Below are 72,089 nucleotides of genomic sequence, written 5' to 3'. Positions count from 1 at the left end.
TTATACTTCTGTAGATTTGTCACCAGCGCTTCTGTGAAAACTAATCCTCCTGGAGAAGTCCAAATGAATAAGGGCAAATCTATTTTTTTCCATTAATTGAGAAGACAACTAAAATGTAAAACGGTGAAGCTCTCAGATTACACTACAACTCAGTCCACTTTGGATGGAGGCTAAAACTCAAGAATCCTAGTTCACATCCATGCTCTGGCCCGTTCATTATTTTGTTTTTAAAGGATTAATGGAAATTCTTATAGTGTCCTTGATCTTACCTCAAGAGATCTCCTAGTTCATCCTGGCCTCTAGGCAGGATTGCCCTTAAAGACAAACCAAAAATAAAACTAATCCTTGCAATTGTGAACAAAGTTGGTCAGTCATGTTTATACTGGCTCCACAAACCTATCTTCAGGATGTTAGTTTCAAGCTTAATAGCCCCATCTTCCGAACTTTATGAGCTGCCATAGTCCTAGAGACCTCAGAACAGTCCAACAACATTCCCAGCTGACAAATGTAGGACTTTTAAAGGAAATAAAAGGAAGGAGAGAAGCTTCCATAATCGAATACCAAACAAAGCACCAACGAGAAAAGTTTTGGCTACAGATCTATAAAGGTAAGTTTTCAAGGTGAATTTAAACATTAGTCTTTTGCTGCTGTATTCTGTGGCTATCAAGACAGCAGCTCCTTCTGACACTAATCTATTACTACTCTATAAAGACAAAGGGAATAAGATTGTGAATCACTAACATTAGGTGCACTTAAATAAATGCGCATCTTCAGTTTCAAAAAGACCAAAGTCAGAGCCTACCTACCTGCATCCTCCACATATTTTCCAGATTCCAAAACCATATTTTAATCAGATCTATTCTATGGGAGTCGGAAAACATCCTGACAAATCTGAGCCAAATGCCTGCTCAGATGCAGTTTGTAACAGCCATTCAGAGAGCTCCAAGTGCCCTCTTTTGGCCTGCAGAGAGAACTGCAATCCCCTTCCATTGTCAAAAAAGCCCTTTAGAAAAAGAATGTGTTTACAACAAAGCCCTTTACTCATAAGCAAACCACAATAATGACTAGACAAGTGGAAGTTGCCTCTAGTAAAAGCACTTCTGCTTTCAGAAAGCCTCATTAAATGAATTTCATTATACATCCCTCTCAACCCTGGTCGGCAAACACAGCACATTCTTAACCTCTCAGTCGAACACTAGATTTTAATAGCAATTCATCAAGGAACACATGGTTCTCTGTCGTATAAGCTGTCTCTTAGGACAGGTTGTGGCCAATAGTTATCTGTCCTCTTCTCTCTCCATTTAGTATTTATTTCATTCCATCCTATACTGCAGTTGTCTACTTACAAAATGGCTTGTCAATTCCTTGAGGACATGGACTACATACTGTTTATCTCTATACCCCTAGAACCTAGCACAGTGCCTGGCATTCACTGGGGCTCTGTAACGACTGAAAAGATGGAGGAATGTGAAATCATTCATGTGGAGAAAATCTTCAGTTACATCACTGTTGGAATGGATTTTCTTCCTCCAATCTATTTTGTTTTAATTCCCTGATAAACTTTGAGGACTCAAAGAGCTTTGAGCACAGCAACAAAACACAAAACAAGCAAACAAACAACAAACAAAACCAAAGGTACTAAGTGGCATAAGCTTTTCAATGGCAAGAGGAGAAACTCAAAGTTTTACGGTCCCCTTACTAGGTCCGTGCCTTTTAAATACCTGCAGAAAATGTAGTGTGATTTCAGCTGCAACCCACAGACTTCTACCTTGGCAAAGAGTTCTACCCAGTTATACACAGACAACAAATCCACAACCTACTAGGTCAACATCCAACTTTATAATATATTGTCATGGGAAATGCTATCTTTGTTGAGAGATATCCTTGAGCATTCTTAAGATATCTTGAGCAATATCCTAAACTTAGTATTTACTCAGGTGATCTGCACAGCAACTTTACTATTTAGATTAGTGCTAAGTATGGTGGATGTGTTGGAGATGCTAAGTAATGTGTTGAAGATGCTTGCTTGAAGAGTGCAGTGAAATTTTTTAACGTGACATACCTCAGGTATTATACTGTGTCTTTATCGAATGTGACTTTCTGAAATTCCAAAAAACAAAGTTGACTTTATCCGACAGACAGCCTAAATCACACAGCATAAAACAGGTCTATAATGGCCACTTATATGACTGAATAAAGTTTTATCAGCACTTATATCAAAAGAGATTTAAAATGTAGTAGGAACATTTTCGTTAAATGTTTATTTCTTTTGAGAGAACGAGAAAGACAGCATGAGTAGGGAAGGGGCAGAGAGAGAGAGAGAAAAAGAGCATTCCAAGCAGGCTCCACACGATCATCATTGTCAGCACAGAGCCCAACACGGGGCTCGAATCCATGAGCAGTGAGATCGTGTCCTGAGCCGAAATCAAGATTTGGATACTTAACCAACTGAGCCATGCAGGTGCACCGGTAGTTGGAACATTTTGATCAGAAAGCACCATTTATCATGAATTGGTGTTTACTGAGCTTCTGCCAGATCCAGGGGACCTTGGCAACTACTTTACTGGAAAGACAACAAATGGTGCCAAGGACCATGGAACCCAATCAGAAGGACTCAGTCCACTTAACTGACTACTTCAGGGGCTGACATTTAAAGAAAGGACTTGAAACATAAACTCAACTAGAGATACCCAATATACACGAATAGAATAAAACCTATCATAGCAAGATAGTAATACGTCACACTCGAGTCTAGTCAATATCTGCATAGAAAAAAATATGTGAACAAATAGTCTTTTAAATGACTATTTTTGGAAGGGGTATGTAGAAGGTATAAATCACCTCTGCCTCTGCCTAGAACAAAAAGACTTTATAAAGTAACTAAAATAAAAACCTTGCTTTCAATGAGAAGCTGTGGCAAAGGATCAAAAGTAATGTGTCAATGGATAGATAGTGCAGCACATAAATGGAACAAATAATTTTGCCAGAAATTAACAATTTGTTTCAAATATAAATTTTAAAATCCAAAATTTTACTTTTTATACTAATATTTGAGGAACTGATGACTAAATTATAACACAATTTAATTGGACAAAGTAATTAATTAGTTGAAATTTTATAAAGTCACTTTTTAAAACCCCAATAGATAAGAACCAGAGAGATTTATAATAGAGAATATTAGCATTAAAGGCAATAGAAAACTCCCATTTTAAGTCTTAGCTATAAAGTATATCATTAATAAAAATGACTTTTCACTACACAGTAGATAAAACTTTGATATCTATGTATGTCCATGTATGTGTACATAAATACAGACCTATACATATAAATGTATTTGTGTATATATACATAATCTTAAAGGATAGTTGCTTGAGGAAATATTCAAATCAAGAGACAAAGCAGTAAATCTCATTTCTAGAAATTATTTGTTAGCATTTCCCCTTTGTCAAATATATACTCAAACAAAGAAAATATGGTATGAAGGTAGGATATATTAACATTTCCAAGATTGCTCTAGGTTTTTTAAATTTCTCTCTGAGCTGAAGCATTCTGTATTTTATCACTATGCATAACCCTTTAAATAGAAAAGGAGGTTCTATGGAAAATATGCTCAATCCTTTGCTATAGCTATATTATCAACATGTTAAGAGAGTGTCCATTGCTTCTGGGTCATCTACTGATTAATGAAAAGGAGAGTCAAAGGAGGAAGTCTGACCTTATGGCAATGGTTTCTTTCTTTCTTTCTTCCTATCTGTCTATCATTCTAATCAAAACATTAATATCTAATTCAAAACATTATGTAGTTCAGGGTTAACTTTTTGTGTGCCATGGATTCCTTTGACAATCTGGTGAGATCTACGGATCCTTTCTGAGTGTAAGTTTTTAATGTTTATAATAAAATACAGAGAATAACAAAGAAACCAATTATATTTAAATACATTAAAATATTTTAACATAAAAAATGATGAAGAAATAATATGATGCTTCTTCAGCTTATTAAACATCAATATCTAATGGTGGATTTAATAACTACCGTAATTTAAAGTAGTGATGACCACGAATGACATTTTGAAGGACCTGCAACAATAATAATATGCCAAAAGAATCTATGATATCTACTGGTGACAAATTCACAAGAATTGATAGAGCTAATGTGGCATAATAATTAACTAAGAAATGTTAAATGTCTGTGAGAGATTAGTGAAAAGAAAGATGTAAGTTATTCATCATCAGTTCTCATGGACTCCCACATCTTAAAAATCCCCTGATGTAGGCTCATAGTACATAAACACAGATTGTTAATGGTCTGATTTGGGTAAAGTAATAGTAATGTATATTCCTTGTTTAGGAATAAAATGTGTGTCTACATTTCCTCCTGTGTTACTGATACAATTTGCAGAAACCTTTACAAAGCCAAACTTACACAGCAAAAGCAGTGCTTCATGTTATACATTTTAAGATTATTAATGGAATTCTCAAGGGCAATTAGTAAATCACGGAATTGTTTCTAGACTTCATGACACAAGATGGGGGGATATTGGAGAATTAAATAACAAAGTCATAAAAGAAAAGGGGATCAAATATATATGGATATTCTAATAAAATAGTGAAAGCCTAAATTCACTGGTGATTAGAAAATGGCCTACCAGCACCTAGGTGGCTCAACTGTTTGAGCACCTGACTTTGGCTCAGGTCATAATCCTGTAGTTTGGGAGTTCGAGCCCAGGCTTGGGCTCTGTGCTGACAGCTCAGAGCCTGGAGCCTGCTTCAGATTCTGTCTCCTCTCTCCCTGCCCCTTGCCCACTCACATTCTGTGTTTTTCCTCAAAACATTTCAAAAATTGGAAAAAAAAAAAAAAGGAAATGGCCTAGAGATTTCATATACAAAGATGTTCACTAACCATTGTTTCCAAATGTTCTATGACTTTAGATCTAGAATTGAACAGCATACACTACAAAGCTACATGCAGATAGGGCTTAAGAAAGCTGAGTGATGGGGTGCCTGGGTGGCTCAGTCGGTTGAGCATCCGACTTCGGCTCAGGTCATGATCTCACGGTTCGTGAGTTTGAGCCCCACGTCGGGCTCTGTGCTGACAGCTCAAAGCCTGAAGCCTGCTTCGGATTCTGTGCCTCGCTCTCTCACTGCCCCTCCCCTGCTCATGCTCTGTCTCTCTCTGTCTCAAAAATAAATAAAACATTAAAAATTTTTTAAAAAAAAAAGAAAGCCGAGTAAAATAAATGTCATATAGAACAAAGGGAATGCACTGTTCAAGGAGCTTGGCTTAAAAGAAGAGAATGCAGGAAACAAAATAGGGTCAGATGGTGATAGAAAGGAGTGGAATTAAGGATGAGTAGAAATGGATTTGAAGGCCTGAAACAATATTGAGGTTGGCCATTTCCTGGCAATCCAAGTTATTCCCCTCTGGGAGGCATTTGAGACTTTCTAATACATCCTTACCCTCCAAGCTAAACTAGTCACTATTTTCTGTATTTGTTAGTGTACTTTCCCATCAGCATACTATACCTTTCTTCATGCTCCTCTATTTATCTCTACTTATAAAAATAGCACTCTTTCTTCAAGATGAAACTCATATGTGAATTTCTTAAGAGTCTTTTATAATGAATGCTCTCTAGTTAGAATTAATCTTCCTTCCACTATTTTGGCCTTTTGTCACCATAGCACACAATGCCCTTCCAGTGGGTTGGTTGTGCAAATGACTATGATTATGGTGAAGAACATAAGTTTCTCATGTTTGATATTCTCTGTAGCATTTAGTATCATACCTAGAAAAGAACAGGTAGTTAAGAAATTGTTATGTTGCTAGTGATAGCTCATCAATAGGAAGCAACTCCAAGGATACTGTATCATTCAGAGAGCCATGTTGCTTGTGACCAGTACAAATGCTGAAGATGAAGACCTAATTGTCTGCTCACTAGCTGTCATCTCCAGAAGTTCCATCACCAGCCACGAACCCTTTGTTGGGTTTTAATGATGACAAAATTAAAGTCTGGAAAATATGTGCTTATTACCCAAGATCACAGAGCCTAAACAATAATGTTGATTTCCTAATATCCACTCCACCAGTCTTCTGGCTTCATTGTATGTTAAGAAGAGAAGACAAGAGAGGCTCTGGATTGAAAGGTCATAATTCCCACCATATTGTATCTAGCTCTTCAGGAGTTTTTCTGCTTTTTTTTTTCTTTTTAGTAAATATAAATTAAAAATAAATGGAAAAAGTAAACAAGATGGCAAATGATATTTTGATATGTCACAGAAAGAAATGGAACACTCCTGAGCTTGAAGGTACAAGATATCAGTGAATGAGGTGTAAAGAGCTGAAGAAAGTAGAAGAGGCAATGTGGGGGTAGGAGCAGAGGAGAGAGGAGTGAAGAGAAGAAAGGGGGACACATGTCTCCTTGATGTTTCCCACCATGACTTAAGTCTTCCAATTCCTCAGACCAAAAGCCCTGGAGCCATCTTTAACTCTTTTTCTCACCTCCTCATCTAGTAGTCCCACAGCAAATCCCATTGGCTCTACTCTTAACATACACCCAGAAGTTGATCATTTCTTACCACCTGGTCTCCACGTCTGCCTTTGTAGGCTATGCTCATCAAAGCAACAAGTGTGACCCCACTAAACTGTTTGTGAGCGATCACTTCTCTGCTCAAAGCCTTCCACTGGTTCCCCATTGGCCTCAAGATAAGAGTTGATGTCCTCATTGTGGTGTACAAGACCTCTATGAGTGCCACTCATTCCCCATTAACAATGACCTCACCTCCCACTATCACACTCTATTCTGGCCACAGAGGCTGCTCTCCAGTCCCTCCAGTGCAAGCCTACTGCCACCTCGAGGTCTCTGAACTTGCTCTTCCAGAATAAGCCAGGGCCTGCCCAGCCCCATAAGCCAATTCATAAGTCAGGGTCTCAGTGAGACCTTCTCTGGCTACCTTTCCAAACTGAACTCCCCTTCCTCTAGTGATTCATTTGCCTGCCTGTGATTTCCTTATTCTCCTTAGGTCCTAGCACTAAATATTGTACTTAAATATCTTGTTTATAGCCTGATGCCCAAATAAAAATTAGATCAATGAGAGATTTTTGCCTTTTTCATTCTCTTTTGATCATTGATACACCCCTAGTGCCTGGAATGCTGACTGGCATCTAGTAGGTGCTGAATAAATGTTTGTTGAATAAACTAATGAATAAATGCAAAAATCACTCTCTGCTCTTAATAGGCTCTTAACATAGAAAGCTTTGCACCTCCCTAAAGGAAAACTTTACCCACACTCTAACATCATTTAAATCTAAACAAATTATCTAAAAGGTAATTAAGAATTTTTTCTTCCAGAGACAAATGAGACAATTTCCTACTGACTAAAGAACTCCCTACTTGATCACTAGAGTTTATTAAGCATACTAAAGTACACATAAGAGGAGGGGTGTATGTGTGTGTGTGCACGCAAGCAAAAAAAAGGGGGCTAAAGAGTCATGTGTTTTGGAGAGAGATTAATATCTGTCAGACCTAAAGACTGGTACAGGTATGATTGGCAGACACCAAATCATTCAGTTACTGAAAACCAGAATAAAAGTGTTGCCAAAACTGGAATGTGAAATAAAGAAATCTTCAGGGGCGCCTGGGTGGTGCAGTCGGTTAAGCGTCCGACTTCAGCCAGGTCACGATCTCGCGGTCCGTGAGTTCGAGCCCCGCATCAGGCTCGGGGCTGATGGCTCGGAGCCTGGAGCCTGTTTCCGATTCTGTGTCTCCTTCTCTCTCTGCCCCTCCCCGTTCATGCTCTGTCTCTCTCTGTCCCAAAATAAATAAATAAACGTTGAAAAAAAAAATTAAAAAAAAAAAGAAATCTTCAGAAAAAACAGAAGCCATATCTAAGCTTGTTCTTCTGAGCCTTTAGATCTCAGAGTATGATTCTCATTTCAAAACTCAGTTCCAGGGGCACCTGGATGGCTCAGTCAGTTAAGTGTCTGACTCTTAGTTTCAGCTTAGGTAATGATCTCACATTACCTAAGTGAGCTCATGTTGAGCTGTGTGCTGAAGGCATGGAACCTGCTTGCAATTCTCTCTCTCCTTCTCTTTCTGCCCCTCCTCACTCATGTTCATGCTTTCTCTCTCAAAATAAATACATCAATTAATTTTAAAAAATAAAAATAAGTATCAGTTCCACAATATTTTATAATATTAATTTCAGAAATTCAGAAATAAAATCATAAAAGACTCTTAAATACAAACAAAACACTGGGGGGTTGGTGGAGAGGTTTTGGGTAGGGGGGATGGGCTCAACTGGTGATGGGCATTAAGGAGGGTACTTGTTGGCATGAGGACTGGGTGCTACATATCAGTGATGAATCAATAAATTCTATCCCTGAAATCATTATTACACTATATGTTAACTAACTTGAACTTAAATAAAATTTTTAAAAAATAAGTTAGAGGAAAACAAACAGAAGTTCTGCAGAAACCTCAGGCATCTTTATGATCCAAATTTAGTGAGAGCGTGTTCATTAGAGCTAGTACCTAGAAAAAAATATAAACATTATTTTTAACTAATATTGAATCAAAGTTTACAAGGCATTTTAATAGGTATTATTTCTGTAATATAATATATGAACTATAATTCTATATTTCACCCTCTCCCCCAATCTTTACTACCCACTTTATCTGTATTTCCCCCCAACCATGAGTTTTATCTGTATTTATTTAAATCATATATGGCACAAGGTAAAAAGATCTAGCTAGCTAAGCATAGTGGGTGTGTATGCATAAAGTTTCATTACCCGTGTTTGGCAGGTAAGGAAACTGAAACTCGGAGAGTTTAAATGAATTATGTCCAAGGCTACACACCTCACTAAATTAAAGAGTTGAGATGCATACAGGGATGATCTGACCCAAGCTCTGTTTACCAAACCACACATCTTTTCTATGATGTGCCATCCAAGTTAATGCAATGCTTTGCCCAAGATAATAAACTAGTATAAAATATCACCTCATATTGCACTAGACTCTCCCTTCAGCTGCAGTATGAACCTTTCAAGTTTTCAGATGTAAACATGGGACGACCAGTCAGATTGGCCTCTCTGCACTCATGCCTGTGATGAGTCCAATGCCTGGCCAGTGGTGTTCATCTTGGCTGACAGCAAAGCCACGCGAGTGCACACAAACCCACAGAATTCCTCAATCTGTCTTCCTAGTGCTCTGCTCATTCTCTAGTCCTCACCCAAGGTCCATTAACATACACATTAGGCTACTGTCCAAAGGAATTTGTTGGACATCAATTTAGGAACTGGGACTTTCTCTTATCCTAGTGGAGTGCCTGGCATATAGAGGATGCTTATTAAGAGCAGCTGAATTGCTCAAAATGAGGGATCCATGGATTGGAACATGTATGTTTATATTATACTCAGTATTTTTGGTATTGTAGTCATAACATTCCTAGCAAGATTTGATCTATAATGACATCATGAAACGGACTTTAAAATCTAGGGGTGCCTGGGTGGCTCAGTCAGTTGAACAGACAACTTTTAATTTCAACTTAGTTCATGATCTCATGGTTGGTGGGCTGGAGCCCACACCCGGCTCTGCACCAGCATCATGGGAGTCTGCTTGGGATTCTCTCTCTCATGCCTTCTCTGCCTCTCCCCCACTCATGCTTGCTCTCTCTTTGTCTCTATCTCCGTCCCCCCCCCAAAATAAATAAATAAACATTTTATTTAATTCCAGATGTATCAGGATATTTTCCACCCCAGCCACTCAAGCCAAGTAAGGGAAGCTTCAGGGAAACCTCTCAGAAGGCTTAATGTGCAACCCCTGAGGTTTGGAGGACACAGAACCTGGAGGCTGACTAGTCTGGAAACAATCCAAATCTGTGAAGCTTGCAGGAACTGCTGCCTTTTATGGCCAAGGACAAGAGAGGGCCAGGGTGGAAGCAGTCTGTACTGTCAGAGTTTATGGGACAGACAAGCCAAGTGTGTCCTTTGAGCCACAACGGATGCCAAGGAAAGTAGGAGGACTAGAGTTGGCATCAAAGGGCCATGCCCAAGTGGTCACCATTCAGGGTCAGGGGACTCCAACAGAAAAGAACCAGGGCCAGAGCCAGCCAGAGGCTACATCTTTGCCAGAGAACAATGCTAGAATAGGAGTCTCTAAAGAACCAAAAAAAATTATCCCAACTGCCACTCAGAGGGCTACAAAGTCATATGACCACTGTACTAATTAAGAAAGACTCTGAGTCATCCTTCTCCTCCTCTTCCTCACCTCACCCTAACCTTGAGAAATATGTAGGACAAGGTAGAATACAGAAAGCAAAGACAGACTCCATCCCCCTCTTTCCCCACTGCAGATTTCTGAGCCTGAGTCAGGCTAGGAGTTACAGAGGGAAGACAGGGGAGGATCTTTAAACTGAATAAGAGATTGAATGCTTGGGGCACCTGGGTGGTTCAGTCGGTTAAGGATCCAACTCTTGATTTTGGTTCAGGTCATGATCTCACCATTCGTGAAATCAACCCCTCATCAGGTTCTCTGCTGTCAGCTCTGTGCTTGGGATTCTCTCTCTCCCTCTCTCTCTGCCCCTCCCGCCCTCGCTCATGTGTGAGTGCACACGCACTATCTCTCTCTCTCTCTAATATAAAATAAACATTTAAAAAAAATCAATCTTATAAAAAGAGAGAGAGAGAGAGAGAAAGATTCAATGCTTGACATTCCAGATACTAGGCTTCCAAATTGAGTACTTTTTCTGAGCATTGTGCTACTTACTCATGGTGACCTGCTGTTTTTATATATACTATTATATAATATATATGCTAGACCACACAGTGTAGAGCTTAGGATCTCTGACTAAGGAGGCAAAGAGATGTAACCTTGGGCAAGTTACTTAACCTCTTTAAGCCTCGTTTTTTTCACAAGCAGAAAGAGAATACAATAGCACTACTTGGTCAGATAGTTGTGGAAATGTGGTAGTACACATGAAGCAGTAACTGATTCATGCATTTAACCAATCTTTTTGAATACCTACTATATTCATTCCCTCAAGCTGCCAAAACAAACTACCAAAAACTGGGTGGCACAGAACAGAAACTTAATGTCTCGTGGTTCTGGAAGCCAGAAGTCTGAAATCAAGGTGTCAGCAGGGCCCTGCTCCCTGTGAAGGTGTTAGAGAAGGATCTTTTCCAGTCCTCTCTCCTAGCTTCTCTCAGTAACTTGGCTTGGGGCAACAGAACTTCAGTCCCTGTGTGTATGTCTATGCCCAACTTCTCCCTTTTGTAAGGGCACTGATCATACTGAATTAGGGGCCTTCTCCAGTATGACCTCATCTTATAATTACATCTGCAACAATCCTATTTCCAAATAAGCTCACAATCTGAGACAATGGGGATTAAAACGTAAACATATGAATGTTTAAAGTACATAATTCAACACATATTTCGCACCAGACACTTGCACCAGACACTTCTAGGCACTGGAAGTCCAACAGTGAATAAACTGTACTTAGAGTATTTGTATTCTAATTGGGAAAGTCACACATTACATATACAAATAAACAAGGCAATTCCAGATAGACATAAAGCTCTGGAGAAAGTAAAATAATAGATTAGAGCAGTGGTCCTTAAACATTTTGGTCTTATGACCCTTTTCCTCTTGGGCTCAAAAACCTTTCATGCATATGGATTATACATTTGTCAATATTTACCATTAGGAAATTTATTTTATCCGTTGTTCCAAGTTGGAAACTTGGTGACATATGTTTAGTATTTCGTGTGGAAACACCAAGTTTAATATTAAAAAACTAAATAAATTAATGAGCAGGAAAATGTAAACTTTCAGGGTCAATATTTATAACTCAAAAACATGACTTTTATATCATCATGGCATCTGGGTTCAAGTGATCACTCAAAAATCATGCCTCACCTCACCTAGCCAAATACCTAAGCAGTGTGTACCTATCGGTAGTTAATTAATTGCTACTCACCTCTAAATTTGTCGTTCTCAGCCTAACTGTACCTTAGAAACACTTGGGGAGCTTAAAAACTTTGATAATGAAAAGCCACCCCAAACCATTTAAGTCAGAATGTTTGGACATGGGTTCTGCTGGCTATCAGTGTGAATTCCTTACTTCACCACAGATAATTAAGTAAGCTACAGTATCTGTGAAGAACTGAAATCAAACAGGCACAAATGCTATACAGGTGATTATAGGCCAGAATTCAGAACCACTGCTCTATTCTGGATGAATATGAACTCTAACAGGCATGGATTAGTAAAATCACCCTCTCTCAATATTCTGAGAGTCCTCAACCTGACCTTGCTCTGTTCCATGCAATCATTTTGATCTAACATGAAGAGGAACTAGAATATAAACATTGTATTAATTCCACCTGTATATAGACATTCAAATGATTTCAATGCTGGAAGAAAAAAGTTCAAGTTCAGCTCTCGCTGACTTGGAAGATGCCCAACAATCTGTCCTGTAAAAAGGATGAAATGTCAAATGACGCTGTTTCCTACAAAACCGATTTAGAGCATGGCCTCAAAAGTTAATATATTCAGAACTTTCCTCTGTCCTTAGAAGGTCAAATATTCACAACAGTCATAAAATCTACACGGCCCTGTACCCCAGGATATCTGAGGTTGCAAGAACAAATTATAAAATTAAAGAAAAAGAAATCACTTATTGAAGGAAAGTTAGAGTTTAAGAACAAGTAAGACATTATGAAGATACAACTAAACAGAGAAACATGTCATTGATACCACCTAAATAGTTGCACCATGCTTTACAACTTATAAAATTCTTTTGCATCTGTCAATTGATGTGAACCTTGCAACATATGTATTTGGTAACAATTACTCATATTTCCTTCCATTTTCCAGAAAAGGACACAGCGATTACAAGAGGTTAAGTAACAGAGCCAATGTTAATGGCCCCGATAATACATAAACTCAGGTCTTATTCAGGAAATCTTGAGGCCTTTCAACAGCCTTTCCCTGTATGTGGGAATGTGTCAACATTTCTTGAACAGGTTTTCGATACTACCAATGATAAAAACTTCCTTCCCAGACCAAATAAATGCAAAATCTGTTTTTAAATTTTATCAATACATTACTCCACTTGTAAGTCAGAAAGAGTGAATTCAGTAAAATAGTATTTTTCACCAAAGATTATTGGGCATTTTCTATTCTTTATTTTCACTAACAATATTTTAAAATCAACAGTTGCACAGTTGAACCAGTTTGGGGGAGATTCCTAGAATGCAAGATAGAATTTTTTAAAACTATTTTTCTCAGTATTGTCTCTAAAGTAAGTCAAATAAACTGTAACTATGAAAAAATCTAGCCCAACAGACATGAATGCAATTATCCCTAGGGGTCAATTCTAAGTCAAATGAAGAGACACGTGGTCAAACTAAGAAAGAACTCTTTAGTACTCCACCTAAAAATCTGATCTGACGAAGAATGTAATAATGGTAAGCCATATAAAAGGCAGTACTTTGAGTAATAGTGATGAATATGAAACCCAGTCAATGCCCCATTTTAAACATTTTAGGGAGGGAGCCAAAACATAAGAGACTCCTAAAAACTGAGAACAAACTGAGGGTTTATGGGGGGTGGGAGGGAGGGGTGGGGGGGTGATGGGTATTAAGGAGGGCACCAGTTGGGATGAGCACTGGGTGTTGTATGGAAACCAACTTGACAATAAAGTTCATAATAAAAACAAACAAACAAACAACATTTTAAACAACATCTGTGGCTCTTTGTAATCTATAATAATAAAATGATTCTCTTTGGTTTGTGCTCCTGTGTTGAGGCTAAGGGAGAAATAGCCCTCAGAATACCAAAATGGCAGAGGAACCCTCTCCTTTCATATAATTCCCCAAAATAGCAGTCAATTTTTACAGAATCAAACAGCCAAATGAAGAATGGACCAAATAAAAGACCAAGGGCAAAAGAAAAGCAGATGCTTTGGCAAGAAGGCAGCCTATAAATGTTGGTTTCCCAGGATTTTGATAGCAAGAGTGTTTATCGTATTGAAAGCAGAGTCTAATTGAATAAAAGAGTTTTTAAAATAGTGGGCCATTAATTAGGCGGCATGGGGTAAAGCACAGATTCCATAATGTACGAGGCTTCTGGGAGCCAGAGGCAGCACTCATTGATTCTGTCAGGATGCCAGAGGAACGAGAAAGCTGAATGTTTTGCCTCTTCTGGAAACCTACCTGATACATTTGGAAGTGGCTTCCCCATGCATTGCCTCTGTTCAAATCATCCCATAATTACTCTGGCACTGTAAGCTGCGAACTTGGCGGGCTCTGAGAGATATCAGATGTTTTTCTCATGCTTGCTGAACCTCTCTTAGACAAATTTTGCATTGTTTTTTGTGTCAGTTTTATCGTGGAACATCGTGTTGCCATCTGGGAAGGAAAACAACATGGTAGAGGAGCAGCTGGTGAATGGCAATGGACAAATAAACATTGGCAGGCAACCGCCATTAGGTGAGATAAGAGGGAGGGGCAGCCGCCAACACCGATGATCTCTCACCACTGGAACATCTTTCACTGTCCCCTTCTCTCTTATCTTCATTCAAATTCATGGCAATTTTTCACTCAGAGGCTTAAGCTCTCCAAGCGTCAGGTGTTGGGCTTTCTCTTCAGTGTCCAGGAGGAACAAGAGAGATCTATAAAATATCCAACCAATTTAATTTCTCTGCCTGGACAGGACAATGGGCTTCCTGAAGCAAGGGAAAAGCCTCTGATACCTTAACAGAAAGGCTCCCCTGAAGAATGAGAGGGTACCAAAACTCTTACCAAGATTTTCATGCAATATAGTGGCCTTTATTTGGGCCACACCCAACATCATCAATATTTGTGGCTTTCAAACCCTTAAATATTTTAAGGGCCATATTTATGGCAAAACAATATAAATAATACTAACCTGCCCTTGGGAGCAGGGTAGCAAGGGAAAATAAGTTACACTTGATTGACAGTTATACACCATGCTTTCTTGTTTCCAAGATATAATTTTTCCATTGTAACATTTCTAAAATTGAGATCCACAGAATAGATGTCTAAAAAAATATCTGACAACCTCTAGGCAGCAGAATAAGTTATGAAGTGCCAATAGTCATTATTGCCTGCACATCTGCAAAATGGTAAATATTTGAAGGTGAACATTCATCCAACCACTTCAGTCATGTTATTTTTATTGTTGGAAGCAATTTTATTGAATTTTTAACTCAAATTTGGATTCCAACCTTTGGTTTAAAATATCTTCAAAAGATTACACACACACACACACACACACACACACACGTAATATAGCATTAATTTTTCCAATTGTGTTCAATTTACAGAAATTTGTTTCACACAGGCAACGTGATCAGAGGCAACAGAAGCTTCTGGAACCACTCAGAATTGTTTAAATTAGTAGAAATTGGAAGAATGAATCCATGTATCATGGAGACTAACCTTCAGCTAGAACATCTATCTGACAAAATCTTCCAGCTGACCTTCAATACACAATTCAATTAAGGATAAAATTATATATATTCAATACATATTATATTTTATATATAATTCAATTAAGGAAAAGTTATATATATAAAGTATAATTTATATATATTACATCATTGTTCTCTTTAGTGGATTATATATTGCATATATGTGATATATTATGTATTGATTATATATCATGTGTTTATATGTAATTTTCATATGTATGAATTGAACCAAAAAGGAAATGAAAATGCAAAGTTCTGGAAATCTCGACAAGATTACACTCTAAGTCCTAAAAATGATGCAGTTAAAAGCAAGAAGAACAGTGTACCAGTATGTCATTTATAAAAGCCAGTGACTAAGAACATTTGAATGCTGAAGTGTAAAAGGCTTAAACACAAATTTTGATTGTGGTAGTTATGAAAATGGCATAAAATTATACTGACCATTTATTATAAAAAATCATATATAAAAACTGTATACAGTTAATATAGTGTTTCCTCCACCACATACATACAATTGATGGTGATGTTAAAGGAAATATGCTAATGTTCAGAATTACTGAGAATCATCAAATTTATCTCTTTGTTTAGAAAATAAGGTCCTAAGATCCCACAGGTTACTTGTCACAGAACTCAAACTAGAAATTATGAGCTAACCAGAGAGGCTTCAAAAGAGGGACAATATAATGGCACAAAATGAAAAGCCTTGACCTACAGGATACACCAAATTAGGGCCAGCCAGTAACTCTCTGAAAATAACATTAAAACAAGCTGGGGGGGGGGGGGGGGGGAACTCTGCTACTAAATCAATCCTCACTTAAATGACAATGGTTAAACATGACCAAGAAGACTGCTGGGAAAATCTAAGAGAAACCAATTCACAAAGAAAACTTCCTAAAAATCTATTTAAATTCCTTTCAATATCATTCATGAGAAAGGCCAGAAACTCTCAATGTTTCAGTAATTTACATATGGCCACACTCTTTTGTTAATGTGTTATTCATTCTTCTGACACCTGTCAGGGAAGTATATGACAATTGTTATCACCCTGTTTTGAGCTCCAATGAGATTGAGTTAATTTCATCACATTGTTAATTCAGAAAATTTGAGACCATAATGCATTAGTCCATAATCCTTAATCTAAGAATTCAAAAAGATTTTTGCCTATAGACCACTTTTATTCAACATACATGAGAAATTTTGCAGAAGGAAACTACTTTTTTTTAAGAAACGTTTTTTTTAACGTCTATTTATTTTTGAGAGAAAGAGACAGAGACAGAGCACAAGTGGGGGAGGGGCAGAGAGACAGAATCCGAAACAGGCTCCAGGCTCTGAGCTGTCAGCACTCGAACTCACAGAATGTGAGAGCATGACCTGAGCCAAAGTAGGATGCTTAACCCACTGAGCCACCCAGGTGTCCCAGGAAACTATTTTCTAAAGCAAACCCATCATTGTCAAAAAGAAGCTTCAAGCATTTCCTCCTTACTTCTTGAGCATCTACTACATACAGAACACTAGATGGACTCTGCTGTGATACCAGGAAAGGTCATTCTTAGCCCTGTTTTACCAAGCCAATGGAGAAAATGAAACCTAGAAGTGGTAAATAACTTGCCCAAATTTAAGCAGCTCAAAAACCCAGAGAACTATCTCTAAGGCCTATGACCTTAACCGCTACACTGTGATACAAGGTGTTTAATAATTAAGTACCAAATTAGTAACATATAAGTGACTGTGACTTTGAAGTCAGCTTGAGTATTCAGGTAAGCCTCTTGGAAGAGCTAGAAAATAAATAGGGCCCTTGAAGGATAAAGAAGATTGACAAAAGGTAGATTTTTGTCAAAAAATCAGCAAATAAATATAACTGAGGGGCAACTATTGGACTACAAGAAAGGGAAACTCAGACAGGAATAGTTGGAATTTTGTAGAAGGCCTACAGGAGATGAAACTGGAATTAGAATTACATTCTGGCCAAGGTAGTACAAATCAATTTGTAAATGCTGATGTCCTGTTGGAAGGCTTCCAGGGAGACAGAGCAGAATGGAGAGGAAGTAGTCCCCCTTGATGAGTAAGTCAGTGCCTTCCTGAGAGGGTAATAGCCTCACAACTCAGGGGGGGCTCAGATGACGGAATGCAAGAAGGCGACATAACTAATATGATCACTGAATGATAAATTAGAGCATATAATTACATGGATATTTTTTACCCCAAAAGACAGGATCTGGTCACTTAATAGGATCAATGAAGAAAGAAGCATATCCCTGGCTACTGAGAAGCACCCAGAGCCACTGTATCTTTGCTTTGTTGAGAGTTAAATGGTTTTGACGAAGCTACAAGTTCATCTTCTGACCCACCAGAATGTCCCTGTTAACAACAGAATTTCATAGGAATTGAATAAAATATAATCATAACTACCTTGAATTCCAAAAATGCAACAATGGAGCTTTATAAGGTAAAGCTCAGGCTTGGAAGAGTCCAGATTTAAGATGTCCAGGGTAAGAAAATCCTGTCATGTCAACATTAGCAAAAGGGGCACATTGAGTTTGAAAAATAAAGCAATATATTCTATCATGAGTAGCAATTTTTTAAAAAGAGCCTCATACTGCATGCTTACCAACAGAGTCAGGCCTGGGATAACAGAAGGAGATATGGTGGAGGGTGGGGTGGGCTATTTCCTTCCACAAAGTGGGCATAAGTGGGAACCCTAAAAGTTATAGAATCTGTTTAAACATGGAAGGCAATTTATTCTGACCTCTAAATGGACCACAAGGGGCAATGTCAAGTGCCTTAAGTCCTCAGAGTGGGAGCCTAAATTTTGAGAATGCAAATGCAAGGAACTAAGAACTACTGGACCTGACAGTGGACCCTTTAAAAAGGGAATAATATTTTATTTATATTAAAATTCCCAAGCACAATGCCCAGCAAATATTAAGAGTTTAATAAACATTTGGGGTGCCTGGGTGGCTCAGGCGGATGGGCATCCAACCTCAGCTCAAGTCATGATCTCAGTTTGGTTCCTGGGTTCAAGCTCCATGTCGAGCTATGCGCTTACATCGTGGAGCCTGCTTCGGATCCTCTGTCTCCTTTTCTCTCTGCCCTTCCCCTACGCATGCATGCTCTCTCTCTCTCAAAAACAAACATATTTTTTTAAGTTTAATAAACATTTGATGGCTAAAGAGAAGCATAATACCCCTTCTAAGATTCCCTTCTGAACTGCAGTAGAGAGAGAATAAGCCTTACAACAGGATAAAAAGGACATCACTTAAGTGATGTTATCAGGAGGGCAGGGGGCCCCTTTGTTCCCTGAATGTTTCCAGTAGCCCTCATGACAGGCCTATGTAACCGTTGGCTGTCATTTCTCAGTGTTAGGTACCACCCTCTCTCCCTGGTAAATAGTCCTGGAAGCAACAAGCTCACTAAGTGCTAACGTGGAACTGGTTTCACTCTCTCAAGCATGAGTGGCATCAATAGCCTAACTTGGAGATGTCAAAAACAAGTCAGAAAAAAAAAAAAAAGAATGTTCTAAAAAGCAACTGCCTACATAATAAATTGCCTTGAGCTCCAAATAGAGAAGACCACATCTTCTCTAGTTCCTGGTAATACACAGGCACTACCATATTTTAAAGCAGTAGCAACGTTTGGGTTCCATGGCCCTATGACCCTGCTTTCTTACTCTCTCTTCCCTTTCAATACTCCTTAACCTCAGCTCCAGGAGAGCCCACATGCACAGGCAGCCTCTTCTGGGTAAAAACAAGCTCTACTGTGGTAGGTAAAACTCTTGACTCCAGGTCTTCCTATCCCCTGTCATTCAAGCTACCTGCCATTTATTTGCCCCACCAAATATCAAAGCCTATTACATAGCTACAGTAACTAAAATACTATAGCGCTGGCATAAGAATACACAGAAAAGGGGCACCTGGCTGGCTTTGTCATGGAACCTGCAACTCTTGATCTCTTGGGGTTTTAAGTTCAAGCCCCAAATTAGGTTTAGAGATTACTTAAAATCTTTAAAAAACAGACATTAAAAAGTCAATAAGAGGCTTAGAAATAGAAAGTAGTGTTCACTAAAATTTATGTTGTGAAGGTGATAAATCAGTTTCAGTGATAAATATTACTAAAATTTTTAGTAATTTATTTGACTTTTAACTCTATATAGTTCTAGTTTACTTAAAAGATACATACAAAAATATAAACCATAAAAAATTGAAGAAAATAAAAAGTAATTTTGTTGATCCTGTGGCTTTTTAAGTCTTAAAGTTAGTCAAGAAATTACAGAAAAACTTAAATGTGACAACATAATATTTTGTCTTTTTATCAGAAAACATCTTTAGCAAAATTAAAACTATAATAGACATCTAAATTTTTTTGTAGCAGAACTTTAATTTTCCTTTGGGCTAATAATATGCTCCCTCTTGGCTTATGTAAGTCTGTCCCTATCCCTCCAAAAGTGGGTGATCAAGGTAAATATGGCCATCCCCACATTCTATGTTCCTGGGCAGAATGACTGTTTCAGGAAGGGACACACAGCCATGTCCACCAGTGAGACTCATTTGAGTACCGCAGTGACTGGAAAAGGGAACCTTCCTTCACTGAGTGACTAAGAAAGCTGGATCTCTGCATGGCCATTTTGTCACCAAGAAGAAAGCTATGCCTGAATTATGTCAATCCAGAGGAAATGGAAGCTGAGAGATGGACAGATTCCGAGTCTGGAGGATGCTATTAAGCCCCTGAACTCAGCACTACCTAAAGGCAGTTCTCTGGAGCCATCAATGAGCCAGTAAATTCCCTTTTGTTAAGCTGGTTTGAAGCTTTCTGTCTCATATAACCAAAAAACATTAAAGAGAAGTAGCTGTAGAGGCACCTGGATGGCTCAGTCAGCAGAGCATGCAGCTCTTGATCTGGGGGTTGTGGGTTTGAGTCACGTGTTGGGTGTAGAAACTACTTAAAAATAAAATCTTTATTTTTTTAATGTTTTTTTTTTGGGGGGGGGGATGGAGAGAGACAGACAGAGAGAGAGAGAGAGACAGAGAGAGATACAGAGTATGAGCAGGGGAGGAGCAGAGACAGGGAGACACAGAATCCAAAGCAGGCTCCAGGCCCTGAGCTGCCAGCACAGACCCCGACACGGGGCTCGAACCCACAAACCGTGAGATTATGACCTGAGCCAACGTCAGACGTTCAACCGACTGAGCCACCCAGGTACCCCAAAAATAAAATCTAAGAAACAGAGATAGAGATGTGGCTGCAGTGCCGAGTACAGGAGGCAGGAAGCCGAGCGCTGGCAGCAGCTGGGTGGGCACCATGGCCAGGACCACTACTATCGAGGCAGTGAAGATGCTGGTTCTGCAGCAGCAGGCCAGTGGTGCAGAGGAAAGGGCCAAGCCCCTGGAGTGGGAAATGAAGGGGAAAGGTGAGTCTGGGAGCAAGCTGAGGCCGAGGTGGTCTCCTAAAACCGCAGGATCCAGCTGGTTGAGGAAGAGATGGACCCTGCCCAGGAGCACCTGGCCACTGCCCTGCAAAAGCTGGAGGAAGCCCAGAAACCTACTACTGAGAACAAGACAGGTATGAAGGCTATTGAAAATGGAGCCTTAAAAGATGAAGCAAAGATGGAACTCCAGAAAACCCAATTCGGACAAGCAGAGCACATTGCGGAAGAGGCAGATCGGATGTATGAAGGAGTGGCCTGGAAGCTGGTGATCACTGAGGGAGGACCTGGAATGCACAGAGGAGTGAAGTGAACTGGCAGAGTTCAGAGCTGCTGGAAGATGGAGGAAGACATCAGACCTGATGGAGCAGAACCTGGTGTCTGAGAGCTGCTGCAGAAAAGTACTCTCAGAATGGAGACAAATATGAAGAAGAGATAAAGAATCTTACTGATAAACTTAAGCAGGCAAAGACCTGTGCTGAGTGTGCCAAACTAGTAAAGACAAGTGATGATTTTCAAGATACACCAATATGCACCACAGAGGAACACCTCTGTACACAAAGGATGCTGGACCAGCTTCTGCCTGACCTAAATGATAGCTGCCCTGCAGCTGCCTCTCCTTCTGACCCCAGCTCCAGCCTGAGGCCAGCATGCCCGAAGCTGGCCTTGAAACTGAGGGCTTGGGGCGCCTGGGTGGCGCAGTTGGTTAAGCGTCCGACTTCAGCCAGGTCACGATCTCGCAGTCTGGGAGTTCGAGCCCCGCGTCAGGCTCTGGGCTGATGGCTCAGAGCCTGGAGCCTGTTTCCAATTCTGTGTCTCCCTCTCTCTCTGCCCCTCCCCCGTTCATGCTCTGTCTCTCTCTGTCCCAAAAATAAATAAACGTTGAAAAAAAAAATTTTTAAAAAAGAAACTGAGGGCTGATCTCTAACTGGATGACTGCTTTCTCCTTTTGCCACATCTCCCATCCCAACTCCTGTGTCTTTTTCACCAGTATCTGCCTCTCCCTAGAGATGCCAGTTGGGCTTGAGTCTGAGCATCTCTGGGAACACCATTTAAGGGAATGTGAGCACAATGCAAAGAGTCATTAAAAGCGTGTTACTCATACGCACTCCCTCTTTCTTAAAAAAAAATTTTTTTTTAATCACTTTTGGGGCATCTGGGTGGCTCGGTCAGTTAAGCATCCAACTCTTGGTTTCAGCTCAGGTCATGATCTCATGGTTTGTGGGTTCAAGTCCCACATCAGACTCTGCCCTTGCAATGCAGAGTGTGCTAGGGATTCTCTCTCTCCCTCTCTCTCTCTCTTTCTCCCTCCCTCCCCCTCTCCCTCTCCCTCTCTCTCTCTCTCCCTTCTGATGCTCTCTCTCTCTCAAAATAAATAAACTTTTAAAAAAGCATGTTGTGATGTACACATTTTGTAATTACCTTTTTTGTTGATGATGTGGCAACCATTTGTAAAACATTCCAAATACAGTAAACCCTGGTTTGCGAGCATAATTCATTCCACAAACGTGCTTGTAATCCAAAACACTTGTATATCAAAGTGAACTTCCCCATAAGAAATAATGGCAGCTCAGATGATTCATTTCACAACCCAAAAATATTCATATAAAAATGATTACAATACTGTAATAGAAAATAATAAAGAAAATATAAAGAAAAATAATCAAACTAACCTGAACTTACGTTTGAAAACCTTGGTGGCTGATGTGAGGGAGATGAGAAAGGAGGCTTATTGTAGAAGATGACTTTCCCTATCACTAATGGAATCACTGCTATCTATTGGCTCAATGGAATCTTTTTCTGCATGGGGGCCACTGTATATGCTCGTACATATGTTGACTACAGTAAACTAGTAATAAACTCTTGTCATATGCTGTATTTAAAGTAACTGGCAATAAGGGGCACCTGGGTGGCTCAGTCGGTTGAGCGGCCGACTTCGGCTCAGGTCATGATCTCACGGTCTGTGAGTTCGAGCCCCGGTGTCGGGCTCTGTGCTGACAGCTCGGAGCCTGGAGCCTGTTTCAGATTCTGTGTTCCCTCTCTCTGACCCTCCCCTGTTCATGCTCTGTCTCTCTCTGTCTCAAAAAATAAATAAACGTTAAAAAAAAATTTTTTTTTAAATAAAGTAACTGGCAATAAGGCAACAGAGGAAAGGGTCTATATCTGCAGGCAGCCTGACCTAGAACGAAGCACAGCACTCCTAAGCTTACTCTTGTACGGAAAGACAAAGGACTGTCCATAGGTGTTTTGAAGTGACAAAAAATACACTAGTGCCAGTTGTGAACACCTTCCAACATTCTGAAAAAACACTGATTTATGCCAAACACCACAGCCTGAGTCAGAGCATCCGAGCATAGATGATCACCCACAATCCCACAATGAGAGAAAAGAGAAAGGGACAGAGAACCAATGGCTCAGTGGTGATCATGTGACATTCAGCATCACATACTACTCATATTCCAAGACATCACTCATTTAACAAGTAAAATTTAGGGGCGCCTGGGTGGCGCAGTCGGTTAAGCGTCCGACTTCAGCCAGGTCACGATCTCGCGGTCCGTGAGTTCGAGCCCCGCGTCAGGCTCCGGGCTGATGGCTCGGAGCCTGGAGCCTGTTTCTGATTCTGTGTCTCCCTCTCTCTCTGCCCCTCCCCCATTCATGCTCTGTCTCTCTCTGTCCCAAAAATAAATAAAAAACGTTGAAAAAAAAAATTTAAAAAAAAACAAGTAAAATTTATTACAAATGTTTGCTTATCTTGTGGAACACTCACAGAACAAGTTACTCGCAACCCAAGGTTTTACTATAACTTTTCCACAGTTCTGAAGCAGCAGTCTAACCTCTTTCTCACCTTTGGTAAGTAATTTTTCAGCTTAATGCATATTGCCATCTCCACAAAGAAGGAAAAGCCAATAATACAACTGTTTTGTTTCTGAAAATTGACAAGGGTCTTTTTGAAATAAAGAATCAGTCCCTCTTCATCCCCCCCAAAAAAGAGAATTAAAACTCAAAATAGAGGGGGGTAAAGTGTACTTATACACTGCATAAGAGTGGTAATTTTCTGAATATATAAATTACTTATATAAACTGGTATTTTACCTCATAGAAAAATTAACATTAAAAGGATAAAATGGCTAATAAATATGAAAATTTTTAAATATGCCACATGAATAATCAAAGAAAACTGAAGCATATTTTAGATAACTATTTTTCACCTAAATATTTACCCAAAATTGTGATAATCATTCAACACAGAAGAAAAGATAAGTACTCTCAAGCCCTGCTTGTGGGAATATAATTCTGCACAGATACTTTTGTTGGTTGAAAACCTCAGGTGTTTCCCGGATAAAATGTGAAACTGGCCCTCGTACAGAGAGAGCAAGGAGAGACTGAAGAAAGAAGTAAACCATTCCAGATTGGCAGGTGACAGGTTTAAAAGCAACAGAACTTACATACAAGGCTTGTCTTGGGCATCCCCAACATGAGTACAGAACCTTAAAGTTTATACAGAGGCCTTTAACTGAGTTCAGTCATGTATACCATATCCAGATGGTCTGAAGAATACACTGTTCTCTCAAGGCTGTGAAAATGGCTCCCACTGTGGGAATGATGGGTAGAACAGACATTGCAAGGACAGGGGAGTGAATGAGAAGTCTCCAGTTGCCTGGGTTCAGCTCTCAGATCAACTGGCAGTCACATTCTCCGATGACCTCCTTCAACAACTTATTAAAGAACTATTGGATTATACACACACACACACACACACACACACACACGTTTAAAGCCTCCAACACTTTGTTACAATAATTCCACATTTAAGCATCTTTCCTAAGGAATAATCTGAAGTAAAGATAAAATATTATATATAAAAAACTTCAAAAATGATGTCTTTAAAAATGACATTTATAAAGAGTTTTAAAAGCATAGTTAAAATAGGGGTGTCTGGGTGGCTCAGTCAATTAAGCATCCAACTTCAGCTCGGGTCCTGATCTCATAGTTTGAGCCCTACATGGGGCCCTATGCTGTCAGCACAAAGCCTGCTTTGCATCCTCCGTTCCCCCTCTCTCTTTGTCTCTCCCCCGTTTGTGCACATTCTGTTTCTCTCTCTCAAATTAAACATTTAAAAAAATAAATGAAAGCATAGTATAATATTTTCCCTATATCATTAAGTCAAAAGGCAGTAAACAAACACATTTTCTCAGAAGTAGAGTGACTCTTGTAGGCATAGAATGTCACAGACTCAAAGGCTACTCTAATTGGAAAGGATTTCAGAGGTGATGTAACTCAACATTTCCCCTAACAGAGGTATCACATCCTGTGATCTCTAACAAAGAGTCCTTCCTTCTTTCCTTGAAAACCTGCAGTGAGAGTGGGTGGGGCAGGCACAGAGCTCACTCATACTTGAGGGGCCTCAGAGCTCCAGGTGATGGAGAGTTCCTCATTATAGTGACTCAGCATGTGATGCTGAATTTACTATGCTGACTCCTCTCTTGGTAATTAGCTTTACTCTCTGGAGCAATGAAAATCACATCATGGGCAGATCATGGCTTTACCATGAAGTAGACCAAAATTTGAATCTTGGCCACACATCATACTAATGTTATGATCTTGGACAACAACTCTGAACCTCGGTTTCCAGACTTGTAAAAATAGAGATGATGATATCCATCTCTCGGACAAATGAAAGAGATCCCATGTACAAGGCACCAAGCATAAGTGCACACAGCCAACACTTAATGAATGCTAATTCTCTAGTCTTTTCTCCTGATGACTGGGCACATTGCCTAGAATACAACAAAAATTCAAAATTATTTAATGAATGAGTTTTTTTTCAAAGAGCTGCGAATCCACCTATGCAAACAATAATTCACTCCTATTTCCCAACCATATCTTTGAGAATGCAATGAGAGAACGTGAGATGCTCCATGGAATTTAGAATACATAATATTTTGGCTTTACTTAGAATTACTAGTCTAATAAAAGGGAAACGAGATCTGATTGGTCCAGTTATTGTTATGGAATCCATGTTGCTTTCAATGATCACTCTCCCTTGATAACTGTTCATATGTACTTAACTAGTCTAGTCAAAAATGATGCTTACAATGACATCAAAATTAGTAGGCTATAGTTTTCAAAATCCTTTACCTTTCTTTTTTTTCCTCCATTAGATTTTTTTTTTTTGGCATTTTCACTGTAAACTCTTGAACTGTCAAGAAAAAAAGTGAAACAACAACAAAACAATAAAAGCAGGAAAAAACCAGGTGCTCTTAGTGATGACCAAAAGGTAATCAGAAATCATATTCGTTGGTTGTGACATCCTGGAGTATAATGTATCAGGGCCTGAAGACCTGAACTCAAAGCACATCAGTGTTCTCTGTTCCCCCAACTCCCTTGAAATTTGATTCTATTTTCATATACTAAGTTCTCCTCTTTCCAGGAGGGAGATCAGGTATTCAGAATCAACAGGAACAGAATGTGACTTTTGTTTTCTCTCTTAACTGTTACTATTGCATCAGGTGCCTTTGAAAGGAGTCTCATCCTTCTGGACTCCGTGTAGGAGATCTGGCAAGCCTCTCTGGTCTAGCAAATTTCCCCAAATGGTTCATACTGGTTTCTGCCCATTCAGCTTTGGTTATCAGAGTCTGATTTTATTCTTTTAAGATAGGAAGAGCAATAATGATTTTATCTAATATTCTCCCCCTTTTCCTTTTCCTTTGGATTGAAGCAGGATATCAAGTGGGAATTTTCCAGGTTTCCCAGAACTACATCTGATATCGAGGTCAAGACTAAAATATGCCAAGACTCCCATATTCTAATACACAGACTATCCCTACAGGGTTTACTAACAGACCTCAGTTTAGAACAAGCCTTACTACCAAGTATTGCCACCTCTCCCTGTGTAATGTAAAAAGAGAACTTAGAAAGTAGTGAGAAAAGTAGCCTCCTAAGGAGACACTATTCCATGAGGGAGAAGGAGAGTAAATTATCTTGTTACCTAAATTCAAGCGAAGTGGGTTCAAAAGTGATCCATGTTAATAATAGCAAGTGTCGGGGCGCCTGGGTGGCGCAGTCGGTTAAGCATCCGACTTCAGCCAGGTCACGATCTCGCGGTCCGTGAGTTCAAGCCCCGAGTCGGGCTCTGGGCTGATGGCTCAGAGCCTGGAGCCTGTTTCCGATTCTGTGTCTCCCTCTCTCTCTGCCCCTCCCCCGTTCATGCTCTGTCTCTCTCTGTCCCAAAAAATAAATAAACGTTGAAAAAAAAATTAAAAAAAAATAATAATAATAGGAAGTGTCTACTTTTCCAAACAAGACATCCAGATGGCTAACAGACACATGAAAAGGTGCTCAAAATCACTGATCATCAGGGAAATACAAATCAAAACCACAATGTGAGACACCACCTCACACCTGTCACAATTAACAACTCAGACAACGATACATGTTGGAGAGGATGCAGAGAAAGAGGAACTCTTTTGCTTTCCTGGTGGGAATGCAAACTGGTGTAGCCACTCTGGAAAACAGTAAAGGTTCCTCAAAAAACTAAAAATAGAACTACTCTACAACCCAGCAATTACACTAGTAGGTATTTATCCAAAGGATACAAAATGTTAATTCAAAGGGGTACATGCTCCTCAATGTTCAGCGCTATCAACCACAGCCAAAGTATGGAAAAGCCCAAATGTCCACCGACTGATGGATAAAGAAGAGGTGGTACACATATACAATAGAATATTACTCAGTGATCAAAAAGAATGAAATCTCGCCATTTGCAACAACGTGGATGGAACTAGAGTGTATTATGCTAAGTGAAATAAGTCAGCCAGAGAAAGACAAATATCATATGACTTCACTCATACGTGTAATTTAAGAAACAAAACAGATGAACATAGGGAAAGAGAAGCAAAAATATACAAAAAACAGAGAGGGAGACAAACCATAATAGACTCTTAAATACAGAGAACAAACTGAGGGTTGCTGGAGGGGTGTTGGGTGGGGGATGGGCTAAATGGGTGATGGATATTAAGGAAAGCACTTGTGATGAGCACTGGATGTTATATGTAAATGATCAATCACTGGGTTCTACTACTGAAACCATTACTAAACTATACGGTAACTAACTTGGATTTAAATAATAAACAAACAAACAGGAGGTGTCTACATGAAGGGAAGTTGGGCAGTTTATTTTCCAGACAGCAATCTGTTTGGCCAGCACACCTGGGCTACCTGAATCATGGAAAGAGAGCTGGAAAGTATGCTGGGAGAAAAGGCAGCCATGAAGCTACCTGCCCCATTATTTGACAGGTCATAGATGGATGACTTTCCAAAGGGTCAATAGACAGGAAAAAAGTTGCTAAATACTAGCTGTCTTTCTAGACTTCATCAAGAAAGCTGACCACCAGGAAAGGGAGACCTTGATTTTGGGTGGACAACTTTAAGAAGCACTAAGGGAGTGGAAAATTAAAGCCAGATTTTTCACATCCAAAACTATGCATTAGGTAGGGAAGGACTTTGGAAACTCTTCAAAGAACCTACATATGAGAGGACCAGTACCTACATGCCTGCCCACAAAAGGTAATAAACGATTACCTTGAGCGAAACACATGAAGACAACTAACCAGTCAGAGAACTCAACTTCACCACAGGCAGTTTAACAGGGAAGTGTTTACCCTTGTCCTTTTCCTTCCACCTTGCCTTCCACCTGGCCAGAAGATAGAGTAGGGAGAAGTCATTCTGTGTAGAATGAAGAGGGAAACACAGCTTTGAATCGAATTCAAAATTAAATTTTTGAGGGGTTCCTGGGTGGTTCAGTGGGTTAAGCATCCAACTCTTGCATTCAGCTCAGGACATGATCTTGTGGTTTGTGGGACTGAGCTCCGGGTCAGGCTCTGTGCTAATGACACAGAGCCTGCTTAGGATTCTCTCTCCCTCTCTCTCTACCCCTCTCCTGCTCACACATGCTCTCTTTTTCTCAAAATAAATAAATATTTTTTTAAATAAAATTAAAATTTTGAAACAATGTAAGACTATTATAATAATTAAAAGTAGCCAAAACCTTCTGCAACCTAGCCAACATATTATTAAGGTACCTGTTGTTGACTACCTACAATGAAGTACTATAATATATAATTATATCATAATACAGAGAAGAAGAGTAGTAATTAGAAGCTTATACCCAAATAAAAAAAAGTATACAACAAATATAATTACATTTTCTCATGCTTTCATCTTCTTTTAGAGTAAGGACAGCCACATTTTCATTATTTGATGTCTCATTTCCCTCTCTTGTCTGGATTATATTGTGGTTGTACACTCAGGATATTTATGCCTTTTGGTATGCCTTACAGAAGCATAATAAAAATTACTTGAAAAACTAATCTGAAGTCAGAGTCCTCAAATGGTCTCTAGTCTATCCTTGCAATTCAAAAATTCAGATATGGCAGTGTGCTTCTGTATAGACTATCCAGGATGATTGCAGGGCCTTCACCAACAAGCAGTGATTGATGGACTAGAGATGTGGTTACAGAACCACTCAGAGAGAGGGCCCAGGAACTTTTCAACAGTGTGAAATATAGAGGGAATTTGGCCCAAAGGGAGATTCAAGATGCCTAGTTCAGTAGAGGGTCAGGGGGTGATTTTACAGGTCACCATGGACAACATCATTTGTAATATCTCCCAAACCATTCCCATAATAACATGCACCAAATTCCACTAGAAGGGGCAATATAGGAACTCACAGGTTTGAGGAGAAGAATTATTGAATTAAAATAAATTAGGAAATCAACAGGCACACTACAAAAATAAAAACTCAAAATCAGATTATCATTTAAAAAAAAAAGCCATAGCTGGTGCAAATAGAGTTCTACATTTCACCAGAGTAACACTACCAACCTATCAGGTGATATTCATTTCATGAGCTGTGCCATCATAAGGCAACAACAAATCCTACAGCCTGTATGAAAGTCAGCCCACCTCACCAAAAATGTCAGCCTAAAAAAGAGATTCTAGATAGCAACAGAGCAGTGCGCGCACGCGTACATGCGCACACACACACACGAAATGCTTAATAAAAAAGTATCAACATGAAAATGAATGGTGTATGTGCTCGCTTCGGCAGCACATATACTGAAAATGAATGGTGGAAGAGGAGGACTTTTAGAGACATCAAAGAGAATGTGAATTACTCTGAACACCCTGTCAAGAAAAGGAATTTCATAGATTACATTGACAGGGATTTGAAAAAAGAATATTTTCATGATACTTCCCTTTATTATTTATGAATCTTACCATTTTTATTATATTGAATCCCCAGGACAACTGTGGTCTGGAAGATTTAATAACTTAAAATTAAGGTAAATATCAATGGTTGAAAACTTACCATTTGTATTTTTTCAATGTTTATTTACTTTTGAGAGAGACAGAGTGCATGCGGGGGAGGGGCAGAGAGAGAGGGAGACACAGAAGCTGAAGCAGGCTCCAGGGAGAGCTGAACCGTCAGCACACACCCCAACGCGGGACTCAAACTCAGGAGCTGTGATATCATGGACCTGAGCCAAAGTCTGATGTTTAACCAACTGAGCCACCCAGACACCCCTACCATTTGTATTTATTGAACTGGAAATTTCAATACCTTAGACCAAAGTCATAAGTAACAGGAATTTCAGGTACCATTATAGGCATTACAGGAAGAGGAGGAGCCTTTTGAGGATGGGCCATGTATTTATAAAATTCCTAACAATATTGGCAGCCTAGCACTATACACTGAAATGCTCTTCTTCTATAAAACTGATGTTTCTGACCAATGTTATCAAGGGAAATATTTTGAGTTTTCCTTTCGTTCTTTTTTTTTTTTCAGTCAACAATGATGAATTTGATCCAAAACATGGCTCAAACCTTGTGAGTAAATGAAACGGTAGCTTGATGATCTTCAGGTCATACTGCTCTGATACATTTTTTGGTAAACTTTATAAGAAATTGCCTATAGCCAATGAATAAAATAAAACTGGCAAGTTGTTGCAGAATATTAAAGCTGAATATTTCACATCCAGCTTTGCTATGAAACCTAAGTAGAAATCCTAAAGTGACAACTTCTCCATTTTGAATATTTTGCTTGAAAAAAAATAGAGGAAGGTGAATCTGCTACCATAGGATTGGTAAAAAAGCTGAAATTTAATACATTCCCAACTAAACATCACTTATTAATTGGGAATTCAAAATATCACTGAATTATAGAACTTTTTGGAAAGTGAACAAGGAATTGAACAGGGATGCCATATGTAGCTTGACTCTAGACAGCACAACTGCAAAGCCAATAACATGCACTTTCACTCCCAAGGACCTGAGAAATAAGCAGAGACAAAATATTCAAGGGCTTAAAATTTAGCTGTGGGAAATTTACTGCAGCTAAATAGAGAAGAAAACAGCTGATCCCATGGGAAAGACATAGATGGCAATGTAGGGTGCAATTAAGAGCAGTGGCAAAGCTATTCACCATTACTATTTGTTTAATACAGTCACTCTGAGCAAAGGTAGCTGCAACAAGGGAACGGTTCTCTCTACCCAGGTATCTGGGGAATTCAGGGATTTCCAGCACAAAGACCCATCACTTGAAGGACGATGTGACAGAGGATTCAGAGAGATTGGTTGTCTAATGGACAGGGGAATAAATTCTCCCAGAACGCTCCCTGTTCAAACCATTGGAAATGGAGGCGCCCTTCAGATCATCTGTATGCCTGTTTCTTTTTTCCATTTTCAATTTATAATAACAATAACGACCTAGACATAGGACATTTCCTGGGCTTTAATGACTGTCTGAGGTTAATGGCCCTCAACTACACCTCAGGCCATCAACCCCTCCCAGCCAGTCATCAATCTCCAGGAAATATCCTGTTCCAGGGTCATTATTGTTTCAATATCAACTATACCTTAAAAGCTTTATGGATTCTGCAAATACAGATCTCTTGCCAATAGAGGTTATAAAACCTGTTTAGAATTCTGAAATTATCTTGAATTTGACCTCTCAGAGATGTTGTGTTCAAAACTAAAATCGACTTAAGAAAACATTCACCTTTATCTTTATTTACATTTTCACAGGAAAAAGGTCTATTAAATATTACAAGGGCCTAAACAAAAATCAATGAGGATTAGAAGAAAAAAATAAAATTTAAAGATGAGCACCCTCTCTCCAGAACTGTAGCATAACTCAGCCTCTGAGAACACTATGTTATTTGTGAAATAGCTCCCTAAAATGCTTTATGTGTTTAAGTGTCACCAGACAATACCTCATGCATAGAATTTTCAAAATATATCCCAATTCTAAAATCTCATTTTTCACTTTCATAAAAAACACCCCAGTTTATACATTAATATTATTACAAGAAGCAGTCCATCCCCAGCAGAATATTCCACATGAGGATGAGCTGTTAGAACAGGGATAAAATACAATTTCTGGAAAGGGCAGCTATTAAGGTTCTGATTCGGCAGAAAAGGGGAGGATGGTAGTCCAGAAAGCATTTGAGATCTAGAGAGCTGGTATAGACATAGGAGGGGGACAAGGCAAGTGATTAGAACCAAGGAAATCCAACAAATGGCAATAGGTGCACTCTCTGGTAAGCAGGCAGACGATATACCCATGAGGACTTGGGCAGGCAGGACTCTGGAGAGAGCTAGAAGCACTGGATGGGCCCACCTTTGGGGAAGAATTTAGGGTCAGAGATCTGTGCATCAGGTTCTGACAAAAATAGAGCCTATTTGCAGGAGAAGTCAGAACTGTGTTCCCAGGTAGGTTTGTGACACAATTCTAGACCCTGAATCTGAGAAAGAAAATAGGATACTGGTCACAGGAATGATATACAAGCTTAGGTGATAGGCTGGGAGCAGAGAGTCAAGAAAACAGAAAGGGAGGCTAGCTGTATTCTACATAAGTTCGATCCCCATGATCAGCAAGAGGAGTGGTCATGGAGCCTGGCACAGAGCTAAATCTTTAGAGGAGAAAGTCAAACAGGTCACATACAGCTATCCATTCTAATATCCCATTTTGAAAAGGAAAAAAAAAAACTTTTCTTTGAAATAACACTTGAAGATTTTACTCTAAATCATGTAACTGTGAAAACTGTAAGGTATCAGGACTCAAAGCAGAGAATAGAGGAAAACAACCACTTCCCAGAATTTCCAAAATTAACTTCTCATCACAGGGAAATGAATCTTTTAACTCAAAAAATGGAATGATGTATTATTGTTTTCCTACTAATCTATTATAACATTTTCTATAAGGACCAAAGTTGATATACTAATTGGTACTGGAATATTTTAACAGTAAAATCAGGAACGCAGAAGACAAAAGTGAATTTGAAATAGATCCTAAGATAAGGACTTGAGTATCAACAGTTTATTTGGAGAACTTCTTAGATGACTCTTAAAATCCTCACGTACTTTTAGAATTACTGTAGAGCCAAGATTGGCAGCAAGATTTCTTCAGAGGGCTGTGCTGTGTCTATACCCACAATGGGATATACACCCCTCCCTAGCCTAGTGAGATGTGAATTCAAAGGGAAGGATGGGAGGACTGCTTCTCTTTGCCTCAAGATAAATGAGGTAGGGGTGCCTGGGTGGCTCAGTCAGTTGAGCATCTGACTTTAGGTTAGGTCTCACAGTTCATGGGTTCAAGCCCCACATAGGGTTGGCTGCTGTCAGCACAGACCTTGCTTTGGATCCTCGGTCTACCCCCCCAACCCTTCCCTGCTCATATTCTCTCTCAAAAATAAATAAAAATCATTTTAAAAAAAGATAAGCAAGGTAAGTTGAAAGATGACTGCCCTCAACATGTCCTTGTCTCCATTCCCTGTGGATATGTTACTTCACATGACAAAGGGTCTTGAAATGGGGAGATTAGCCTGAGTTATTTAGATGAACTAGAGGTAATCATCAGGGTCCTTATAAGAGGGACACAGGAAAGTCAGAGTGAAAGAAGACAATATGATCACAGAAGCAAAGCTCAGAGAATCAGAGAGATTTGAAGATTATACACTTCTGGCTTTTAGGTAGAAGGAAGGGGCCATGAACCCAGGAATGCAGTTGGCCTTTAGAAGCTGGAAAAGGCAAGGAAAAAGATTCTTTCCTAGAGCCTCCAGAGGAAGGTAACCTTGCCAACACCTTGATGCTACCCACTGGGAAGCATGACAGCTTTCTGACTTCCAGAACTGTACAATAATAAATCTGTGTTGTGTTAAGCCACAAAATTTGTGATTTATTTTAGCGACAATAGGAAAATAATATAAGAGAAGGGTTTTTGTGAGCCCATTAGGAGATCTTACTAAGCGTCCTTGAAACATTAGGGAATAGTGGAGACCACTGTCTGACTGTCATCTAGAAAATCTAAGGGCATGATACAGGTTAGCTAACTGCTTTGACAACAGAGTAAACAAGTGGGAGCTGGCCTATGTTCCAGAGCCTGTTTAGACAAAGAATTATGTGACTGTGTCTGCCTGCCTCATTGTCTTAGGATTGTCTTAGGTCTCATTCCTGAGAACCACCTACAAGGCCAGCTTCATGGACATGGAACTTGTCCAGTCACACAAGGAGCTGCATTCAAAAGGAATCTATACTTGGTTTGATGTTCTGCTGTCACTGGCTTGAAATTCTTAATAATTTCTGAGAGAAGAGTCCTGCATTCTCAGAGTTCTACACAGACTGAACTCAGCTCACAGAGTACTACAAATTATGTTGCCAGTCCTGGCACCTAGAAGGGCAAGTGATCAGCGAAGTGAAGCTGGCAGGATGACAAAAGTCTTAGTGACCAAGGGAGAAGCAAAGGAACGACTGGTTTAGACATGCCATGGTCCAGATCAAAGCTACAGATTCCAGTTATGTTGTGACAATGTTTAGGCAACCTCCAACAACTTCTTTAAAGCATCTACCAGAGAAAGCATCATGTCTAAGTTTCAAGCAGGCCTTGAGGGACAGGGTGCTGGCACACAACAGAATCAGTGAAGGAAGGACTTTCAAGTCCCCTTTCCTCTTTTACCTGGTAGGTGTCTGAATGAGTAGCTGGCCCAGTAGAAAGGTGAAGTAGACGTGCTCCCTGTGGAGAGAGATGAAAATCAATAAGCCCCTTCCCCATTGCAATCTTTCCACCCACCGCAGGCAGAAACCCCCACTCCATACCAAGTACAGAAGTTTGATTATGACATGGTAATGGATCCTTTGATTACTGAAGGGGAACATTGTTTTGTGATTGAAAGCAACCAGAAATTGTCATGGGATTTGCACATGTCTATTTAGGGGAAGAATTAGCCCCAATGAAAACATTTTAAAAGAACAATGAGAGGGACACCTGGGTGGCTCGGGTGGTTAAGCGTCAGACTCTTGATTTCAGCTCAGGTCATGATCTCAAGGTCATGGGATCGAGCCCCTTGTCCAGCTCTGCACTGACAGCGCAAAACCTGCTTGGGATTCTGGCTCTCCCTCTCTCTCTGCCTCTTCCCTGCCTGCTCGCACATGCTCGCTCTCAGTCTCTCTCTCACTCTCTCTCAAAATAAATAAATAAACTTAACAAAGAACAATGAGAAACCAAACCATCTACAGATTGCAGTTATTCAAAGCAAGGGTTACATAAGTTACAGTGGAGGAGTTAGGGACAAAGACTCTCTCATTGCAAGTGTGGTAGACATCATTCACCAAGAAGATTTAATATTGCCCTTATAAACCAAACATAAAATAACATAATATTAAAAACTCTAATATGCAATTTCCAGTGGGGTAAAAAATGCATGATAAAAACTTGAGCCTCCGTTCCAAACAGAAACATAAAGTAAAATATCTCCCCTGAGATGGCTGATCATAATGCACAGTATGGACAAGCACTGGGGGCTTCTTCCTCCCATCCATCCTTCACTGCCCCAGAATTATCTTTCTCAAATACGATGACCACGTCACCCTTCTACCTAAAAGTCTCTAATGCCTCTTGGGGTGCTTCAAGATGAAACCCGACATCCTGAGCACAAGTACGTGGTGCTCCTCTGCCGACCTAGCTGTCCTTTGCCACATGTGCTTTTAGAGCACTAATCCCCAAGCTTTAGTTACTCACATTCTACCTTCACAATGTTTGCGACATTCATCTTCCCTCAGAATAACTGTCTACTTACTATTTTTCTTTAAACCAAGTACTATTTTTACTCAAATAAATTTATTCTCATTCAAAGCAATGTCTCCAAATCAAGGTTTTTTTTAAGTTTATTTGTCTATATTTTGCGAAAGAGAGAGAAAGCACGAGCAGGGGAGGGGCAGGGAGAGCAGGAGAGACAGAATCCCAAGCAGGCTCCGCACTGTCAGCACAGAGCCTGATGTAGGGCTCAATCCCATGAACTGTAAGACCATGACCTGGGCTAAAATCAAGAGTTGAACACTTAACCAACTGAGCCACCCAGGTGCCTCTGTAAATCAAGTTTTAATGTACTACTTATAGCTTTACTAAATATTATCACTATTTAAAATTAATTTTAAATTCAAAAATGTTACCTCTGTGTCTCACCTAAATCTATCAGTCACACAACCCACTGTTCATGTAACACACATTGGGATGTGCTACTTCAGGCAGAAACTACAGTCAATTTTTACCCTTCAATACTGAGCATACTGTGCCTTTGAACCTGTTGTTCCCTCCTCTTAGAGTAACCTTTCTATTATCTATAATGTTTCTCTCTTCCTTTAGGACTCAACTCAATCCAAAAGGCACCTCTCCTTTAAAGCTTCCCTAAATCATAAAGTTAGATGCTTCCCCTCTGAATTCCAAAGCAATTTTTATCTGCCTGCATTATAACATTTATCACACTGCAGAGCCTTATGAAACTGAGAGTACTCTACTCATCTTTGGGTCATCCTGTTACCCACTTATATGCTCAGAAAAATGTCTGCTAAGTAAAGGAAGAATAATGAATTATAGAGCCAAAGATAAGCTACACACAGGCCATTTATTGTATAAACATTCCAGCATAGTATTACTTCTGCTAAGTAAAACACATCCTAAAATCTCAATGTATGAAAGACCTCTCTGTAATTATCAGAAGGGACCAACAAGCAAATTTAAAGGTATTCCCAGTACACGGCAGAAAGAACACAGAAGAACTGAGAAGGGAGTATAGAATTATATTAAATTTCAATGTAAAATTTTTACAAAAGTCTGCTTGCAGAGGTTCTAGTTATCCCCTTTTAGTAATCTGCCATTTAACAATCACTTCCTAACTGCAAAATTTTTAAATTAAAGCTAGAGAAGCAAATTTAAAATAAAGCAAAGGGTTATGAAAGCAGAGATCAAGCATGGTTACTTTAGAAGAAATGACCTCACTGAAAATGAAAATTATATCACTAATATGTGAAGTACTCAGAATAACTGCTCCTCAATACCAGCACTGTGTTATAACTGAGGAAATGCCCTTGTCCTATTACACTTTCCTAGGCTTACAGAAGAATGAACCAGAAAATGTTGACAGATGCGGTATCAGCTTTGGCAGATTTTTTAAAAACCTGTTTCGGGGCGCCTGGGTGGCGCAGTCGGTTAAGCGTCCGACTTCAGCTCAGGTCACGATCTCGCGGTCCGTGAGTTCGAGCCCCGCGTTGGGCTCTGGGCTGATGGCTCAGAGCCTGGAGCCTGCTTCCGATTCTGTGTCTGCCTCTCTCTCTGCCCCTCCCCCGTTCATGTTCTGTCTCTCTCTGTCTCAAAAATAAATAAACGTTAAAAAAATATTAAAAAAAAAAATCTGTTTTAATCCCAAAAGACATTTAATCTCTCTTGTCCTTACTTTCCTCATCTGTAAAAAGCAGTTGACAGATATATTAATGAATAGGCATTCAAAACCGATAAAAATGTAAGTGTATATACTTTAATACTCTCGTTATACCTGAAAAAATATAATGACTCTACAAATATATTCTCTGAAGTGTTATTTAGGCAAAGAGAGAACAACCTGAATGTTCATAAATTTGGTCACAGTTAAGCACTTGGTGAATACCTGATGTAGAGTGACTTGCGTCCCCCAAAAATCATACATTGAAGTCTAAATACCTCGTATCTCAGAATGTGACTTTATCTGGAGATAGGGCCTTCAAAACAGTAACTAATTTTAAATGAGGTCATTAAGGTGGGTCCTAATCTTACATGACTGACATCCTCATAAGATGACATTACAACACAGACACACACACACAGAGATGCCCGTGTTGAGGACACAGAACAGACACAGCCATCTACAAGCCCAGGAAAGAGGCCTTAGGATAAACAGCCCTTCCGGCACCTTGATCAGGACTCGCAGCCTCCAGACCTGTGAGAAAATACACTTCTGTTGTTAAAGCCTCCCTGCCTATGGTACTTAGTCATGGCAGCTCTAGAAAATTCATATAGGTACTCTCCAGGCCCTCAAGAGGAGATAGGTATGCAAAAGGGTAAACAGTGTGGTAAGAAGGTTAGGATGAAGCAGATTATGAATGTTATCAACTCAGCACAATTTTATGTAGTGTTTGAAATTATAATTACAGAGAGCATATAGCAACCTGGGAAATGTTCATAAATATTATTAAGTGAAAAAGGAAAGTACCACAGTATATCTATTCTATGAAAACTATAAAAAGGGGTTTAACAGGCAAAAATAAATAGATGTAGTTTTAAAAGAAAATACGTAACCTTTTGCCAATTTCAACTACCGCGGTTTACTGGATATTAAATAATGACAATATTAAGTACTGGTACACTCTCTTTCTCTCTTTTGCTTCACATTTCAGTTTAGTTCAAGTTTCTGCTTTTGAGAAAGCTATTCTGAGAAGGATTCTGAAAGAAAACTGAAAGAGATTTCATGAGCCTAAAGACTGTACAGAAATAGTCACTAAAAATAAGTAAGGACATAAGGAAAATAGTGTACTTGATTCTGTATTTGAAAACTGATCTAAAATGAGGTTCTAGAGCCTTGCCTGGCTATGAGCCTCAAAACCAGGCTCATTTATAAAAATATCCAAGAAGATTTTGCCAAAGTAAAGTGAGGACAAGTGAGATGAGCAAAAGAAATAGGTCTCTCTCCCCGGGAAGGGGCAGAAAGAACAAGGGCCCAGGCAGTTTCTCAGGCTTATGCACCTGACCAGACCCCTCAGAGTAGAAGGGTGAAGCCCCAGCAAAAACAGCCCAAGTGCCCAGCCTGTCAAAAGAGGATGTTTTCACAACAGATTTCCACATAAACGCCACTGCATCCCTGGCAGCAATGCAGCAAAATCTGCGACTCTCTGGCAGGGACTCTGTGCAGGTCAGGGTGTGGCCTGGAAAAGTTAAGGCGGTGTTAACAGCTGCCCTAAAGCTGCATTGGGTGTTAATCAAAAGCCACCTCCCAAATAGCAGGAAGGCTTCCTCAAGGACCTTAACCTGCCCCCAAGGCCCTGTTTTTACCTTGATTTAGCAATTCTTACTAGTGGTTATCTGTTGTCTTCCTCCCACACAAGGCCCCAAGCTTGGGGTTCTGCTGCCCCTATGGGCTTGCCTTTGGTAGCCCCTCAAGGAGAAAAGCTCCCCAGGAAGGAGATAGAGCTTTATTTTTATCCTAGTTAAAGTCTCTATCCAATACATTAATCGCCAAGATAACCTTGGTCCAGGGCATTTCCTGAAGAAGCTATAACCAGCTGGGGTTAATGAACTCTCCCTACCATTAATTCCTCCGAGAGGCCATTGGCCTGAATTGTTACTTAATTACTCTTCTGTGTACAGCTTCATAAAGCAATGAAATGCCTTCTTTCAGGAAGAAGGGAGATGGTAATGGGGGTCATCAGAGGCCATTAATTTTACAAATAGTTTGTTAGAAACTACAGTATGTTAAGAAGTCACTCTGGCCCACAAATCAACTCAATGCAGTCCTTATTAAGTCAAGATCTGAAACTTGAGGTTTCCGTGACTTGCACACATAAAAAGTTACAAATTGTGCCTAATCTGGCCAAAATATACATACCAGATAAAATCAATTTACTCCTGTTTTCTGTTGATTGTGTTACCCCTTTCCACCCCCCAACACACACCCTAGAGTGTAAACTCCATAAAGGCAAGTGCTTTGGGCTATTTCGTTCCCATTCTGTCTCCCTCGTACTTAGAAAAGTGCCTGGCAAAAATAGGTGCTCCTTCCAAGTTTCAGTGTTTGTTGAATGAATGAGTAGTTAGTTGACTACATTATGGGATTAGGCTGCTGGTGCTAACCCAGAGTTCCCATATGAGTCAAGCTTGGGCAAGGAAAGTGCTCAATCTGCTAGAGAAATGAGACAGAAGCTATCCCTTCAATCTGCCTAGAAATCGGATCCATTGAAACTACTGCCACCAAAGGGAAGACTCAGCTCTGAACTTGGCACAAATGAGGAGAAACCATTGCCATCCATCCTATTGTAACATACTGCCCCACCCATCCTATGTCAAGAGCAGAATTATGACCCTATAGAAGGTTCTGAGATTCTATTGGATGGTTCCAGTGGGGAAAGATTAGACTCTTCAGAAGCTAATAGACTAGAGCAGAATCCAGAAGACCATACATCAGAAGGGAGGTAGACTTTATTGGAGAAAAGGAGGAAACTAAGTAGCAGAACAAGCCAAATTATTTATTCCTGCTTGTTTTTTCTGAGTCCTATTTAATACTAAAGATCTTAATATCTGGAGATTCTTGCAGAAGCCAGGCTAGAAAGATTATTTTCCAGGGCAGTTATGCACATTTATCTATGCACATGGGGCTTAAGAGAAGCACCTGGGCATAGAGAAAAAAAGATATTAAGAACAACTGATAACATCTATTGATGCTTACTGCCACGTATACATTTCCAAAGGGTTTTGTGTTGGTGAACCATCTATCTTCTGCAGGATGTATATTGAATTTTCCAGCATTATCCCTCTATCCTCACTGTATCCTTACTGAGGCATAAGCATATTCATGGGCAGAAGAATCAGAAAGCTAAGTTTCGTTATGGCCAAATTATAGGAGTGGGAAGGAAAAAAACCAGTTAACTTAATTTTGTTCCTGTCTTTTGGGACTCTCAGCTAGTTACTGTATTTTATAAATGGACCCATTTCCCCAATTCATTACATACATCTCTGCTGGTATTTTAGGGAATCTACAATGGAAGAACACAAGGACAATCAGCTAGACTATGAGTAAGTAGTCCTGATTATGCAAAGTCACATCCAAGGACCAAGGTATGAAGCAGGTCTGCTACTGATTCCTCCTTTCATCTTCTAGTCTTGCTCTCTCCTTCAGCTCCTATCCATCTGTCCTCCACTGTACTCTGCCCCAAACACCCCTTGGCCTCCTGAAGTGACAGCCATTGCAAAGCCCCCATCCAAGCCAGCCCTTCAAGGTAGGAATTTCTTTTCCAAAACCGTCCCTTGTGCCTACTCAATACATATGCCCCTCTACCTCACTATCTTATTTCCAGTTAGTCATTTTAGAGACAAACCAATTAATTCAATGAATTAATTCATTTTCAAGAAAATGAAAAGTTTATTGAGAGCTTCCCATGTGCCAGATACATTTCTAGACTACACTAGCATTAAGTTACCATTATTTCATTCAAATTTACTTCAAAAATGATACCTGCATTCTTGAAAGTGAAAACCTGGATTACTTCTGTGTGTGCTCAACGGAGTGACTCCCACAGGATATTCTCAAACTTTCTAGTAGGCAATAGCAGAGAAATTTTCAGTTGAGGGGAGGTAGGAAAAGACTGAAGCCCTAACTGCTGGTGGAAACTTCTTGTGGTTCTGCATAAACCTGTGTCCAATCATAAATTATGTACCAGCTTCCTGACTAAATGTACTTGATAAAAGTGTACTGCATGAGCAGCTTTTGTGAACAACTTGAAAATCATTCTCTCCAATGTAAAAGGCTATTTAAGGAAGCAAAACTTCTCCTGGAACCAGAGTGGAGGTGCACTATTATACTGAGCACTCTGGCCAAGAAAGACCTCCTTTGCTGAGTTAAGAATCATTGAAACAAATTGTACAGCATTATTAAGAAATGTGATTTCCGGGGCGCCTGGATGGCGCAGTCGGTTAAGTGTCCAACTTCAGCCAGGTCACTATCTCGCAGTCCGTGAGTTCGAGCCCCGCGTCAGGCTCTGGGCTGATGGCTCAGAGCCTGGAGCCTGCTTCTGATTCTGTGTCTCCCTCTCTCTCTGCCCCTCCCCCGTTCATGCTCTGTCTCTCTCTGTCCCCAAAATAAATAAACGTTGGAAGAAATGTAATTTCCTAAAAATGAAAAAGGAAAGGTGTGCTCCCAAAAATAGCCAGGCTAATGAGTTATATGTCTTCTAGATATCCTTTTTGGCCCAAAAAATTAGTGATATTAAGATAAGTGGCCCTTATTCATTTTGGGGGCTGAGCCTACAGGTCAGAGAAAGTGGAAATCTTAAGACTGGTCCAGTCAAAGAGGAACATTAACAGTTTGAACATGGACCTTGAAAGGGATATGCAGAGAATAGATGAAGCAAATCAGGAACTTCTTCTCAAAATCCAAGAGAAAGAAAATGAGATTCAGAGGTGAGTATTGGGGTTTCATGTGGGAAGTTCCTAATCCAAAGAACTGGGAGGAGAAGAAACAATTGAATTTTCCAGCTTGCTCTAGAGCCTTTATCTTTTTATAACAAAGAAGTTTCTTTTTCATTCTTCAGTATTTGTCTGTGGTTCAAACCCCTGAATAATACAGCAAGTTTCAAAGAGAATCCTAAGGACACCTGGGTGGCTCAGTCAATTAAGCATCCAACTATTGATTTCAGCTCAGGTCATGACCATGGGATCAAGCTCCTCATCAGGGTCTGTTCCAACAGCATGGAGTCTGCTTGGGATTCTCTCTCTCCCTCTGTCTCTGTCCCTCAACCCACTTAATTTCCTTCTCTCTCTCTCTCTCTCTCTCTCTCTCTCTCTCTCTCTCAAAATAAATAGACATTAAAACAACAACAACAGGGGCGCCTGGGTGGCGCAGTCGGTTAAGCGTCCGACTTTAGCCAGGTCGCGATCTCGCGGTCCGTGAGTTCGAGCCCCGCGTCGGGCTCTGGGCTGATGGCTCGGAGCCCGGAGCCTGTTTCCGATTCTGTGTCTCCCTCTCTCTCTGTCCCTCCCCCGTTCATGCTGTCTCTCTCTGTCCCAAAAATAAATAAAAACGTTGAAAAAAAAATTTTAAAAAAAAAAAAAAAAAAACAACAACAACAACAAAGAAAATCCTAAAAGAATGAAAGATACTCACCTGAGCTGGAAGTACATTGGGGTGTTTGATGTGGTAATCGGGGGACTCTTACTTTTCTTGTCTTTAAAGAGATTCTGATCCTAAGGATCCAGGAAAGAAAGGGTTTCCAACTTTAGATTTATATTTATTGTCATCAAAGTACCCTTAAAACTGACATGTGTTTTATTATTTCTAAGGCTGTCAGTTCCTCATAGTGTGTGCTTGCATCGTCCAGGATGGAAGGTGAGATTGCTCACACCAGAGACTTGGCTGAAGATGAAGAATGGGAAAAGGAGAACCACACCATGATAGAGAGGGAAAAAGCCTTGCAGGAGCTGGAAGAAGAGACAGCCAGACTTGTAAGCAAGAATTAGGGAAGAGCTTGGTGTTCCTGGGTGGCTCATTTGGTTAACTGTCTGAATCTTGACTTCAGTTCAGGTCACGATCTCACAGTTCATGAGTTCAAGCCCTGAGTCAGGGTCTGCGCTGACAGTATGGAGCCTGCTTTGGAGTCTCTCTCTCTCTCTCTCTCTCTCTCTCTCTCTCTCTCTCTCTCTCCCGCCCTCCCCCCCTCTCTCTCTGCCCTCTCCTGCTGGCTCGCTCTCTCACTCAAAATAAATCAATAAACTTTAAAAAAATGTTTAAAAAGGCAGGGAAAAGCCAATTGATAGGGTTGATTCCTCCTCACTGGCAAAAACAACAGTTTCCCCTTTTTACATACAAAATATAGTCAACTCAAAAGTCATAGCAGAGTATGTCCTTGCATGGAAGGGGATGTGTGGAGGGTAGGGTGTCTCTGGTAATATTTAATATTGGGAAGCCGGGGATGTGGTCATCTCAATCCCTAGGAAGTTGGTGTGTACGTATGGAGATCAAACCACAGGTCCTTTACCTGACATTATGCGGGAAGGTACAGTTACTGTAGTAAAATATCACTGGGGTAAAATAAAGAACAGTCAACCAAATCAAGATGGTGGTACACAGATGCACATTTAAACTCTGCTTCATCCTCTCAACAGGATAGGAAGAATGAGACTCTGGTCCACAGTATAGAAGAACTTCAAAGAAAGGTGACATGGGGCTTTTGTGTTCCCTGGTGTCCCCACAGCAGCACCACTCATCAAAGAGGCCAGGGAGGGCAAATAATCACAGAAGATCCCACACATCAGAGAGGCCTGTGCTGGGCGTGGGCACTACTACTAATCCACTCTCCTGAGGCTGAGTCTCATGACCAAAGTGCCATGGATTATCCCTGCAAGTGTCAAATTGAAAGGAGTGGATAGGGCATCCCAGGTATTCAGTGATCCCATAGGTTCTTCATTCTATCACAAGGAAATTGCTTCCAAAGGGATTGACTGGGACCTCTGTGGTCCCTTCTTCTTTGTCCAGGTATTCCCTCTACCTCAACTGGTCAAAATACAGTGGATTTCTTTATGATTCCCCTACTTTCTGACCCATGCCCACAGGCCTGAATAATTTGGCATGGATTAGGGGTTCAGGGAAGTACTCCTGCTTTGAGCAGCTTTGGTGGCCAAAACTAGTGAGAATAAATGGAGGTAGATTAAAGATGTTCCCAAAGACACCAAGTATCCATCAAGGGACCATTTCCTGGCAGCTTTGATCTGGGCCAAGTTACTGTCTCCCACACATCAGAGAATGTCTTTGTCTGCTATATTTTTTTTATTTGATATATTTTTTATTTGAAATGTATTTTTTCTGTTTGAAACCACAGCTTACAAGGAAATCACATAAGGCAACCAAGTGTGAACAAGAAGATCTAAAAGGAACCCCAGAAGAGTCAAAGGTAAACAAAAAAGCAATCTCGAATGGGTTTGGTCTGCCTGACCAGGAAAACAAATCTTTAAGTGGAAACAATTGTCAAAGTTGGGATAAATTCTTTGTAGTTTCAGCCATGCCAGATTAAACCTGGGCTACTAAATGCTGAATTCTCCTCTGCCCTTAGTAAGGGCTTTCACTCTGAAGCCATATATTTTGTTCTCTTTCCATCAAAAAGAGGGCACAAATGCACAAATACATACATAACATTGGAGGTAGTTGAAGTCCCTCATTTAAATCCCAGACCCAGAGGTACTTAGTGTGATATATGAAGTTGGGCAATTTAATCAGTTCCTCCCAGCCTCAGTTTGAAAACTGAATGAAATTGTGTATATAAAATATTCTTTTTTTGGAGTTCTAAAACATTAAAAAGTCACAATTTTAAGGTGATTATTTAAAAGTATGGCAGAAGCATATGCATGAATTCATATAGAGGCAGAGTTTGGACTTGTAAATCTATTGTGTGCTAGGTAATTTACACACCCTGTCATTGACTCCAATCCAGCAAAGGATTCATTCAACTGGTCATTCAAGTATATAGTGACCTCTAACTACTAAGTGCATCATACAGGGCTTACCATTTCCCTAATTGTGTTTCACAGTTAAGCACCTGAGCACAACCATAACCCATCTGATCAAAGATGCAAGATTTAGAGATCTTTTTTTTTTCAGAAGGCAGATTCAATTCTTATTGATAATTTCTGTAGGAATATGTCTTTGTCCTTGCCTTATCTAATTTTTCTTTGCTTCTTTTTATGATGTTTAAGTTTTTTTTTTATTTTTTGTATTTTTTTTAGAAATCTCTGCACCCAGTGTGGGGCTCCAACTCATGACCCTGAGATCAAGAGCCACGTGCTCTTTTGACTGAACCACCCAGGCCCCATCTTGCTTTGTTTAATTGATACTTATTTTTATATATGTCATTTAAGAACAAGCAAATGAAAGAGCAGAAAAACACACTGTCCCTATCTTTCAATCTCTTTTGCTTCTTAAGCCCCACATTTAAGCCCATACTTAAGCCCATACTGTGTGTATGAAGACTCTGAAGATATAGACACATTTAAAATAGAAATTGAAAATGAAAGAATAGAGAATTACTGCTCTATGTTCTGGTGGCCAAATTAGCATTGATAGACATAAAAAAAGAGGAAGTCAAAGCCTTCAAGTAAGTTGTTTGGGCATGCCTATCCAGGACACTTATCTGGAAAGAGAGAAATCAGTAGCCTGTGTGTACATGGGGAATAAACTTGAGCTAAGACTAGAAAGGAGCTTAAAGCTCCTTGATTATCCTAGCCATAAAACTGCAGAGATTAGAAGACTGATTTTCTTCCTTCTTCTGCCCAAAACAAGTTTTGCTAACAGCAAGTCTGCCCGAATCTAGCGGTGACACTTTAAGTCTGGCTATGCTGGCCACGTCAGGTGAGCTGATTGTGACAGACTCCAGACAGAGAGTTCCTGGCACAACAATGGCCATTATTTTCCTGGCAGCATCAGCCCAGCCCTAAAGAGTATTATTAACGCTTTGAATCATTCCCTTTTGTCCACCTATTTTGAAGCATTCTCATGTTGTATCTCTAACTCTATGAAATATACATTATCTCTTTTGCTTCTGTTCCTCTTGCATGCTGGTGATCAGTTGAGCAGTTTAATAGGACACCCGCCTCAACTCCTTGTGACTCAGGCCACTGTCTTTAAAATACAGCCCATAGCACCTTTGGCTGTCTGGCCCTAGATGTAATTGACTGGTGGGGAAAGGAACTGTTAGAAGAGTCCAAATGTGGGGGAAAAAAAAATGGTAGCTCAATGAAAGTGGGAACAATAGAGCTGAAAAGGGAAGAGAGGAAAGCCTGCAGTATGTCCCCTCTGCCTACAGAATATACCCCAAATGCATCTTTTCCTCTCTACTACTATTACACTACCCTTGTGCAAGCCACCATAACCCCTCACCTGGATGCTAAAGTAGCCTGCTAACTAGTTAGTCCTCTTGCCTTTATACTTAGACCTAAACAGTCTACTTTCCACACACAGAAAAGATTATTCTTTAGAAAGAAAACAAGCCAGGGGCACTTGGGTGGCTCAGTCAGTTAAGCGTCCGACTTCAGCTCAGGTCATGATCTTGGTCATGAATTTGGGCCCCGCATTTGGCTCTGTGCTGACAGCTCGGAGCCTAGAGCCTGCTTCAGGTTCTGTGTCTCCGTCTCTTTCTACCCCCTCCCCTGCTCTCTTTCACTCACTCTCACGCGCTCGCTCTCTCTCTCTCTCTCTCTCAAAAATAAACAAACATTAAAAATTTTTTAAGTAGGGGCGCCTGGGTGGCGCAGTCGGTTAAGCGTCCGACTTCAGCCAGGTCATGATCTCACGGTCTGTGAGTTCGAGCCCCGCGTCGGGCTCTGGGCTGATGTCTCAGAGCCTGGAGCCTGTTTCCGATTCTGTGTCTCCCTCTCTCTCTCTGCCCCTCCCCCGTTCATGCTCTGTCTCTCTCTGTCCCAAAAATAAATAAACGTTGAAAAGAAAAAAAAATTTTTTTTAATTTTTTTAAATAAATTTAAACAAGAAAGAAGACAAACCAGTTTGTATCTTTACAACTTTAAGCTCTCACCTGGCTTCTCACTGCAATTAGAATAAAGAACCAAACTCTCCAGAAGCTATAAGGGCCTATTGTAATCTCTTACATGTCTACCTTTCCCCACCTCATTTCATTCTTACCAATCGCCCCTAAGCTCCAGCCACGTAACATCTTCATACACACCAAATTAGTGCTACTTCACACTAGATTCAATTCAAGTGTCCTCTCATCTCAAGGTTGACTCCCCTCCATTAAAAAGACATCTAAAATTGGTCCCGATGCACTTTAACCACCTGTGAGATAATGTTTGCGATCCCATTTCAGAATGGAATCCTGCTTTTACCTGGCTGAGTTACCAGTCTCTTTCCCTTTCTATAGGCTAAGTTAAAACAGCTGGAAGCTTCCTGTGCAGACCAAGAGCAAAAGTTGACCAAGGTAACGACAATAACTTCGATGTTCCTTCTCCCACAGTAAGGAAAACTTGATCTTTGGTCACAAGATTTGAAGGAATGTATTACATCATGTCAATACAGTCCCCCAGATTACCTTCTCTTTTCACATTTTTTTACAGAATATTCTCCATAATCTATACCTTCTATGAATTAATATCTATTTTTCTCCCAACTGTCCCCAAGTAATTTCCATCAGGACTGTAAAGTACAGCCTGTTCATCCACAAAAAAAAAAAAAAAAAAAAAAAAGGCATGGTTTCATACATACAGCAAATACATATTTAGAACAATTAGAAAAGCACATTTAAGGCCTGGGGCCTAAGAGGAAACAAGTATCCTACTGTTCTTATAGCAACTTACTGAGTAAAATTTAAGACTGAATTTTGACTTCCTAGGTAATGGAAGACTATACATTTGTGGCACAGCTCTGTGAAGATCAGGTCCTCTGCATAAAGGTACAGTTTCTCTCTAAAGGGATAGTAATGCATTTGTTAAGGTACAGGATGAAGTGAAACCAGGCTTTTCAAAGAACACTGCAACAATTTTAATGCTTCAAGGTGGCATTACAAAGGCCTTTAGGGAGGATGACACTCTACCACTAGAATCATTCTATTACTGCCCTCATCTCCAAAGCTCTGAACTCTTAAATTAATAATGAGCACTTTTCCTGTTTATAATCCCAATAACCACAGGGACCTGCCCAGTGGTGAAGTGCAGTAAGAGATCTGGAGTAGTAGGGGGCTGGTAGACTGGGAAAGGAGACAAAATGGCAGTGGGAATACCAAACATTCACATGACAATGCTGTAATACATGGTTATTAACAGCAAAAAGCACATAAGGCTTCTAGCAAGTAACTGTGGTTTCTTTTATTTCTCTTTGAAGAAGTACCAGGAAACTCTGAGGAAAATAGAAGAAGAACTAGAGACTCGGTTCCTTGAGAGAGAAGTGTGAGCTTTGGCAAACAAAGGAACATCCTGGTTTTAGTGGTAACCCCATCTCAGCCGGAGTCAGAGCAAACATTTCTCTGACCAATTCCTATTTGGAATTCAGTGAGCCCCAACACAACATAACTTTCCTCTCTGTTAGCGATCTTGTTGACCCCCACTCAACCACATCTATTTAAAAATGCAGGTCCTTCTCCTATCTTTCTTAACAGACTGCAGAAACATACCTTCCTTCATGATTGTAATCACATTGTCAATTATTCAGGTTTATATTAGGGGCAAGAACATGTGCTTTAAAAACGGTCAGGTGCCCGGGGGGCTCAGTCTGTTGAGCATCTAACTTGGGCTCAGGTCATGATCTCTGGTCTGTGAGTTCAAGCCCTGCATGGTACTCTGTGTTGACAACTCAGAGCCTGGAGCCTGATTCTGATTCTGTGTCTCTCTCCCTGCCCCTCCCCCAGTTGTGCACTTGCTCGTTCGCTCTCTCAAAAATAAACATTAAAAATTTTTTTAATTAAATAAAGTACAGTAAAAAAGAAGGGTTAGTGGTCTGGCACCCTGATAAAATGGGAATTCCTTAAATTTTATAATAAAGGTCTTAAAATTAATACCATCCTCACTTCCCCAAAATGTATGGAAATTCAACCATATGGGACAGGCATGAAACTAATCTCCAGACACAAACTAGGTCAATCATATTATGAAATGCAAACTGTATACTATATTAAACTATGAACATTAATATTAGAAATTAGAATAAGAGAAAAGCCTCGCCCCCACAGCAAAAAAAAAAAAAAATACTCCTTGAGTATGTCAAGAGTCTAAATAGTGAGAAACTAAAACCAAAAACCTCACTTCCACTCCCTGACCCTCTTTAAAATTTAAATCTTAATTCACGTAGGAAGTATTTCCATGTATTAAATATTTTGGAGTCTTGGGATTAAGAGAAAAAGACCTAGGCTTCATACAGCCTCTAAATAGGCTAGTCCACATTGTGGCCTAGGGGCCAGGGCACCAGGACTTAGAGGTCCTTACCCCTAATGGACACCTTCAAGTCTCCTGAGATCCTTTCTGAACATTAAGTATGGCTTCATTACTAAGCCAAGATTTTAGAACAGGACTACCCAATGGAATTTTTTGTGCTATCTAGTATGTAGCCACTATGCACCTATTGAGTACTTGAAAGATGGCTGTTGTGACGGAGGAAGTGATTTTTTTATTTTCATTAAATGTAAACAGCTACATGTAGCCATTGGCTACAATAGTGGACAGTATAGCTTTAGAATATAAAACTTTTTTAAATAACCATGATGTAATATGAACATCTAAATGTACTTTATTCAATTCCCACCTTGGTTCTTTCTCTCCTAGATCAAAAGTCTTGAGCATGAATTCTGCAAGAAAAAAGTGTAACAGCCAAAATAATAAGGTAACCATTTCAGTCCACTTTCAGCTTTTCTCAGGGTCATTACCTTCAAGGGAGTTTCCAAAACACTATAAGCCACCAGACACATACCAATCTTCTCATGTGCATTTTCCAAGAATAGTAGCACACATAATTCTAAAGCATTCCAACCCTAAACATACAAAGATGTTATGGGACAATGGTCTCTCTTCTCTCAGAGCCATGCAAATGACTTGTTCTCAAAGAAACTAGCCTCAAACCTCACAGAGTTTAGAATGGAAGCAGGAAGAAATATTAACTGAAGGAACACTCTTGTGGAGAAGAGGCCAAGACAGGACACTCCTCCCATCTCCCATAATCACAATGGTCTTTCCTGGTGATCCCAACAGGAACCCAAACTTCTCACTACACAGAGCACCAGGGCATATATCAGAATTAGCCTATGAGTTAAAACATGAGAAGTCATTACTTCTTTATGTAACAGCTTCAGTGTCTGTTCATATTTAACATCATGATGTCATTAGCATATATGCAACGGTCTAAAGGACACAATTGGATTTAGAGCATCCTCTTGGCCTGCTTCTTGTCTTGTGGTGGCAAAAAGATAAACTTCCATTAGACTTTAATTTTGTAACTTATATTGGCTTTAGAGCCAAAATTGACATTCACCAGAAACTTTATCATTTAGATACATAGTCTTCATAATTTCAAAAAAAATAAGTATTTTATTCCTAAAAAGCAAATATCAACAATCATCTATTGTCACTGGGGTCATCCAGATGTTTGGATATATATTAGACCATGTTCACAGTGACCATGGTTCCCATTATTCTGAACAAGTTATTTTGGCCCCAAGCTTGCATATTATACAACAACCAACAGCAAAAACAAAACTCCTGAAATTAACTGGACTCCACCTCTCTAGAACCAAGCTTGGCACGCTCCCTGATATACCCATCATCTATTCTCACTGACTAATCAAAGTATTCCTTCTCACCACCTATCAGAGAAAAAATCTTCCTCAAGATTACCAGAGTCCCATGATGGTTCAATGACCTATGACGTCTGAACAACCTTTACAGCCTGCCTGAGCAAATGACCAGCTGGCATGCTGCTTAATCTCACTCAAGCTAGGGAACAAAATTCGTAACCCAGAAAGTTTCTTTCTAATTCCAATTCTGTGAGCATCATTTTCACAATTTTAAAATGTGATTGTACTTCTTCATTTTTATCTCACAAGCAAGCTAAAAGGAAAATGAAATAGCTGAGAAAATATTTTGGAAGAGAGATGCCACAGAAATCCAGGAAATATCCTCATCTTTATATTTTTAGAACTCTTAAAACTTCTCTTAGAATACATTTGTGTGGTTTTCATAGCCTGTAAACTTCTTTAAGGGTTACTGGTTAAGCAGGAGGTAAGGGTGTAATGTGGATTCAAAGGACCCAGGTTCCAAGTCTGGCCCTGCCACTTATTAGCTGTATGACCTTACATACAAAAAAGGGCAACCTACCTTGCCTTTTCAGGCTTTCATTCATTTCTATCAATATATTAAAAAGTAATACAAAATTACACATACATACAAGCAAGCAAATATATACGCTTGTCTCTGAAAATTCCATCTGTTTATGCATATAAAAAACTGCAAGACATTATCTAAATATAACATTATCTAATGGCTCATTGAATGTTATTTGACAGTGAAGGGTAGATTCCAGAAATTGCTTATTTATTAATGTCTTTCCTTCTCCCAGGATGATTCTCTCCAAAACAAGGGAACTTGGTTCTGTAAAAGGTAAGGATACACCTTTGAGTAAACTTCCTGGAAAATGGGGAGTTCCACTTAGCCATCCTGGCAGACAACAAAGTCTAGACAAGGAAACCCTTGTAGACATACCCACACACATACCCCCAGAGTGAAGTCAACAAACTAGTGTCATCGATGACCGAGTTTCTCACTTCTAACGTATGACTTCCTCATCCCAAGGCAATCCCTAATCTCAATTTTCCAGTTTCAGAAGCTAATAGGCTAGTAGTAATCAAAAATAAGAACTTTATTACCTAAGATAGATGTGGCAAATCTTATGCTTATTCCTTTTTCCCTTTAATGATTTGAATTAACTTGATGGATCTGGCTCCCCAATAACATCAAGATTGGAAATGGGGATCCTTTTTATGATTCATAAGATGATTGGATTTTCACACTATTGTGTGAGATGTGTCCCCCGTAAACTTAATACAATGTCAACATGTTACATTAGAAATACTAGAGAATTGTAAATCCATGTATACCCCTACTCAACAGCAAATGAGAGAAAATGATTATGAAAGAGAGATCACACTCTACAGTACCCAGAACATAATTCCTCAAAAATACTTGTTAAACTGAGTAAGAGCTCAAGATTCAAACAACCGAGCGGATATTAGTCCTGAGGGAATCACTGTGATAGCAAAGTAAAATTGGCACTCATGAAGCCCCTGCATTTGTAAGAAAAGGTCAGATTATGTTCAATATAATTTATTTAAGAGGCAAAGAGAAACATATATTCAAAGTGGCATGAAATATGATTTAGACAGAGTTCCATCAAAATGGTTAACGTAAAACTATTGATGCTTAAAGGTCAGCTTCAATTGTCTGGAAAATTTGCTCAAGGGGGATACCCCTTCATTATTACATATTCAGATATCCCTAAATACAATACTCCCTGAAAGCTAGCAGAATTGCCCTAGAACTCCAAGGCTGCCTTCGCCTATAATTTGACACCAGTGTTTAGCGTGAAATTACCCGCATGGGCTCCCAGGGTAAGAAGTATCTGCTTTAAAAGAGGGTTGGTATCCTGAAGAGAATCTGACAATATCCTAAAAATCTAGCTCATCATATCAAACTAGAAGGGTCTTTCTCTTGCTCTGCTCCAATATCCTATGGGGCACTGGTATATTGGGCACTGACTCAAGAGATAATAAAGGTAGATTATGCCTAGGATTTTCTCTGGGAATAACATCCCAGAACTTTCTTATGAATACTGTATTCAGCTTCAAGGAGAATACTAGGAAGAGATTTGTAAACATTTTCTGATTCTAATTCTGACCAAGATGTTATACTATAATGGATCCTAACTCCTATCACCAAGACCAATTATTGATGAGGAACAGGCTGTTTTTGACTGGTGGATGGAGGTAGGTAGTGATTTGGTGCTGCCTCAAGCAGCAACCTAGCACAACTGGGTAACGGTTATACAGATAAGGAAAAAGTAGAAATTTGCTTGTGCAAATCATAGTAAAACCACAAGGTCAAAATAATTCATCAGTTTAAGAAAAAATCAAGACCACTATAAGGGGAATTTAAAGAAATTCATTAGGAAACATTAAAAGTAACATGAATGAAAGAAGAGAAATATAGTGAGATAATCATAAATACATCAATTCTCTTCAAATGATAAGCTCATTTCAATTCCAACCAAACTGCCCAAAAGATTTTTCATTAAATTTAATAAAATTATTCTAAAAATACACTGGATATAGAAGAGTAAATAACTCAAAAATAACCTGGACAATTTTAAAGGAGAGCAAAGAGTGGGGAACGTGCCCTTCCAGTTATGAGGACTTACTTTGAAGCTACATTAATTACAATAGTGTAATATTGTCACAGGAATAAAATCAACCAATGAAATAGAAACAGGGCATATATGGAACTCTGATATGTGACAGTGATTGTATGTCACAGAGGAAAAGAAGAATTGTTCAATAAAGGTAGGGGAGGGGTGCCTGGGTGGCTCAGTCAGTTAAGCATCTGACTCTTGATCTTGGCTCAGGTCATGATATGAGTTTGAGCCCCATAGCGGGTTCTGTGCTGACAGCATGGAGCCTGCCTGGGATTCTCTCTCTTGTCTCTCTCTGCCCCTCCCCCACTCACGTTGTCTCTCTCTCTCTCTCTCTCTCTCTCTCTCTCTCTCCCCCTCTCAAACATTAAAATAAAATAAAATAAAATAAAATAAAATAAAATAAAGTAGGGTAAAAAATGATTATTCAGATGAGAAATAATGAGATTGGATCACATTTAATTACACACACACACACTATATTTAAAAAGCAAGGCCAGATATGTTAAGGACTAAATGTCCAAAAAGAAAAAAAATCTTTAAAAATTGACATTAATTATCTACTGCCACATAACAAATCATCCCAAAACTTAGTGTCTTCAAACAACAAACATTTATCATCTCACAATGTCTGTGGATTAGGAATCTGTGAGCCACTTAGCTGGGTTGTTCTAGCTCACCATCTGTTATTAGGTTGCAGTTAAGATGTTGGCCAGGGGCACCTGGGTGGCTCAGTGGCTGAGCATCTGAATCAGAGCCTGGAGCCTGTTTCATATTCTTTGTCTGTCTGTCTGTCTGTCTGTCTGTCTGTCTCTCTCTCTCTCTCTCTCTCTCTGCCCCTCCCTAGCTTGTGCTCTCTTTCTCTGCAAAATAAACAAACATTTACCAAAAAAAAACTTTTTTAAGATGTTGGCCAAGTTAGAGTCATTAGAAGGCTAGACTGGAGGATCTATTTTCAAGGTAGCTTACTCACACATTGGACAAATGTTGCTGCTTGTTGGCAGGAGGTTTCAGTTCCTCCTTACACAGACCTCTCCACAGGACTGCTTATGTATCCTTCCCAGCATGACAGCTGGCTTCCTCCTGAGAGGAAAGAGGAAGCTGCAATGGTTTTAGTGTGTAATCTAGGAAGTCACACACTGTCACCTCCGTGATACGCTGTTCTTGAGAACCAAGTCATTAAGTCCAGCGCACAGTACAAGGGAGGAGAGTCTCTTAAAGGGCAGAATATCGAATAATGTGTGGACATATTTTAAACTAGAATACACTGCTAGTAGAAAATAGGAACATCTGTTAGGCCTGGATGCAGGGAATGGTTTTTTGAATAAGACACAAAAACATTGGTTCTAAATAAAGATTAATACACTAGACTTTATTAAAATTAATAACTTCTGGGGCGCCTGGGTGGCGCAGTCGGTTAAGCGTCCGACTTCAGCCAGGTCACGATCTCGCGGTCCGTGAGTTCGAGCCCCGCGTCAGGTTCTGGGCTGATGGCTCAGAGCCTGGAGCCTGTTTCTGATTCTGTGTCTCCCTCTCTCTCTGCCCCTCCCCCATTCATGCTCTGTCTCTCTCTGTCCCAAAAATAAATAAAAACGTTAAAAAAATTTTAAAAATTAGTAACTTTTGTTCTAACACCTTAGAGAAAATAAAAGTTATAAAGTAGAGGGAAGATATTCACAATACACACAATGGAAAAGGACTGATATCAAGATCATATAAAGAACTCCTACGAATCAATAAGACAAGCCCAAACAACCTACTAGATAAATGGGCAAGAGCAGACATGTAAGACCTATGAGCAGATGTTCAGCATCATTGTTCATCAGGGAAATGCAAATTAAGCCCATTACTTTACACACATTTGGCACAATTTTTTAAATCTGATGATATCAAGTGTTAGAGAAAATATGGACCCACAGAAACACATACCCTGCTGATGGGTTACAAATTGGTGCAAAATACTTTGGAAAACAACTCTGCAAAACAAAAAAATAAAACAAAATATAAAACAAGATCATTTCAGCCAGTGATAAACACTAAAAGAAAATCAAACATGGTGATGAAAGAGAGAGTACCTGGCTTGCCAGAGTATGGGAAGGAGCTGCCTTTATAAGGGGTTGTTGGTAATGAAGACAACACTTAGTGGGAGACATCTGAAGATCAAAAAGGAGCCAGACATGCATTTAGGCATAAGTTTGATTTTGTTCCTGGTTTCCTAACCTCTGGTTAACAGTTTCTTGACTTTCTCTTTTCAGGTTTTTTCAATATGTCTTTTCCACCACCCTATTTTTCATCAGACTGCTGGGCTACTTGTTTTTCTACATATGTTTTATAAATCCAGATCTCCTTATCAACACACTGCCCAAGATATTGAGCAGGGGCATTCTGTGGAAGCTAAGATGCTTCCTCTTTCCATCTCTCACACTTGAGACAGAGGACATGTTACCCCACTGATACATAAGAAATAACCTTGAGCAAAAGAAGACAAGTGGTGTCTGAGTCTGTAGACTAAGAGACGGCGGAATTTGCGGAGGGAAGAGGTTTCCTTCAGCTTTTCCCTTCAGGTCTGTCTACTTGATTATTTTCCATCTCCAGTTGTCTTTCCAAGATTGATCTTGCCCAGTAGAAAGCTCTGTCAACAGATTTCTAGGACTACAGGATAAGCTAAATAGCACCAGATAGTAAACAAACTAGACTACTTGGGAAACAATGTCATAGATGCTCAGCAAAGTTAGAATTGATATATTCTTCTAGAAAATGTTTAACATCTGAGAGACTGGATCCCTGCAATGCAGAACATTGCTCACTACTTATATTAGAACTCTGGTTATAAGTGACCTTAACTTAAGCTAATTTGTAAATTTGCAGAAATAAAGTGGGGGGGGGGGGTGTATTGCCTCATGGAACTAAAAATCTGCGGTTTCTGGCATGGCTGGGTCCAGGAGTCTCAAAGCAATGCCACTGGGATTTCCCCACTCTCTCTTTGCATTGGCATTCTCCTTTTAGTGGAAAGAAAGTGCCAACAACCTAAGTCCCATAGTACAAGATTAGCAGCCTTGGTAGAATGAAACCATCTTTTCCAATAGCTACAGCAGGCAATTTCAGAGAAACTGCCTTAGCTGGGGTCAAGTGCCTACCGCTGCCCCAAACTCAGTGTGGCCTAAGGAATGGGAGTGCTCTGATTGGTCAAGCATGAATCTGTGAAATCACATTTCCAACCTCTTATAAGGGATAGAGGAGGTTAGGGGGAAAAGAGTTAAGGAAGTTAACTCCACCTAAACTCAATGGAATGTGTTTCTGTAAGAAAAAGGGCCTCACTTCCCTCAAAAAAAGAGAAAGGGATACTGAGCAGGCAAAAGCAGATGCCCATTTAATCACTAATTTTAGCTTTACATGTAAACAACCAACTTGATCAATTAAACAAATTCTTAAAGCTATAGTTCACTGCATGTGTCTTCCTGCCAATAAGAACCACAACTTTTCAAGATCATAGATTGAGATAATGAAAAGCCATTGGAAAAAACAAACAAACAAACAAACAAAAAAACACCTCGGTTAAAAAAAAAACATGTACATAATTAGGTTTGTAAGGCTAAAGCAAGGATTCTAAACTAAATAGCATAAGACTATAAACTGCTTCAAAACTTGGGATAACATATAATCAAACCTCTTATTTTTCCAATTAATTGCTGAAGCATCCACGTGCCTTATTAACATGATATATTCAAACTCCCTCTTGAAGCTTCCCGAGCCTCCTAAATTCTCCAGAACCTTGACAGCATTGAAATCCAAGAGCAGGGAAGGGTCATTCTGCCTTCCACACCAGCAGGGAACAAACATAAAAACCCCTTAATTCATTGCCTCTTGAGGCCACACAATGTCAACACTGACAATTAGTCCTACACAGGGTGATCAAATAATTTACCCTCCAATTTGAGACACATGTGGGGTGCCTAGGTGGCTCAGGCAGCTGAGCAGCCAATCTCGGCTCAGATTACGATCTCACAGTTTGTGGGTTTGAGCCCCACACCAGGCTCTCTGTTGTCAGTGCAGAGCCAGTTTCAGATCCTCAGTCCCCCTCTCTCTGCCCCTCCCCCATTCTCTCTCTCTCTCTCAAAAATAAAGTCAGCATTAAAAAAATTGAGACACATGTGATAATAGAAAAGGTCACCTTTAATTATGCCAGGACAAGAGAAATCAAACAGAACCATCTCAACAGACCAAGACCTAAGATTGCCTCATGTGCAGTCTAAGGCCCTGCACAGTGTGTTTTGCTGAAGGAAGTACGTCCTATGCTTCAGCGTTAAGTTCAGCCAAGGGTGCCTATGCTTAAGGTCCCAGTGCCAGAGTTCAAGATGCATCTCTCCTTCTATTCCTATACGGAGCCCTCTGTTCCAGTGTCAAGTTTCTAAAGGACCAAGATTGATTTTAGTTTTTGCCAGCCTCACCCTTGCCTGCCTAGGAAACCCTTCAGTCTAGGAAGTCAACCTACTCTCAGGACACCCACAATGGGTGGGTGAGTGGGAGGTCAGGGGGCCAGTCTGAAGTCTCAATACTCAAAATACCAAGGGAGGCCCCAAGGAGCACACCTTCCCTTCCAGGCATTTTTCAGGCTTTTCTGGAACTTCTGCCCCTAGAGAAGAGAAACCTTTATTTACTAAAGTCAATATTCAACATGCCATTCTTTTCTACAGTCAAACCTGGGTTTTCTAACTTAGTATCAACTGGTCTGTTTAGGCAACATTTCTGTACATCTACATTTTAAAAATAATCATTCCTCAAAATGATGAGGTCATATTGCTCAAGATTTGAGAGCAGAAGGAAAAGGAAGAGAAATGAGAAATGGAAGAAAAAGAAGTTAAATCCCTAGTTTTGTGTAGTGTTGGGGACATAAAGAAGACATACCATCTGTCTTTGGGCAGGTGAAAAGAAGAGACAGATTATGTGCATACATGATGAGTCCCACAGCAGAAAAACAGAGGAGGGAGTAATACCCCATGCCTATGTCCAATAGGAGGGGACATCAGATCCAAGGATGATGCCAGCCTGAGAGGAAGAGTAAGAGGCCAAGCACTAAAGCCGACCATGTGTCAGCAAAACCGTTCTGCTGAAAAGCTAAAAACATCTTTTACCCTAGATATTTTAAATAGAAGCAACCAGATTGAAATACCATAAAATTAAACAACTCTCTTTCTTGACAAATTACCTACAATAAGTAAATTCTTTCTTAATCCCAGCTTTCAAAAAAAAAAAACCCCAAACCCTTTTCTCCTGGCAATTATTAGAGTAAAAACACAAAACACCTGCAGACAGTACAGATAACTGAGTTATTTACCCAGCACCCACCATGTCAATAAAGGTCTGCACTGCATGCAACATTTATTCCTACACTGAATGGCACTGGAATTTTAGGATCCAGCGGAATCTGGCAGTTTTCTTCCTACTGGGTGGCCATGCCACATTGAATTGGATTTCATTCTTGGCAGAAGAAAAAGATCAGGTTGGGCCAGCTCCCATTTACCCCACCGCATGATAAAGCAAGAAATCCACACCTTCTAAATGCATGAATTTGAAAACTCAATCATGAAAAAAAAAAAAAGAGTACTTTCACACATTGTGGTTTGAGTCATTTATTTTAAGAGAATTTTTTTTAAGTTTTCTTTCATGCATATTTCATTATTCACTATATTTTCTCTGCTGTAGCCAAGTGGAAAGATGCTGAAAAACAGCTCAAAAGTTATTGTAGGGGACACAAATCCCTAACACCAGCTTGAAATCCACAGAATTTCTCTGTTTGTTGTTTCAGTAAAGGTAAATGTTGACTGTATTGTTTGGGGTTATACCCAGAATGCAGCAGCTGAGAGAATTCAGAGCACGGATGCTTACTCAGAGGGTAAAGAAAGCCAGCAAGGAAAAAAAAAAAGGTAGAGAAACTCAGGAAAACAATTTTCATCATGTAATATCATAACTGGAGGAGATTCTGTTGTATTTTAGATAATTTTATTAAAAAGGTGGAGGAGGAGGAGGGAAGGAAGGGGCAGAAAGGGGAAAGAGGAATAAAAAAAAAAAAGAAAGGAAGGAAGAAAAATAGGTTGATCCCCTACTAGTATAATATATACTAGCTGGTTTGTACGCTATATGCCTTTATCTCATCACAGCTAGTAACTATGCTTTCTGAGAGTGGTATCGAATTTTTGATTTTGTAATTCTGAGAAACAGAGTTCTAAAGGCTATGGTTAAAATCAATGGTTAAAATCACTGTTTTAAAAGTTCTTTTCATTAAAGAGCAAAACTAGTAGAAGCCCTACTCAGTGAAAACAGGAAGGGGTCATTCATATGTAATGAGGGGTCGGAGCCTGCCTAGAAACAAGTACAGGGGAGGTAAGTGGCAGTTACTTCCCCTGCTGAATATTTACAGAAGAGACTGGCTGTAGGTGCAGCAGTTTTCAGTGTCTTAATCATCGGAGAAAGCAGACCATCTCGCTTTGGCTCTGGAACAGTGTGCCTCCCTCAGGATTTGACTGCGGCCACAAGGTTCCCTCAGGAACAGTAGAGGGCACTGTTCCATGGTGTCTGCAGGATCTCCTCAGAAGCCATTTCTTTCCATCGGTAAAGTACACCCCTATTGGATGTAGAAAGGGGAAAGAAGGTCCACAATAGTAACAAATCTGTCCAATTTTTCACAGATTCATAGGCCAGAGTCAGGTGTGAACATCGAGCACTGAGGATATAGTATCCTATCCCAAGGGCTGAATCACTACCTACAATTACAAAATGCCTAAAATCTTCAGAATGTGTGTCTTGAGCGGAAGGATTTCCTTACAGTCTCTGCCCACCATGAAACAGGATTCCACACTTTGATGAATCCCCAAAATAGATCTCACTCCATAGTGCTACTTATATTGAATGCTATAAATATATAAATTTAAGATTCATGGCTGGGTGAAATACATAAAGGGGATTAAGAGCACACTTGTGATAAGCTGAGTAAGGTAGAGAATTATTGAATCACTGTATTGTACACCTGAAACCATTATAATACTGTGTCACACTTCAATTAAAAAATAAAGATTCATGGAGACACAGGTAAAGGACACATGTCGCTTATCACTTTAAAAACTAAATCAAATCCCCCTTTGGTCATGTTAATATTTCCTTTTCAAAGACTTCCCTCTTCCCAACTCTTCAATCTACTTTTCTCTTCTTCCACACAACTTGAAAAGAAATGGCTACTAAGAAACATTCAGCTCTCCCTCTCAGATTATATTTACCACTCAACAAAACCAAAGTTCAGGAGTTAACCTGTATGGTAAACCTGAGTACATTCTACCACATACACTAACATATATCAGCAAACCCAGAAAGACTCTGCCAAGACAATCATCTGGCCCTTTTATAGCAGACATGATATTAACAATCATAAATTCCATTTACTGAGTGTATATTACATGCCAGCACTTTACTAAGTGTTTCACTTGCACTACTGTATTAAACACAGTTTTCCAAAGTAGATTATTATTATGCCCAGTGTACAAATAAGGAAGCCAGTTCTGAGTTGAAAAAAAATCAGAATCTGTGCCTGTGTCTCGCTCCAAGCTTGGACTATAAAACTTCTATTGTTTCTGACGTCAGACATTGACCACACAGCTACCAAGGAGAAGGTGGGGCATACATAGTCCAGAGTGGGTTGTCCACCCACCTGTCAAGGGAGAAATCTCAACCATGGCTGCAATTATTTAAGAACTAGCCACCAGGGAGACTCTCAGACAATTCATAGATTCACAGAATTGGCAAGGAATTTAGATATTGCTCTTTCAGGCCCAGTGAGGTACTTTCCTCCAAATCACACAACTAATGACAGAACCAGGATAAGAATCTAGTCTCTTGAGTCTTTTTCAGTGGCCCTTCTAGTAAACTAGCATTTCCCAACTCTTCATAGTGGGGCACTAACATAATGGCGATTCTGTTGCAATTGTTATTTAAGCACAAAATCAACTGTACCCTCCTGTCTTCTAAGGTAAAGTCATAACTCTTAACTCTGGGGAAATAAGCCTCCATATTTCTCTCCCTGCTCTTATAAAAACTAATAGGGAAGGGGAGAAAAGAAAGGGTAACACTTGAAATACATGAACCTTTTTTTAGGAGAGCACATTAATAAATCTTAAGTAAAGTGTGAATTGTGGGGGAGTGTTAAGTGCTAGAGATGAAATGCTCTTCATAATAAAATACAAGGAATTTTATCACATCTGGAAGGAGAAGAAAGAGAGAAAGCTGAATAACATGAAGACACAGTGAGCTCCAAGTTCGTGGAAATGGATAAGAGACTTTCAGAAGACCAGAAAAGCTAATATTCAATTTTAGATTATCTCCTAAGTGGTGCTGCAATGTATACCCCCACATGCTTCAATCACCAGTAAAATTTACCACACAGAGTTGTAGGTATTGCCTCCACAAGTTGCCTTTTGGTGACTCTTACAAGTGAATTTTGGGAGAAAAGCAATTATGTTTGACTCAAGTCTGAGTCAACACTGGATCACAGCTAAAGAAACAGCCTTAAGTTATAAAATGGAAAAGTAACTAGCAGAAAAGTTTTGCAAAAGTCCTCAGGAAAAGGACAAAAATCAGTACACACATGGAACGTGGAAGATGGCAAGAAAGGCAATCTTAGCGTCCAAGAGTGAGTAGCTCCTGGTGACACGTAAATGATAGAAGAAACTTCTACATCTCTTCTTTCCAAGGTTCTCTCCAAAGAGCCAGACCAATGCCAAGGAGTTCTTCCCCTATGTTTTCTTCTTGAAGTTTTATGGTTTCAGGCCTTATATTTGAGTCTTTTGAGTTTATCCACTTTGAGTTATTTGTATACAGTATAAAGATCCAATTTCATTCTTTTGCATGTGGATATCCAGCTTTCCCAGCATCATTTTTGAAGAGATTATCCTTTCCCCACTACGCACTCTTGGGACCTTTATTGAAAATTAGTTGACCATATATGTATGGGATCAATTCTGGGTTCTCTATTCTGTTCCGTTGATGTATATGTCTGTTGTTATACCATGTCATTTTGATTACTACAGCTTTGTAATACAGCTTGAAGTCAGGAAGTGTGATGCCTTCAGCTTTGTTCTTCTTCATCAAGATTGCTTGAGCTATTTGATGTCTTACGTGGTTCCAAGCAAATTTTAGGGTTGTTTTTATTTCTGTGAAAAATGCTATTGGAATTTTGATAGCAATTTTATTGAATCTGTAGATTGCTTTGAATATTAATTCTTCCACTCCATAAACATGGGATGTATTTCCATTTATTTGTGTCTTCTTCAGTTTCTTTCACTGATGTTTTATATTTATCAGTATACAGATCTTCCACCTCCTTGGTTAAATTTATTCCAAAGTATTTAATTCTTTTCAATGCTATTTTAAGTGGGATTGTTTTCTCAATTTCTTTCTTGGATAATTCATTGTTAGTACACAGAAACACAAATGATTATTTATGTTGATTTTGTATCCTGATACACTACTGCATTTGTTTAATAGTTTTAACAGATTTTTGGTAGAGTCTTTATTAGAGTTTTCTATATTTAAGATCATATCCTCTGCAGAGACAATGTTACTTAAACCTTTCTGATTTGGATTTATTGATTTCTTTTTCCTGCCTAATTATTCTGGCTAGGGCTTTCACTATATTCTATAGGGAATAGAAATAGTAAATGTAGGCATATTTGTGTTGTTCTTAATGTTAAAAGAAATGCTTTCATCTCATCACCATTGAGTATAATGCTAGCTGTGAGTTTGTCATATATGGCCTTTCTTAGGTAGAGGTATATTCCCCCTGTATCCACTTTGCTGCGAGTTTTTATCATGAATGGATGATGAATTTCGTCAATGCTTTTTCTACATCTACTGAGATGGAAATATGATTTTTATCTTTCATTTTGTTAATGTGGTGCATAACATTTACTGATTTATATATATTGAAATAACCCTGCATCCCTGGAATAAATCCCAGCTGATCATGGTGTATGATCCTTTTAATGTCCTGTTGAATTCGGTTTGCTAGCATTTTGTTGAGAATTTTTTCATCTATGTTCACCAGGGTTTCATCCTATAATTTTGTTTTCTTTTAGTGTCCTTGTCTGGCTTTGGCATCATAGTAATGCTGGCCTTGTAAAATGAGGTGGAAGTGTTCCCTCCTCTTCAATATTTTGGAAATGTTTAAGATGGATTGGTATTAATTCTTCAAATGCTTGGTAGATTTCAATAGTGAAGCCATCAGGTCCTGGATGTTTCTTCATTGGGAAAGTTTTGATACTGATTCAATCTGCTTACTTGTTACTGGTCTGTTCAGATTTTCTACTTCTTCATGACTTAGTCTTAGTAAATTGTGTATTTCTGGAAATTTGTCCATTTTTTTCTATGTCATCCAACTTGTTGATACATAATTATTCATATTTTTTTCTTATCATTCTTTGTGCTTCTATGGTGTCAATTGTGATGCCCTCTCATTTCTTTTTTTGTTTCTTTGTTTGTTTTTGAGCTGGTAGAGGAGAAGACAGAGAGAGGGAGAGATAGAATCCCAAGCAGGCTCCATGCTTAGGGTGGAACCTAATGCAGGCTGAATCCCACAAACCATGAGATCATGACCTGAGCTGAAATCAAGAGCTTAACCAACTGAGCCACCCAGGAACCACTTCTCTTTAACTTCTGTTAATATTTAAGTCTTTTCTCTTCTTGGTCTAGCTAACGGTTTGTCAATTTTGTTTATTTTTTCAAAAACCAACTCTTAGTTTGGTTGATCCTTTTTACTGTCTTTCTAGTTTCTTTTTTTCATTTATTTGTAACTCTGATCTTTGTTATTTCCTTCCTTCTACAAACTTTGGGTTTAGTTTGTTCTTTTTCTAGTTCCTTAAGACACCAAAAGCACAGACAACAAAAGCGAAAATAAACAAGTGGTACTTTATCAAACTAAAAAGTTTCTACACAGTAAAAGAAGACCATCAGCAAAATGAAAAAGCAACTTACAGAACGGAAAAATTTTTATAAACAATTTATCTGGTAAGAGGTTAATATCCAAAATATTAAAAGGAACACTTACAACTCAATAGCAAAAAGCACAAATAACCCAATTTAAAAATGGTAAAGAGGGGTGCCTGGATGGCTCAGTCCGTTAAGTGGCCAACTTCAGCTCAAGTCATGATGTCAAAGGTATGAGTTCAAGCCCCGCACTGGGCTCTGCGCTGACATCTCAGAACCTGGATTGTGCTTCAGATTCTGTGTCTCCCTCTCTCTCTGCCCCTCCCCAACTCATGCTGTCTCTCAAAAAAAAAAAACTTTTTTAATGGAAAAAATTTTTAATGGATAAAGGACCTGAGTAGACACTCCTTCAAAGAAGACATACAAATGGCCAGCAGATGTATAAAAAGATGCTCAGAATCACTAATTCTCAGGAAAATACAAATCAAAACCACAATAAGTTACCACCTATACCTATTAGGATGGCTATTATCAAAAAATCAAAAGATAAGTATTGGTGAGAATATGGAGAAAACGAACACTTGTATACTACTCATGGGAATATAAACTGATACAGCCATCATGCAAAACAGCATGGAGAGTCTCAAAAAAAATGCAAACGGGTGCCTGGGTGCTCAGTCTGTTAAGCATGCTCTTTTTTAAAAATATATTTTGATGTTTATTTTTAAGAGAGAGAGAGAGAGCACAAGTGGGGAAGAGGCAGAGAGAGAGGAAGGCACAGAATCTGAAGCAGGGTCCAGGCTCTGAGCTGTCAGTACAGAGCCCAACGCAGGGCTCAAACTAACAAACTGTGAGATTATGACCTGAACTGAAGTTGGACGCTTAACCGACTGAGCCACCCAGGCGCCCCAAGCATACAACTCTTGATTTTGGCTCAGATCATGGTCTCACGGTTCATGGGTTCAAGTCCCACATTGGGCTCTGCGCTGACAACACGGAGCCTGCTTGGGATTCTTCTCTATACCTCTCTTTCTCTCTGTCTCACTCACTCACTCTCTCTGCCCTTCCCTCACTTACATGCTTGCGCACTTGATCTCTCTCTCAAAAATAAATTTTTAAAAAATTTAAAGAAAACAAAACAAAAACTAGAACTTCCATATGATCCAGTAATTCCACTTCTGAGTATATATTCAAAGGAAATAAAATCACCATTTGAAATAGATATCTGAACTCCCATGTGCAATGCGGAATTATTACCAACAGCCAAAATACAGAAACAACCTAAATGACCACTGACAGACGAACGGATCAAGAATATAATATATATATATATATATATATATATATATATATATATATACACACACACACACACACACACACACACACACACACGCATACATATACATATAGATAGATATACATCTATGGGGAAAAAAAAAGTGGTACTTGCAATGGAATATTATTCACTCCTGAAAGACAGAGAAGGAAGGAAGGAAGGAAGGAAGGAAGGAAAGAAAGAAAGAAAGAAAGAAAAGAGAAAGAAAAGAAAATCTGAGATAAAACTGATGAATCTGAAAGGCATTATGCTAAGCGAAATAAGCCAGACACAAAAAGACAAATATTGCATATTCTTACATATATGTAGAATCTTTTAAAAAAGAAAAGAAAAAAGTTGAACTCAATAACAAAGAGAATGGTGGTCTGGGGCATGGAATGGAGCCTGGGGCATGGGGAGAGAGGGGAGATTTAAAAAAAATAGTCAGAAAAAGCCCCTCCCCCATCATTTTCCCATCACACAGAAAGCAAACCATGTGGAAAGGTTATAGAATTCCACCAGATTTTAATTATGAGGTTGCAGGGGTTTTAATTTTTCTTCAAAAATTAGAATAATTTTCCCTGGCTTTTATTACTGAATTCCACGCTCATAAAAATACTTTAATGCAAATGAACCAAAATTCTATGATTTTTTTTGTCTTCTTTCATCCAAAGCACATAATATTCATAAGTTTCTGTTGGAGTTCTATAAATTTTTTGAAGTTCTGTGAATACAGGAAATGCTGTACTCTACCATGGTAAAGAAATACTTTTTTAGAAACTTAAAAATTCCTGGGGTGCCTTGGTAGCTCAGTCAGTTAACTGTCTGACTTCAGCTCGGGTCCTGATCTCATGGTTCTTGGGTTCGAGCTGCACGTCAGGCTCTGCGCTGACAGCTCAGAGACTTGAGCCTGTTTCAGATTCTGTGTCTCCTTCTCTCTCTGCCCCTCCCCTTTCGCACTCTTTGCCTCTCTTAAAAATAAACATCAAAAATTTTTTTAAAAAAAGAAATTTAAGAATTCCTTTTCATTCTATTTTTAAGAAAATAATCAAGTAGGTTGACTTTTTCACCTTTACAGACATCACAGAGAATCATGAAAACATGAATTTCAAGGAAGAATAATAACCCACATTACCTTAGGTCCCCTTAACTTAGAAACTATGTTCATTCAGATGTGTACAGACTCAAGTTTTGACTTGCTCACTCTTATTAAATGAAACATGGCTTCTTCTATCCATCTACCCTGTTATCTCCTCTAAAATCAAATTGTGTTTAAGACTATTTATTTAAAATATGTCCTGAAGGGTGCCTGGCTGGCTCAGCGGGTAGAGCATACAACTCCTGATCTCAGGGTTTTAAGTTTGAGCCCCATACTGGGTGTACAGATTACTTTTTTTAAAAAATGTTTTAATGAATTAAAATATGTGCCGAAACTCAGTTTCTCACTAATTCACATTAGCCTTTCCAAAGTTAAACCAAATTTTACTACATTATTTATACAAAGAACATGACTTGGTTAGAGTCTTTTCTACTCAAGAAATTAATCAATAAGAAAGTATTATGCCTTAATAATCCTTCAGCTTCCAAAACTTGTAGATATTGGGGGCTAGAAAAAGCCACCAAGATAATTGAGTCCCAGAGAAATTAAGTGAATTGCCTCAGTTTGTATAGATAACGATTATTAGAAGACAGAATTCAAAGAATCACAGAAAACTCAATTATAAAAAATAAAACATTTTATAGTAGTAAAATACACGTAACATAAAATTTAACATTTTAACCATTTTAAGCGTACAGTTCAGTGGTGTTAAGTATATTCATGTTGTACATCCATAACCACCATCCATCTCCAGATTTCTTTTCACGTTTCAAAAATGAAACTCTATACCCATTAAACAATAACTCCTTATTCCTCCTCCCCTTACCCCCTGGCAACCACTATTCTTACTTGGTAGGTCTATGAACTTGACTACTTTACCTCATATAACTGGAATCATACAATATTTGTCTTTTTGTGACCAGCTTATTTCATTTAGCGCAATGCTCTCAAGGTTCATCCATGTTGTAGCATTTGTCGAAATACCCCTCCTTTTTAAGGCTAATTAATATTCTATTGTATGGATATATATTTTATCCATCTGTCAATGGACACTCTATTTGTTTCTACATTTTAGCTATTGTAAATAATGTTGCTATGAACATGGATGTACACATTTTTTTTCAAGACCCTGCTTTCAATTCTTTTGGATATACATCCAGAAGGAGAATTGGTGTATCATATATTTTAAATTTACTTTTAATTTTAAGGAACCGCCTTAATGTTTTCCATAGCATCACACCATTTTAGATTCCTACCAAGAGTGCACAAGGATTCCAATTTCTTCACATCCTTTCCAACTTGTTATTTTCTGCTAGTATTTTTTACATAATAGCCATCCTAATAGGTGCAAAGTGATATTTTTTGTTTTTTTTGATTTGCATTTCTCTAAAAATTAGTTATGTTGAGCATCTTTTCATGTGCTTGTTGACCATTTGTATATCTTCTTTGGAAAAGCATCTATTCAAGTCTTTTGCCCATTTTTGAATCAGGCTATTTGCTTTTCTGTTGAGTTCTGGGAATTCTCTATATATTTTGGATATTAAGCCTTTACCAGATATGTGACTGACAAATATGACAAATTTTTTTTCCATTCTGTGGGTTGCCTTTCACTCTATTAATAATACTGTCCTTTGATACACAATTTTTAAAATTTTTCATGAGCTCCAGTTTCTTTTTTTCTTTTGTTTCCTGTGCATTTGGTATCATATCTAAGAAATCATTGCAAATCCAATGTTGTGAAGCTTTCGTACTGTACTTTTTTCTAAAAATTTTATAGTTTTAACTCTTACAATTAGGTCTTTCATCAATTTTGAGTTAATTCTTGTATCTTCTGTTAGGTGAAGATCCAACTTCATTCTTTTGCATGTGGGTACCTAGTTTTCCCAGCACTGTTTATTGAAAAGACTGAGCTTTTCCCATGTAATGGTCTTGATATCCTTGTTGAAAATCATTTGGATATATATGCAAAAGTTTACATTTGGGCTCTCCATCCTCATCCATTGATCTATATGTAGGTCTTTATGCCAGCACCACTCTGTTTTGATTACCAAAGTTTTGTTGTAAGTTTTGACATCAGGAAGTGTGAGTCTTTCAACTTTGTTCTTTTTCAAGATTGTCTTGGCTATCCACTGTCCCTTGTGATTCCCTATGAACTTTAGGATGGTTTTTTGCATTTCTGAAAAAAAATCATTGGCATTCTGGTAGGGATTACAGTGAAGTTATAGATTCCCTTGAGTAACATTAACATCTTAAGTCTTTCAATTCATGGACATGAGATGTCTTCCCATTGATTTATGAGAAGCAATGTCTTGTAGTTTTCACTGTATAAATCTTTCACTTCCTTGGTTAAACTAATTCCTAAGTATTTTATTCTTTTTGAAGTTATTGTAAATGGAATTGTCTTCCTAACTTTCCTTTCCTTTCAGACTGTTCATTGTTAGTATCTGGGAGTGCAACTGATTTTTGTGTGTTGATTTTCTATCCTACTACTTTGCCAAATTTATTACTTCCAGCACGTGTGTATGTATGTGTGTATGTGCATATGTGCACACACATGTGTGTGTAATCTTTAGGGTTTTCTATATATAAGATAATATCATCTGTAAACACAGATAATTATCCTTATTCCTTTCCCATTTGAATGTCTTTTCTTGTCTAATTACTCTGGCTAAAATTTTCAGCATTATATTGAACGGAAGTGGTGAAAGCCACATTCTTGCCTCATTTCTGATTTTCAGAGAAAAGCTTTCAGTCTTTTACTTCACAGTGTGATGTTTGCTGTAGGTTTTTCATATATGGCTTTCAATTATGTAGTTTCCTTCTATTCCTAGTTTGTTGAATGCTTTTTACCATGAAAGGATGTTGAATTTTGTCAAATGTGGAAGTTTTTTTGTATCAACTGAGATGATTATGTGTGTTTTTTTCCTTCGTTCTGTTAATGTGTTATATTCTGTTGGTCAGTTTTCTTATGTCAGATCATCTTTGCATTCCAGAAATAAATCCCACCTGATCATGGTGCAAAATTCTTAGAGTATGTTGCTAAGTTTGATTTGCCAGTATTTTGTTGAGACTTTTTGCATCAATGTTCATAAAGGAAATTGGTCTATAGTTTTCTTATAGTATCTTTGTCCAGCTTTGATATCAGGAAGTGTTGGCCTCGTAGCATGAGTTAGGAAGCATTCCCTCCTCTTAAAGTTTTTAGAAAAGTTTGATAAGGATTAATGTTAGTGCTTGCTTCAATGTTTGTTAAAATTAACCAGTGAAGCCATCAAGTCTAGGGCTTTGCTTTGTTGAGAGACTTTTAATTACTGATTCAGTCTCCTTACATAGGTTTTTTACTTCTTCATGATCCAGATTTGGCAGATTTTGTGTTGCTAGATTTGCCTATTTCATCTAGGCTATCCAATTTGTTCCCATACTATTCATAGTACTCTTATAATCCTTTTTATTTCTGTAACATCAGTAGTAATGCCCACAGTTTCATTTCTGATTTTAATTATTCAGTTCTTTTTTTCAGATAAAAGTTTGTCAATTTTGTTGACCTTTATGAAGAACTAACTTTTCATTTTGTTGGTTTTCTCTATTTTTCTTTTTTCGATTTATCTCTGCTCTAATCCTAATCTAATCTTAAATCTGCACTTCACAGATCATCCAGGCCACCTATTTTCCTGTCACACAAATAGCCCTTCTACCGAGAAGAGTTCCATAACTCACCCCTAGAAACTCCTGTCAGATTGGCATCAGCCCATATTCAAACACAAGAAGCTCTTTCAGTCTGAAATCCCAGTTATATTAATATCCATAGCTATAGGGGCCAAGCTAATTATACGAAGGGATATAAAGAGATGTATAAAGGCAACAGTGGTGGGTGGCAAGGACTGTTCTATACATTTTCCTATCATTCTAATAGCTCATCAAAGGGAGGTTATGTTAGCACATCATTTGTTTTTGACTCCCCCAATTTCTACAATCACAGCTTCATCTCCTAAGGGCTGGGGAAATGTTCTCTTTTGGGGTCAGAAGACTATGCAAAGGAAAGAATAAGGCTAGAAGAATGGTCTATTAGATGTTAAGTGGTGCTAAATCTTTATAACAACAGCTCTTCCCCCCTCCACCCATTAGAGCCCACTCTCAACACACACATACTTACGAAATGAAGCAACAATCCTCAAGAAGAAGCAAGCCTCACCCTTCTCCAGAGATCTTGGTGCCAGCTACACAGGAAAGGCCACTATGGAAGTGAAATTCTTTCTCCTATCTTTGTCAACCACTCCCCTACCATGTTCTTAGGACTCAAAGCCACAGTCCATAAAGAGTCTCTACATTGTTCTCTTCTTTCCAAAAGACCAAAAACAAAAACAAAAAAAAACTCTACCTCACTTTCCCACCCCTCAGGAGCCAAACCATGAGGTTTGGTAAAATTCTCTTATATCCTACAACCAGATTTTATTGCTCTTCCTTTGCTCTGATTCAGCCTGTATCTCTCGAGCAATACAGGTCAGAAAATTGCCTCAGTAATGGCTCTGGTGTTTCTCACAAAGTCCACATCGGAAACTTCCACTTGAGATCCCAGTGGCTAATCCCAAATGAGGTATCTAATTTACACTCTGCCTGATACAAAACTACCCGTGAATCTCCCACTGCCATCTTCCAGCATGCAGTTCAGTTATTTTGTAGAAGCACAAGATCCTTGAGAGCCCAACAGAGTATGACACTGCTGCAAAAAGATATTTTTATCACTATTATGCTCTATGATGACTCAGAAAAGATATAAGA

At 39.1% G+C, this 72,089-nt stretch overlaps 1 protein-coding gene and 2 pseudogenes across 6 annotated transcripts; all 3 read left to right on the top strand.

Annotated features, from left to right (window-relative positions):
* The first annotated feature begins 20,790 nt into the window (after positions 1–20,790).
* On the top strand, positions 20,791–35,968 carry LOC122468032 (annotated as a pseudogene).
* Positions 35,969–40,377: 4,409 nt separating this feature from the next.
* Positions 40,378–57,463, top strand: TMCO5A (transmembrane and coiled-coil domains 5A). 6 transcript variants are annotated; one of them, XM_043555693.1, is made up of 13 exons: positions 40,400–40,462; positions 41,019–41,063; positions 41,149–41,266; positions 42,297–42,446; positions 43,364–43,487; positions 44,148–44,198; positions 44,861–44,932; positions 47,909–47,965; positions 48,377–48,436; positions 48,865–48,929; positions 50,298–50,355; positions 52,084–52,124; positions 56,184–57,463. In XM_043555693.1, exons 4-13 carry the CDS (start codon positions 42,358–42,360, stop codon positions 56,380–56,382), a joined length of 816 nt encoding a protein of 271 aa, XP_043411628.1. In that variant the 5' UTR covers positions 40,400–40,462; positions 41,019–41,063; positions 41,149–41,266; positions 42,297–42,357; the 3' UTR covers positions 56,383–57,463. The 6 variants fall into 6 exon arrangements, with proteins under 6 accessions (XP_043411631.1, XP_043411628.1, XP_043411629.1 ...); XM_043555694.1 differs by having other exon boundaries at positions 40,432–40,462; positions 41,167–41,266; XM_043555696.1 differs by lacking the exon at positions 41,149–41,266 and having other exon boundaries at positions 40,378–40,462.
* LOC122469899 lies at positions 52,496–52,593 on the top strand (annotated as a pseudogene).
* Positions 57,464–72,089: the final 14,626 nt, after the last annotated feature.

The sequence above is a fragment of the Prionailurus bengalensis genome, chromosome B3 (genome assembly GCF_016509475.1).
Source record: "Prionailurus bengalensis isolate Pbe53 chromosome B3, Fcat_Pben_1.1_paternal_pri, whole genome shotgun sequence".
NCBI classification, from domain to species: domain Eukaryota; kingdom Metazoa; phylum Chordata; class Mammalia; order Carnivora; family Felidae; genus Prionailurus; species Prionailurus bengalensis.
The sequence above is the reverse complement of the archived record's forward strand: the minus strand, read 5'-3'. Positions and strand labels throughout refer to the sequence as shown.

Coding starts and splice junctions, on each gene's coding strand:
- TMCO5A (XM_043555696.1), top strand. CDS start 41,029: ATGGAAGAACACAAGGACAATCAGCTAGACTATGA. Junction 47,966..48,376: donor AAGAGCAAAAGTTGACCAAG/GTAACGACAATA, acceptor TTGACTTCCTAG/GTAATGGAAGACTATACATT. Junction 50,356..52,083: donor GTAACAGCCAAAATAATAAG/GTAACCATTTCA, acceptor TCCTTCTCCCAG/GATGATTCTCTCCAAAACAA.